At 44.0% G+C, this 72089-nt stretch overlaps 1 pseudogene; it reads right to left on the bottom strand.

Moving 5' to 3' along the window:
- Positions 1–20002: 20002 nt before the first annotated feature.
- On the bottom strand, positions 20003–58039 carry LOC141918773 (kinesin-like protein KIF20B; annotated as a pseudogene).
- Positions 58040–72089: the final 14050 nt, after the last annotated feature.

Genomic DNA, 72089 nt, shown 5'->3' with positions numbered 1-72089 from the left:
GCATGAAGCTATAAATGTTCAGCAGTGCAAAAAATTTCTAGTATGCAGGAAACGGCTGCCCAGTTTTGATATTTCACTATTGTAACATTTGAAGATGCAGAGTAGGCCGTGTCCTGATGTTTTGACTAGTCAGTTCTCCACTGTCTAGCACAGTGAGAAGTCCCCAACCTCAAGGTTCATGAATAAGACACATCTCCAGAAACCATTAGCAGGTTCAAGTTCTGACGGTTTTAACCAACTCTCCCGTGGAGAAGAATGTGGATTAAATGCCTAACGAGCCATTTGCTGCAGACCACAGTAAGTCACCAGCGTTGGCTCTATAGTTTTGTATGAGAGAAAGGACTGTGCACAAGCTCAATGCATTTGATAACTAATACTGTACTCAGCTGCAGCATTACGCACTCTTCTCGTACTCATCCTTCCGCATGGAAAGAGGATTTAACTAGATGCATAAAAAGGGAAAAAAGCCTTCTGCCTCTGTTTTTTCCTTTCTACAAGAAGAGTCCTTTCCTATTCGGGGTATACTGAAGTATTAAACAGAGCTGGTAACAAAGGAATGTTATGATCTTTCTGCTGTCAGAAGATCAGGTGTGATGTTTGGAATTAACAAACACGGGAGTAACACTTGCATTCGTCACAATAACTGTTTCCACAGCAGGGAGTAACAACTGCGCTGGTCATGATTTCTTTGCAAATGAAACATAAGAGCTCCTCTGGAATAGGATCATCTGAGGAGGAGGAGGAGGAAGAGGACAGCTCCTCGGGTAAAAAGGGAGGCTTTTCATAAAGTTATGAACATGAACTGTATGATGGCTTGTTAGCATCTATATTTGGACACAGACATGCAAACTGTCCATCAACTGAATTCCAAAGCCTGGGGCTTAATTGCTGGGCAATTCCCCAAGGAAAAAATACCTATCAAAAGCCAACAGTAAGACAGAAATCTCTTTCTATTTCATATGGTAAAAAAATACAGTGAATCCTGGAAAAAGGAATAGATATTAGACAGGGAAAGCCTCTATAATTCTAGGGCAAGCCACAAAACCTTTAATGCTTTGATTACTTTTTAAATTTATTTCTTCAAAATAGTTAGACAAACATGGAAACATTTGCAATAGCAACACTTGAGTCAGTTTAAAATCTTGCTAACGCTGAAGTACAGGTCAGGAAAAACTAAGGATGTGGGGAGGGCACTGTAGGTCTTTTTATTTTCATACACATTTACATACATCTTTATACACATACATACATACACTCCACAACGCCAAACAGCTCTCTTAACTATGTCTGCCAGTAAACTGAAATAGCAGGCAGGAAGGATCCACGTCCACACTAAGACAGTTAGGCACGTAGTAAACTAAGATCTCTGCAACCAGTGCCATCTTAAAGAAGGAAAAAAAAACCCAAACCAACCCAAAAACCTGAAGGGAACCATCACTGTGCATGTCATAAGCGTGACATGATTTTAACCTGACGGCTACCCTGCTCTAAACTTTATGCATCGTTAACTTTTCCATATTTTTAAAGCCTAAGGTAATTATTCTCAATGACCTACTTGTAGTGGCAGCCTAAGGGGCATTCTGGAGAACAGCACAGCGTCCACAACTTCTAACAGCACAGCGCAGCATGATTAAGCACTAGATTTCTAGGGGAAGAAAAACAAAAAAAACACCAGCACTCGTTTACTCAACTGAAAAGCTTATTACCTGCACTTCCAAAGCAACAGGCGACAGGAATACCGAAGGCAAAGCAAACCAGACCCGTCTGGAATACTTTGTATTCTCTGCTGAAGGTTAAAAATCTTTCCTTTCCTATTATGCACAGAAACTGCTTTTAGAGTGACGTCTGCAGACCTCTGAGCCACGAATTAAAACGTCTTCCTAAAAGGTAACAGTCTGAGCACTTCCTCTGGAGGGAATGGGGAAAAAAAAAAAAACCACAAACAACAAACCAACAACAAACAAGCCAACCAGAGAAGGAGGAAGCGAAGCAATACCAAGTTCTTTTCCCGAGGTAACAAAATCCTGAGAAAACAAGATGTTTGTGCCATCAGAATAAAAATCCAAAATGAAACAAAATAGTTCACCTTTCCCTTTGAAAAGCTGCTCTTGAGTCAAGATCTGCTCTTCTTCTCTCCCAAGCATGAAACCCCTGTTCAGATTAAGAGTGTTTTCAAAATACTAAGTGAAGTAGAAATTAAGTGAATTAAGTGCACACACTGAAACATGGAGAGAAACTTATTCAAAAAACCCCAATACAGTAGTACTACACTGTCCAGAAATCTTTTAAGTGTTCTGATGAAAAGGCGACTTATTTTTAGGAAATAAAATGTTTGCAGCCAAAACCGACAGATGATGTTCCAGTCAAATGTAGGTTTAAAACTTTTTGGTTTAAAACGATATATTAAAAAGAGCTGGAGAAGGAAACGGGGACAGAAATGAAAAACCATTCAGGGGGTCAACAGTATAGATTGTCACCATGCAATCTCAACACGACAACTGCCGATCATCTATTCAGAACAAGCCAGCCCACAGTAGCACACTCCCTGGCAGAGGAAGGACCCTCTCCCCTCTCACAGGCTCGAGCAAGGAGTGCTCACAGTGTTTCGGGCTAAGGCCCAGCGAGCAGAAGGCAGCTTTTCTGTCAGACAGAGCAAGGCAAAAGGATCTCGTACAGCAACTTCCTTGCAGTTTCTTGCTCCTGAGCCCCCTTCTTCAACTCCTCGTTCTTCTTCTGGTGACATGAAGGCAAAGCACGTCCTGGCCCTCTGAGCCCATGCTGCAGCCTGCTTCTCCCTAGAGCAACAGCAGGCACCTCCTTTGGGATTCCCCTCCAAAGCCATTTACACACAGAAATCAGCTGAGCAGTGTATTGTGGAAGCATAAGCTGCAGCGGACATGACTTAGAATCAGTTATTTTTTTGTCCATCATGACAAAATAAAACCAGCAATTCCTTCCTTTATAGTAATTCTCCTAAAGAGTCGCTCCCAATATCTGTCACGTTTTTATATCACGCGAGAACAGATGCAGTCAAAAGAACATTGACCCTAAAACGAGGACTCAGATCTACGCAAGCAGGCACGGGCAGCTCCCAGTTTCATTGAGTGTACACAAGCAGCACTTGGTGGTGAAAGCAGAGTCACCGCGGACACCAATGAGAAGTTTTAACACCAGCCTTTCTTTAGGGTTTGCTTTGCTTTGGTTTGGTTTTATCCCTTGAACGTGAACTAGGAAGGTCTATCTACCAAGCAAAAGGGAGCTGAACCAAAGGCTGCCGAGCATCCAACAGCTGCATCCACTTTGAAGAGCTTTACAATTTCTCCAGCACTCTACCCCCTGGTTTCTGGTGACACAGCCTGAAGCAGTGTTTAAACGAATGATCCAGCTTAGCACCTGCCCCTGCTCTGAAGAACAGCAATCTCTTGCCTCACGACCTGTATTTTACATAGACTTGGGCCATAAACAAATGCAACAGATGGAGAAAAACCGAAGACTGACAGCAACTGAAACAGAACTATTACTTTCCCATCAACCAGTTAGAAATCTAGCTTGTGCACTGACATAACGGAACACAGGAACTAACAAAAAGAAGGCCTTCTGTTCAGAACAGATCAGTGTGTCTTCACAAGAAAGTGATTTCAACGACTTCAACTTAACAAAGTCAGCGTTATCATTAGCAATGCACCTTTCCTGAAGAGGAAATCCTTGTCTTCTTCAACTGCCAACTGCAAGAGTGTGCCAACAAAACAAATAAACAAACAACCCACACCCCAAGAGCTCTCTTTAGGTTATAGATATATAGATACGACATGTCTTCATAGATGACAGCTGCATCAATTTATACTTCAGGTCCTTCTCCTCCAGGAACCAGCTGGTGTTAGTGCCATAGATTTGAGTCTCACAAACCCACACCTGACAGGTCTTGCTTTACAACAGTTTTTAGCAGATGGAGACTTTGTGGTAGATCACAAAAGTGATTTTTAGATTCAATAGTAACTTCCTCTCCCAACAGAGGAAGTCAGTTACCGCCAGAGAAGTGCAGGCCAAAGCCAAAATCTCCAAAACGCAAAGAATGTTTAACAAAACATGAAGGGGTGCCTAGATAACACACATCCTGGTTTTTGTCTTTGTTATTCACTTCAAGGAGATGAGTCTGTCTAGAAACACTACAGCTCGTTTTTAGAAAGACAAAGAACATGCTCCCTTCCATGAAGAATTTCTCCAATTGCCAATTCTTCCCCAGACTGTCGCTACACTGGGAAGTTGGTCTCCTCTTTCCAACTTCTATTGCTAAACAGAGCCCAAAAACTACGAGCGAGCCTGAGCCCTTCTACAGGCAGCAGGGAATAAGTCAGCATAGCATTTTCCTGTGAAGAAAGTAAAGAACTGAACAACAGAAAAGGGAATACAAAAGGAAAAACATCAATAAGGGAAAAGAGAATAACCATTCCTTTTACTGATATATTCTTAATAATTAGCTGAGCACTTCTAAAGACAAAGAGCTTTGCTGCTTTTGGCACCAAAGTAAGCAAAAGTCTAAAGCACAGTCCTCCTGATGTGGGAAGATGTGTCCCCAAAAGAGACACAAGTTCGAATACAGAAACATCTCTACGTCTTGCTGGAAATCTGCACGCTAAGAATCACCAGCTCCTGCTTCAAGAGAACACACCAGCAGCTTCACTGGACGGTAGCAATTTCACCCCATCCGAGAAGTCAGAACATGCACTATCCTTTTAGCATGCAGCACAGTCATTTCTAAGCCCTTTTTCTGCTTTGGTTAAGTCAAGATTGGCACGTGCTCAGACACACAGCGAGGAGGTGCAAGGTAGCTAAGACAGCAAAATGGAAATTACTCCCCATTCACACAGAGCCAACTTTGACTCAAGTCAGTCCTCCTCTTCTCTTCCCACAAAATTAGGAATACCCTTCTGCAGGAAGGCCAGACTTTGCAGCCATCCATGCAGACAAGCAAAGAACTACCGTGGGTCTGCTTTTGTGGTATTCAGGAAGTTGCAGAAGGCAGCTTAGGGATGCTTAATCACAGTGTTTCATGACTGTTTCAGTACTGATCTACAGACATCAGCACACAATATACTAAAAGTCACGGTGCTTCTGTTTTGGTACAATCCAACAGACCTCCAGATTTCTCTCCTGAGCATGTAAAGGTACAGCTCTCCGGGCATTGCTCGGTACCACAACCACCAAATGACTCGATGAGCTTCTAAGCATCCAAACTGCTGCAAACACATTTATATGTACAGTAATGGATGAAATGTAGATGCATTCCACCTCTATACTTATGCACGCAAGCACTCACGACTTAAAAGCCACTGTATGAGCTGGCCTACAGAGTGGGTAACAAAGGCAGTGATTCCCTTGCACACCTGAAAACCAGAAAAACACTCACCAAAATAAAATTAAGGCCACGCACTTCTCGTTTTATTTTTCTTTAAACTGTAACACGTACCAAGTAAGGCAGCCACATCACTCTTCCAGCATCATTCATACACACATATGCCCTGGAAGCTACTTGAAAGTACCTCATGTAATGGAAGTGTCTGGAAAGCGCAGCTTGAACTAGCTGAACTCAGTTACTGATCAGCTTACAGGTACAGAAAATATATGCCTGCAGCCTTTTAACAACAATGACTTACCACTGCTACGTTATTTCCATTTAGCAAAATCTGGTCCAGCTTTGTGATTCTTCGGCCCTCAAGTGGAATCTCACTGAGGCAGCGCTAGAGAAAGTGAGTACGAACACAGAAGCGGGGACAGCGAGCCCAGTTTTGATTACAGAACTGACCTAAGTCTCTCCATTAAGACAACAGTTGTTGCAACTACCAACTAAATTAGCCACACTGCAGCATAATCTTGATAGACTGACCAAAGAAAGCAAAGAAAGCTGCCCGGCAACTAGAAAGATCCATTGTACTTTTCTGCTCAGTACATAAAGGTATAGAGTCACCCTCTAAATCTTGGCAAATTCTTGAATACCACCAATACTCAAAAGAGGTTTCAAATAATAACACAGCATGACAAAGTAATAAGTACTTATCCTTAAGTCTGCAAACTCTTTAAATCTTTGCCCAGGCCTCAAGCAAATGGTAATGCAAACAAACTGCTGCAAAGTTCAACACACAACCCGTGCAAAATTAAGCCTACAAATTAGGAAGCTGACTACAAGTAGAAATCATGCACCAGCTACTCTATGACATGGCTGTCCTGCATAGATCACCCTCTAGAGTTTAAGTCCAAGGTATAATCTATTCAGCTGGCAAGTATTCCTAAAATACAAAACCACTTTGCTTATAGATCTTACACGGTACTGTTCTTCAGGCCACCAAACATTAAACAGCAACAAGATGCAGAAATAACAATTAGAATTCTGCAATGCCTTCTAACACCACATCTGAAAATCCAGTTTCAAGGAAAATAAGGCCCAGAGTTTTAAAGGCAAAATGTTTGTTTTCATCTCATACTGAACAGTAACTTTATCTGTAAAATCAAAATATCAGAATAATACAACTGATCCCTACAAAAAGGTTCTAGTCAGTGCACTCAAACCTCTCAAAAGCAATGTGGGAATTAAGCCAAAGCATAAAGCCGACAGCCTTAAACATTCCCATCAAAGGAGACTGACAAAGCCATCAAATCCTAGAAGCATTCCAACAATATCCCTCTTCATCACAATAGGAATGCGTGAACCTGTGCATTTCCCCACGAGTTCTGTAAATAAACCAAAGGTACAAGAGACTCTTTTACAGAACGCACATTTTCCCAAACAAAAGCCCGAACGTTGCGATGGCAGAGCAGTAATTGCCACTGACACTGGTAAAAAACACAGAAACAAGGCGGGGGGGCGGGGGGAGACACACACCTGGTGTCAGGTTTATGGTACGGGATGTCCCACTGGGGCTCACGGATGGGTCAGCAGCAGAGGGTGTCACCAATTTCCAGAGCTGTGGTTGCCCTGACCAAGTATCAGACTCAGCCACAAGCACCATAGTAGCATAAAAGAGACAATCCCTGACACAGAATAATCATGAACTGTGTTATCAGCATGAACTCAGATGAACACTCAGTTTTCGCCATGAACTACTTTATCCTTAAGGATCACAAAAATTGAGCAGACCAACTTCAGACAACAGGCCAAGGCTAGAAAGGGACACACTAAAACACAGTCAGATAGATCCTGGCTGTAGTGATGGAATAAACAAGTCAGACAGAAGCATAAGGCATCTGCCATTTACTTTCCAGAAATCCTCAACAACAGACAATTATTCCCCTAACCAGGGGCTTTTCTACACAATAACCTCTGCAGCCTGGGGCAATGCAGCCGTGCATTCGAGTACATGCACACTCAGTGTGCGCAGGCTGGCAGCTGAAACCTTCCCATACTTCTCTCTTCATTGCTGCTGAAACATTTTGACTCCCCAACCCTACACTCTGGTTCTGCAATAATTCCCCACACAGTCAAACTACAGTTTCAGGCACATCCCATCGCCTGCCCAGGATGGAATCCCCAGAGTGCGACTGTTCCCAATTCCATTTTTCCCGTAGGAAACAATGGGATAGAGAGGAATGTGTGCAGGCGCCTCAGCAATGCACACAGCTGAACCACACAGGAACAGCTGGTGTGATGTGGAACGTGGTGAGACAGAAGCGAGACCTCTGGGGTTGTCAGCTGCCAGTTCAACACCTGGTAATGACAGAAGTAGTAGAGGAAATTCTAACTGCTTTTAATATACCAAGAAATAACTGCTACTTGCCTGAGGTTTAGAGTGGAAAATTCCTTTATAACACAAAATTAAACTTCATGATGTCCTGGTGACCCCGTGTGACCCATCTTCAAACAAATCACCATTCTGAAACCTCTCAGCTGCTTCTCCTGTGACACTGAACACCTGACAACTCTTTCACTGCCAGTGGTCCTGCTGCCTCTCCTGCTCCATCACATTTTCATCACCACCTTCAGATGCCTGCTGCTCACCACGGTCAGTGAAGGATGAAGGAAAACAGGACCATGACAACAGTAACCAGAGCAGGGTATTAAATAACTGACGGCAGAGCTCTGAAACAGAAGGGACAGACAGCAAGGCATTACTGTGCACAAGCTTTCACAGTGCAGACGCAGTATAGACAGGGTAAGAATCTTCTCCCCAGCTCTGGAAAACCCAATCACCTCAGCAGCAGCACTACTGACACCTGCAAGCTTCCTTCCTTAAGTTCTAAGGACAGAGGAGCATCACCTGGATCCAGATGCAGCCCACCTCTGACTACTGCCATTCTGAGGTGTTGCATTTTTCATACCGATCAGCAAGAACTTAGAAAGCAAGATTTCAGTTAACTGTCCTAAAACCTAAATCCCCAACAGGAATTGCCTCAAAAGGTCGATCAGAGACGAGCCGGCTCCATCTGCTGCATGGCCTCCCCTGACCACCACACACAAAGCTCAAGACCTCCCCAGCCTGTCCCAGCCAGCGCCCCAGAAAGGTGCTGTCAGACCTCTCCGCTCCCCTGACAGCCCCCCGGCCAGCTCCCCGGCACAGGGCACACGCCGGCTGCAGGCTGCCAGCCAGCCTTAGGGACAGGGAGTCACTCCAGGAAAACTCATGTTTTCCCCAAAGACCAGGTTCTGCTCCAAGCCCGAGCTACTGCCACGAGCCCACAGCACCCTGCTTCTCCGCAGCACCCGAGGGGTGCAAACCCCAAACCGGAGCAGACACCAGCCCTGTCCCACCTGCTTCACACGGCATCCCTGCAGCCACAGGCACCTCCTGAAAGGGGGGAACCTGCGAGAGCAGTTTTTAAATGTGTTTACACGAAGACCAGGCAATTACAGAAAAGAGATTTCACAGGGAGAAAACCAGAGAAAAGGAGGAGGAGGAAGTCGGTCTGCCTGGCTACATGAAACTGGGATGAGAACAAGCAGAGATGCAGGGCAGAGCGGAACTGAACAGGAGCTTGAAAGCGACGGGAAGAAAAAACAGGCAAGATGAACTACACAGGTGTTCTGGACAGGAGCCTGGTTTTGTTTAAATCCTGATTAGTTCTTCCTTATCAGTTATTCTGATGATTAATTCTATTTCCACATGGGCATTTTGTCAACATTTAAGAAGATGCACAGGAGAGCCCAGGAGAAGCCCCAACACTCACCTAGGAACGAGGTGACGATCTGCAGACTGACAGCACATCAGGCGGGACAAGCTTGCAAAGAAGAACGATGGCAACCAGTTACATCACGTTTACAGCAATCCACAGCTACATGCAGTGAAAAGCGACTATTTTATGCAGAGCTGGTGCAGAGCAGAGAGCTGGAGATGAAGGAGCGGCTGACGGGGGAGGCTGAAGCAGTGCCACCCACGGCAGGAGCTCTGCCGGCTGTTTGCAGTCTCAGAGCAAGTGTTGCTGCCGGATTTCACAACCAGAAGCACTTCCAGGATCCCAGCACACAGAAACTTGTCCTTTAATTACTTTTCAATTACTTCTTGTACCTTCATTGTGTGAGACTTCTGCTCCGCCTGCAGATGTCAAGAGATTCTTTTCTGAAAGCAGAGCAGGGTCGTTCCAACTTGAAACAAAACAGGATTTGTCTTTTGGAAAAGGTGCAAATTAGAAGCTCAGCACAGAAACTGAACTTTGTCCAGAAAGCCAGAGGAGCAGCAGGGCTCTGCAAAGGGGCTGGGCTCCAGCACACCCCCATGCTCACCCCCCCACATCGCTCCCAGCACCCCCGAGCTGGGAAAAACTGTCCCACAGCCAGAAGGCAAGAGCCCGCCTGGGCCAGCTCTTGCCCTCGGGCTCAATGCCGGTTTCTGATCAGCACCTCTTGGCTCTGGTGACTGGCACCCTCTGAAGCACCACTCTGAGGTGTTTCATCAGATTGAACCCACACAACCCAAATCACCACAGAGAGCAGAAAATATTAAATGTGTCACTTCTTTCACACTTGAAGTAAAAATAAAGAGCTAAAATTCACTTTCCCTGGGGTAACCTGACAGATAAACCCCGCAGACACAACAGACCCTTACAGACAGCAAAGACCCAACAAGTTCAAGGTAAAAGGACAAGCACAGTCACACATCAGAACATCTGAACAGCCCGAACTGTGACAACAAAACTTTTTTTAAAAAAAATCAGAACCATGAAAAAGTTTGTGTTTTTAGACCAAAGCTTCCCCTTCCCCGGCGATCCCACCACCCCCTCCAGGGAAATCGGCCCCAGCCCCTGCACTCACCCACTGCTAGGCCGGAGCCACCACCACTGGTGCTGGTGCTGGTGCTGGTGCTGGTGCTGCTGGTGCTGCTGGTGCTGGTGCTGGTGCCACCTTTGCAGGAGAAAAATTCATTCAGCCATCCAGAACAAAGCGAGTGTTTTAAAAGGAGGAATTCCCACTTGCTGGGTGAACCAAACTCTCTTCCTGGAACACCCCTCAGTGCAGACCACAGAGAGCTGGAGGACCTCCTGCCTCGGCCGCCTCACTGCAGACCATAGGCCCTCGCAGACTGTCAGCAGGAAGTAGGCCCTGTGGGGGCCAGGGGACCCCTGGGGGGACTCCAGCACGTTGTCCCCCCCCAGCACCTGCCCACACTCCTGCCTGTGCCGTGAGTGGGGGATTTGGGAGCTGGGGGGATTCTTGGGGGGGTGTTATTGGGGTTCTGTGGGAGTTGTGGGAGTTATTGGTGTCCTGAGGGGGTTATTTGGGTCCTAGAGGGAGTGTAATGGAGTCGGGGGGTGGGGGGTGTCCTGGAGGGGTTTGGGAGGGTTATTGGGGTCCTCGGGGGGGGTCTTGAGGGAGATATTGGTGTCTGAGGTGGGGGGATTGGGGACATCCTGGAGGGGGTTCTGGGGGAGGTACTGGGGTCCTGGGGGTGTTTTGAGGGAGGTATTGGTGGAGGGTCTTGGTGCTTGGGGGGTGTTATTGGGGTCATGGGGGAGTTCAGGGGCTTATTAGTGTCTGGGGGTGGGGAGGGGGGGGGCAGTGTCTAATGATCGTCTCCTGGGGGTGGTTTCTGGGGGAGATATTGGGGTCCTGGGGGACAGTAATGGGGTGCAAGAAGGGTCCAGTGGGGGCTGCTGGGGTACTGGGAGGGATCTTGTGGGGATAAACACCCCCATAACATTTCAAAACACCTCTTATATCCCCCATATCCCCCCAAACCACCCCATATCCCACCAAATCACCCCCAAACCCCCCATCTCTCCCCAAATCACCCCAAAACACCCCATATCCCCTAAATCAACCCCAAAACCTCCCCATAACCCCCCAAACCCCCATATCTCACCAAATCCACCCAGATCACCTCAAAAGTTTCCCATAGCACCCCAAAACCCCACATATCCTTCCAAAATAACCCTTATATCCCCCATATCCCCCAAACACCCCCATATCCCCCAGGTCTCCCCCACATATCCCATCCAAACCCCCCATATACCACCAAATCACCCCCAAAACCCCCCATATGCCCCCAAATCATCCCCATATACCCCCAACCCCACCATATACCCCCATATCACCACAACCCCCCCATATATCCCCAAATCACCCCTAAAATTCCCCATACACCCCCATATCCCCCATATCCCCCAAAACCCCCATAAACCCCAAATCACCCCCATATCCCCTCAACCACCCCCATAACACCCACAAACTTACTATACCCGCTAAACCTCCTCTATATCCCCAAATCAACCCACAACCCACCCATATCCCCTAAATCACCCCCCAAACCTACCCATATGCCCCCAAACCCCCCCATATCTCACCAAATCCCCCCTAAATGCCCCATATCTCCCCAAATACACCCAAATCACCTCAAAACCTTCCCATATCACCCCAAACCGTCCCATATCCTTCCAAAATACCACTTCTATCCCCCATATACCCCCAAACACCCCCATATCACCCCCAAATCACCACCCAATATCCCCCTAAACATCCCCATATGCCACCAAATCACCTCCAAAACCACCCATATTCCCCCAAATCACCCGCCACATCCCGCCAAACCCTCCCATATCCCCCATATCCCCCCAAACTCCTCATATATCCCAAATCAACCCCAAAACCTCCCCATATGACCCCAAACCCACCCATATCCCCCAAATCACCCCAACAACTACCCATATCTCCCCAAATCACCCCAAACCCCCCCATATCCCCCCAACCCCCCCCAAAACTTCCCCATATCCCCCATTTTACCCCCAAACATCCTGTATATCCCCAGATCACGCCAATACCTCCCCACATCCCCTAAATCACCACCAAAACCTCCCCATATGCCCCCAAACCCCCCATATCCACCCAACCCCCCCAAAACCCCCATATCTCCCCATATCCCCACAAATCATCTCAAAACCTGCCATTACACCCCAAAACACCCATATCCTTCTAAAGTCCCCCTTATATCCCCCATATCCCCCCAAACCCCCAAATATCCCAGCAAATCACCCCCAAAAAACCCCATATCCCCCCAAACCACCCCCACATCCCCCAAAACCCCCATAACCCCCCAAATAAACCTAAAACACCCCCATATTCCCCCATATCCCCCATATGACCCCAAAACCACCCGTATCTCAACAAATCACCCCAAAATTCCCCATATCCCCTAAATCACCCCCAAAACCTCCCCATATCACCCAACCCCCCAAATCCCTCCTAAATCCCCCATATTTCCCCATATCCCCACAAATCACCTCAAAACCTGCCCATATCCCTCCAAACCCCCATATATACCCCAAATCACCCCCCCATCCCCTCAAACCACCATACCCCCCAAATCACTCCCCAAACCCTCATATCCCCTCAAAACACCATATCCCCCCAAACCACCCCAAAAACCCCCATATACCCTAAATCACCCCCAAAACCTCCCCATATGCCCCCAAGCCCCCCATATCATCCCAAATCAGCCCATGTACCCCAAATCACCCCAAAACTTCCCCAAACACCCCCGTGGCCAACCTCCACTCCAGTGACCCCCACACACACCAGGGTACCCCCCGGACACCTGGGTTCCCTCAGAGTGGGGCTGGGGACTCCCCAGGTGCCTGGTTCCTCCCAAGACACCCCTCTCTGTCACTCTGTGTGTGTGTGTGTGTGTGTGTGTGTGTGTCCCAGGCACCATTATATTATTATTATAACTATTATAATATTATTGTATTATTATATTGGATGAGAAAAGGGGCTTCTGTGTTCATGGAGGTGCTGGGAATGCCGCAGCACGTCCTGGAAACATGAAGGAACGAAGGTCATTGGAACTAGGCGTCAGCATGGAGTCAGCAGGAGAAACCCTGCTGGCCCCACCTAATAACCTTCTGTGGTGAAATGACTGGCTGGGGAGACGAGAGGAGTGCGGTGGCCACTGTCCACCCAGACGTGAGGAAGGCTTTCCGCAGCGTCTGCCAGAATAGCCCCGTGGAGACGCTGAAGCAGCGTGGGCTGGCTGAGGAGAGGGGGAGGTGGGTAGAAAGTGGCTGACCAGCCAAGGCCAGAGGGTGGTGAGCAGCGGCACCAAGTGCAGCTGGAGCCCGGGAGCCAGCGGGGAAGCCCAAGGCAAGAGGCATTGCCAGCAGGTGGAGGGAGGAGGGGTCCTTCCCTCTGCTCCGTCCTGCGCTGGGCTCCCCAGGGCAAGAGAGGCGGGGCCATGCTAGAGAGGCGGGGCCATGCTGGAGAGAACGCCCAGCCCGTGGCCCCTCCCACTTTCCGTTGGGATCGGGCTGTCAATCAGTTGGAGCCAACAGCCCCCAGCGCCGGCAGCACGGAGCTGTGCTGGCACAGAGCGGCACTGGGAGGAGGCAGGGTCTGGCCGAGCAGCGCTGACCAGGCTCCGGCAACCCGCTTCCCATCCTCGCTGTCACCGGCTGGGCCGCATCCTTGGTGCACAGCGAGGGTCCTCCTGTCCCGGGCAGGATGGGCCAGGCCAACGGCTGCTGCGGCTCCAGGTGGGCTCCCCCCGTGGCTCGGGGACAGGGGGGCACGGCCGGGCCCCGCAGCAGCGGCCTTTCTGATGCCTGCCGTGCTCTGCTCCGCAGGGACGCTCTCGCCGATGCAGAGCCGGTGCTGAGCGCAGACGTGCAGCTGACCCGGGGCTGCAAGAGGAGCGAGAGGCGCCTTCTCCTCCTCCAGGAGGAACTGGTGGTCACCAAGCTGCGGTAAGACCCTCCGACCCAGCTGCCCTTGCCCCATCCCTGGCCCCGGCTCAAGGGCTGGGACACCCTGGCCCCCGGCCCCAGGACCTGTGTGCTGGATGCACCAATGCCCATCCCAAGGGCAGGAGGGGAGCAGGGCTCTGCCCGGGGGGGCACCCCAAGGAGGCCACCTCCAGCTCACTGCCTGCCTCTGCTCTCTGCAGAGGTGGCACCACCCTGCGCCCACAGCTCCGCCTGGCCCTGGACCAGCTGTGGGTGCTGAGTGACGGGAAGGAGGCGGCGTGGGAGGAAGAGGTGGAGGGTGTCGGCAGCCGCGAGGAGAGGAGCTCCCTCATCTTCCTCTGGCCCAGGGGCTCCTGCACTGCCACTTTCGGGTGAGTCGTGGTGCCACGTCCCACGGCCGGGCAGGAGAGGTTCCTGTGAAGGGCCTCTGCCCTCCGTGCAGAGCCTGGGCAGGGAGCGGGCAGCACGCCGGCAGGGAGGGATGGGGGGCATTTCTGCGTCCTGCATCCCCTGGTCACCTTTTGATCCCCAGAAGGGAAGGGCCAAAGCAGGTGCTGTGGCAGGACAGAGGGAGCCAGGGCTTGGGCAGCAGCTCTGTCCCGCCCCATGGCGCTTCGTCCTGCCCCTGTGTCCTTCCCCAGGGGGCAGGGCTGTGCAGGCATCCGCCTCTGCCCACGGGCTGGGGGGCAGCGGGGCCTGACGCTGTTTCTCCTCTTGCTGCAGCTCCCAGGCGCTGAAGGAGCTGTGGGTGCAGACATTGCTGGGGTAAGCTGGGGGGTGCTGCAGGCACAGCCAGATGGGGGAACACAGCTCCCCAGCTGGGGAGAGGTGCCCCCGCGGCTGTGGGCAGCTCTCGGGGAGAGCTGCCTGATGAGAGAGAAGAGGCGGCTTGGGGCTCACCCAGCTCTGTCCCTTCCCGGTGCACAGGATACCCGACGCAGCCAAGAAGCCCCGAGTGACCCTTGTCCCGTCACTCAAGCTCCTGGAGAAGCTGAGCCGCCGCCATGCCGTGAGTGTCTGTCTGGCCTGGGCGCTGTCCCCAGCACTGCTCCTCCAGCCGAGCAGCACAGGCATCACTGCTCACCTTCTGCCGCTGCTTCTCTCTTGCCAGTGGAGGCCGTTCAGCACCAGGAGCCTGGAGAGGCTGGTGGAGCACCAGTCAGAGGTGAGAACGGCTGCCTTTCCCCTCTGGCTGTGCTGGGGTGCAGGGATGGGCGTGCAGTGGGGTGAGCTTGCGAGGGAGGGAGGGAGGGAGGGAGGGAGGGAGGGTCCCCTGGTGCAATTCAGGGAGTGGGGAGGGTTGAGGAGCCACCAGGAATGCTGGCATATCCTTTCTGGTGGCACTGGGAGAAAACCTGCCACACGGGTCAGAGAGCCCAGGAGGGCAGAGGGTCCCCACTCCGCGGTGCTCAGGCTGCTGGTGCCGGGTTCTTGCAGGCTGATCTCAAGCAAGGGCCTCCGACGGTCCCGTCGAGCAGTGAAGGGGGACTTTGCCACTCACCAGGTGAGTTTGGGAAAGAAAGGCCCCTCCTGCAAGCAGCTGGGCTGTGCTCACTTGTCCCTTGAGTGTACCCATGCAGGTTGGGCAGCTCGAGGGAGGACGTCAGCCAGAGAAGGAAGGACAGCGCTGGGCAGCGGCCGATGGACGTGGCTCTGCAGGGACACGCAGCCTCTGGTGCTGCCCACAGCCTGGAGGAGGACAGGGCCAGGACTGGGCCAGGCTATCCCAGGCTCTCAGGAACCCCCGAGCCGGAGCTGTTGAGCTGGAGCCGTGGTTCCAGCTGCCGGCTCCCTGCCTGTCCTGCCTCACTGCTCAGCACTGTGCTGCAGGCAGGGCAGGGCAGGCTCCGGGAGCGCTGGCCTGGCGGCATCCACTGATGGGCTCTTGCTCTCTTTTCCTTTGCAGCAGGAGGGATCAACAGCAGAAGCAGCAGCAGCAGCAGCAGCAGGAGGAGGAGGAGGGGGCTGCCCTGGCCCTTCGCTCTGCGGCGGAGCCCGGCCTCTGTCCTGGCGCCAGGGCAGGCGGGCTCTGGCTGCAGCAGGGCGCTCTTTGGGCAGCCCCTGGCAGCCCTCTGCGAGGATGGCACACTGCCCCGGCCCATCCAGGTCAGCCAGCCTGTCCAGGGGGTCCCCAGCCCTCCCTCCGCAGGCTCCGGAGGGGCAGCGGGTGTCCCCAGGAGCTCCGAGGATGGGGCACTGGGCTCTTCACCCCCAGCACGGAGCCAGCTCTGGGGCAGTGCTCTGGCCACTGCCGCTGGAAGGCGGCTCCTCAGCCACGCAACTGTCCTCCTGCCTCTCCTGCAGGAGCTGCTGGCTGTGCTGAAGCAGGAAGGACCAGCGACCGAGGGGATATTCCGCAGAGCCGCCGGTGGGACAGAGCTTCGGGAGCTGCGGGAGGCCTTGGACTGCGGCGCAGACGTCGACCTGGGAAGCCAGCCCGCGCTGCTGCTGGCCGCCATCCTGAAGGTGAGCGCTTCTGCCCTGCGGCTGGAGGAGCTCCTGGCTGGCCCTGAGTGTTCAAATGCTCACTTGGAGCCCTGGGCCTTGCAGGACTTCCTCCGGAGCATCCCCTGCAAGCTCCTTGTGACTGACCTCTACGAGGACTGGATGGCGGCGATGCAGAAGGCCAGCAGGGAGGAGAAGATCAGGGAGCTGAGAGCGTAAGTGTGGGCAGCAGCCTGCCTGTTGAGCAGGAGCTCTGACCGCTGGCCCAGAGCACCTGGAAAGCTGCGCTGGCTCCCACCGGCCTCGGGCGAGTCTGGGGAACGCTGTGGGCAACATCTGCTTTATTAGCGCCGTGTTCCTGTTCCCCCAGGGTGGCCGAGAAGTTGCCTGCAGCCAACCTCCTCCTCCTGAAGCAGCTGCTGTCCCTCCTCCAGCACATCGGCCACCACGCAGCCACCAGCAGGATGGGCTGCAGCAACCTGGCCGTCTGCGTTGGGCCAAACCTGCTGAGCCCAGCCCACGCAGACCTGCTCCCGCTGGAGGCCATGCTGGAGGTGACCCACAAGGTACACGTCCCCACCCGCCGGGGCAGCCTTCCCGGCCCACCAGCGCTTGGCTGCGCAGAGGGCTCTGCAGGCCTCCTCCCACCAGCAAATGCTGTCGGGGTGGCTGCCTGGAGGAGCAGCCCCACAGCCACAGCCTCTGGGCAGGAGCAGGGGGCAGGGGTGGGAAAGGCTGCTTGGTCCCTTGTCAGGCAGGGGGATTGAGACCCACGGTTTGATGTGTGCAGGTGAACGTGCTGGTGGAGTTTCTGGTGGAGAACTGCAGGGATCTCTTTGAGGAGGAAGCGGGCAGCCTTTCCAGCCCAGCAGACGAGGAGCTGCCAGTCCCCCTGGAGAGATTCAGAGGTGAGAGGGGGGACTGAGGGTTGGCACCGGCTGGGGCTTGGGACACCAGAAACCTCCGTGTTGCTTCTGACAGGGCTGGGCATCGAGTGTTGTCCTCTCAGCCCCGCTTGTCCTGTGGCCTCTCTTGCCACTGCTCTCCAAACATGAACGTCTTCCTCTGCAGGATGAGCTGAAGCCTGCAGACAGGGCATCGGAGGGCTGACCACAGAAGTGTAGGGCTTCGGGTGGGGGTTGCTTTAGCTCTGTTTGCTTCCAAGAAGTCACCATGTTGCACATGCTTTTGCTTTCTAGACCTGAGTTTGGAAGAGAAAAGTGTCCCTGCAGGCAAAGTGGACACCGAGCACCGAGCAGAAGCTTTGCCGCATGCACCCCCCTCTCTGCTCGGTGTCCTCACGGAAGATGGGGGAGATACGGCGGTGGAGTCTGAAGTGGGAGAGGTACGTCAGCTCCCCAAACACGGTGACAGCGTGTCTGGGGTAGGAGGGGAGTCGCTGCTGTGCCTCTGCCTGGCAGTAGAGCTGGTGTGGGTTTGGGTTATTCCTCCACCCCTTGGGATGATACATAGCAAGGGAAATTGGCAAGGTTGTGTCTCAAATGCACTCGGCAGGTGCTTAATCAAACCAAAGGCCCACAAAATGCCTACAAAGAGGCAGAGGGGAGCAGCTGTCAACTTCAGGGGGGTTTTGCTCAGGCCCTACTTCATCAGAGCTTCCTCAGGTCTATTTGGGGGTCAGCAGGGGGACTGTGTGAACTGTGGCTGATGCAAACCAGCCCAAGGCATCTCCTCTGGAGATCTCAGGTACCAATTTAGCAAAGAGTCGCTTACCACTCCAGGTCACCCCTTGCCACATGCCAACCGTGACATTTCTGGTTTAGGCACCGCCAGCTTTGCCTCTAGCCACCCCCGAGAGCATGGCAGACTCCCTGGGGCGCCCAGAACAACTGGCCAGGTTTCCAGAGGAAAGAAGGTAAAATGAGCTCGCTTTGGTTAAAATCAGAACTGACTCCAGTGGGTCGTGGCTTTCCCTATCTAATCCCGCTGTGGGATGGAAAGATTTGCAGGCTCTGCCCACGACGAGGAGAAGAAGAGGAGCCGGAAGAGAAGAGAGACCTGGGGAGAAGAGAGCGAAAGCTGCGTGGAAAAGAAGAGGAGGAAGAGAGAAGGTGCTTCTGGGGACGGACCAGCGAAAAGACGCAGGAAGGCGCAGCAGGTCGGGCAGCCCAGGTGCGTGCCGGGCTCTCTGCCCAACTTTCACACCTCTCCACACTCCTCTGCGTCAGCCCAACGCGCTGGCGAGGGACAGCGAGGGACGGTGCTGCGCGGGGTCTGGAAATAACTCCCTGGCAGGGCCCAGGGGCTCCCGGCCGAGCCCTGCGGCGTGGCACAGGGGCACTGCGCGTCTCTGCGCGCGCTCGGGGCTCGAAGGGCATTGCCCGGGGGACGAGGCGCCAGAGCCACCCCGTAGCCAGCGCCAGCAACAGCTCTCTGCTCTGGGCCGTCAGCAATTCCTCACACACGGTGTTCCCCAGAGAGGGCAGCACAACCCTGCCTCTTCCTGCCGCCAGGGACTCACCAGAGCTTTCTGACTCTGTCCTTGCAGGTGCCGATTCATTGTCACCGCCTGATCCGCTGACTTTGGGGCCCCCAGCATTGCTGTTTGCAATAAAAAGTTGTTTTCTCTCTTGTGACCGAGTCTGCCACAAGACATTCTGGAGTGGGGTCTGTTGTTCTGTGATGGGTCCTGGGGGAGGAGTTTGGGCTGGTCCCTTGTCCCAGCACCCTTCCCAGTGGGCGTCAGGGCTGAGTCGAGGTGCTGTAGGAGGGAAACCCAAGCCCAGAGTCACGCGGGAGGGTGGAGGTTGGACGGAGCCTGTCCAGGTCGTCTGGTCCAAGCTGGGCTCAAGCAGGCTCAGCTCGAGCAGGCTGCCCAGCACCATGTCCTGGGGAGTTTGGGGTTTCTCCCAGGAGCAGCGCCGTGAGCTCAGTGTGAGGGCGAGACGTAGGCAGGGCACAGTGGCCAGGAAGGGCTCAAGGTCCTTATGGGGCCACCATCCCCAGCAGCTCGCTGTCCCCCGGGGCCCTCATCCCTGCACACGGATTGTCGGGCAGTTTCCTCAGAGCCCCCGAACTCATGGCAATGGTACAAACCAAACGTCCCCTCTGGGCGGTAGAAACCCTCCCCTCAAACGCTGCACCCACTCCTGGGTTGGAGTCCTGCAGCTGCGCCTGGGGGGTTTCCTCCAACACAATTTTCCTCTGCACAGGGAAATACTAAACGCTCCCAAAGTAAGGAGCCGGTCGGGGGTTTCTGGTGGGTGAAGGGGGCAGCCGTAGCGCTGGGTCTCCCCGCCAGCCCCAGGGGGTACAAATACCTTTTAGATGGCCCGCAGGCACGGTACTGAGCAAGACCTCAGCTTGCCTTTGATTTTTTAAATCAATAAACAAGTAAATAAACAAATAAAAAATGCTGTAAATAGCCTAAAACAAAGCTTCAGATGGAGAAGACAGCCGTGCTGGGGCACGCCGGGGCAGCCTGGTTTGCTGACAAGGCAGCTGGAGGCTCACAGCCCCCCCCAAATATTTCTGTAGGACCTACACCCCCCCCCCCCATTGACACTGACTCCACCCCACACCTTCACTGCAAGGTTCTTTATTCCCTTAGGACACCCCCGCCCCCCCCCGACAGAAAACCCCCCAAAATACACCAAAAATAAAAGGGGGGTGGGACTTCCACAAGCCACGCCCCCCCACACTCCTCCCCCCCGCCCGGCAGGTTTAAGGCACTTGTGGGGTGGGGGGAGAGCAACCCACCGGGCTTGGGGGGGGCACGGGGAAGTGAGGGGCTGGCGGGGGTGACCGGCAGAGATGGGGGGGTCGCTGGGGGGGGGGGGTGGTCACTTTGGGGGCCAGGGCGGGAGGGGTACACCACCACGCACAGACGCTGCCCAAAGTGCATCAGGGCGGCTGTGGGAGAAGAGGAGGCGGAAAGGGGGAGGGCTGTGACCCCAAAGTGCACTACAGCTGCCCCCAAACCGTGCCCCCACAGTGCTCCCCACAGACCTTAGCACCCCCAAATCACCCCAGACAACCCCCATATCACTACAACCCCCCCATATCCCCTCAAATCACCCCAAAATTTCCCTATAGCCCCCCATATCCCCATATTACCCCAAAACCTCCCATATCCCGCCATATCACCCCAAAACATCCCATAACCCCCCAAATCACCCCAAAACACCCCCATATCCCCTCAAACCCCCCATATCACCCCCAAACCAACTATACCCCGAAACCTCCTCTATATCCCCCAAATCATCCCTAAACCCCCCATATCCCCTAAATCACTCCCAAAACCTCCCCATATCCCCCCAAACACCCCATATGCCCCCAAACCCTCCCAAACCCTTACATATCTCCCCAAATCCCCACAAATCACCTCAAAACCTCCCCATCACCCCCAAACCCCCATATCCTTCAAAAATACCCTTATACCCCCCATATCCCCCCAAAACCCCCCTGATCCCCCCAAATCACCCCCACATTTCCCCCCCAAACACCCCCATATTCCAGCAAATCACATTAAACCCCCCCATAGGCCCTCAAATCACACCCCCATATCCCACAAAACCCCCCCATATCAGAGAGACCACAGAGAGCTGGAGCAATACCCAGATAACATGGAATAAGCCTGATTTATTCTGTACAAACCTTTAGAGTGAATAATAACAGGAGAACTCAGGAAAAAATCTCCAGTTTTTCATAGTGTTCCATCTTTCTGTTTAGCTGACTTCTTACTTGAAGTAGATTCTTGCTTTCTTAAGGGATATACGTTTCTAAACAACTTTGTAGAAGACATCTGTACAGAAATACAAGATCATTGTTTAAGTTGAAAAACTGACTTATCTTCAAGTTTAATTCCATTTTATTTGTCTTCAATGTTATTTTCAAGCTGACATTTTGAACTTTGCTACTGATTCCTCTGTTCATTATACAATGATACTGCCACAGCAAGCAATGTAGACAACCTTATTTTATACCCAAAAGAAAAAAAATTATCAGAGTTTCACAGAATACATTTAAGGGCGTGAGTAAGATAGGAAACAAATAGTTTCTTTTACAAAAAAGTAGATTCAAAGTTTTAGAGTATTTCATTAGACCAGCTGTTCTAGTTATAAAACAGAAGGAAACTGATGGTGAAAATAAGTCTTCTGTCCACCCTTTGAGCCTGCCCAGGTTACTACTAAGGCCTAAAATCATATTTTTATAATTGTCATGCATATAGATGACACAAACCTTAGTTTTACCTCAAAAGGAATTGCCTATAACATGACATATGCTAAGAGTATGTTCAGACTAGTCTTCGTAACTACTCAGCATGCAACATCCTTCCCTGTGAATCCCTGTACGCTGCAGCTAGTACACGTTCTTGGCAAATACAGACTGACTCTCTTTGGTTAGCTTAGAAAGTTTAGCAGGAAGACAACGTAAGTGTTTAAGAATCCTATCAAAATACATAGATAAGGATAAGATACTGCTGCATAAGAATGTTTGCTCCTTTCACGAGTCCACCTATACAGAAAAGGTGGACTCGTGAAAGGAGAACTAACTTCAAAATTGAACATAACCAAACTATTGTCTTGTTGCTTGTAGAAGGTGAATTAGTCACAGCAGGTTTTGCATTTTTCTTGTTCTCACTTTTCACAAAATCCTAAGAAAATAAATATGACAAATTTTAACTAGGATTCTTCTGGAAAGAACAATTATCTGTATTAGAGAAGCAGCCACTGTTTAAATGCTATGACTAACAGTAGGGAGGCATTGACTAACACTGGATAGAGGTAACTATTCAAATGTGAATGAAACGCTAAACAAACTTGTGGAAGGGAACTAGAAATGCCTGCAGTCAAACCATTCTGACATTTACTATTTTCTTCTCTCCATTATTTCCTATACTTTTGTCTTTAAGAGATTTGACAAGCCAGCACACAAATTGAAATTAATAACTCTAAGTGTAAATTCAGATTTATGGTGACAAGTATGAAAGCCAGGTTGGTAGCACAGTGCCTGGTTAAGCTGTCTTGTAATGACATCTTCTATCTCGTGAAGTGGTGCCAAGAGAGTTCAGATAACCGACAGCCATACCAGCTGGTAACAGCATCAGAAAATGGAAAGAGGGTTTTGTTCTTTAACTAGAAGGGAGTCTCTGCAAAAGATTTGGTTTTGTTTGTTTCTAAAAAACCAAGGGGGTTTTGTTTTATTTTTTTAAAAAATTTGACATGAGCAGTATGTGGTTATTTTAGCACTACAGGTTTCCCCTCAGTCCTTAGTTTTAGTTTTAACAGTGTTTTTCAGTTTTAGGAAATTTAAAAACCAAATTGTGTCTTCAGTAGACTTGTAACAGTTAAAGTTACTGAATCACTTTATAATCTATCTCTGTTTGGCATATGTAACATGAAGATAAATATTTAAGAGTAACATTCAGGTGAATAAAACAGCAATAAGATACTTTTAAAATTAGTTCCACGTTATTGAAAAATTACTTAGCTAAATGTTATCCCATCGGGGTATGAACATCTACACTATGAGAGGATTTATAAACGGATCAGTAAAACAGTCTTCTCAAAACATGGGTGACTACGTTAGATGAAATATATCCATCTGTAGATAAGTGCAGTACTTTTTCAGTGCCTTCAGAAGGATGATTATTTTTACACTTACTTTTCCAGGAGCCTAAGAGAATACTACTCTCAAAGAAAATTGGTTCAAGACATAGGAAGTTTAAATCAACTCTGGACATTATTCCAGAATGAAGTGTTCAATTCCAGATGAATTAACTTACACAGCTTTTAACAGTTACTTTTGCAATCCAAATTTAACAAAGTGAGTTTATCGAAGTACTGTTGAACACTAATCACTGAAGTGGCCATTTCCCTTAACTATTTTACTAAGAGATTAAAAAAACATCACTTGAGAACGCTTGAAGGAGAATGCTAGAAAAGCATCAGACACTTCACTCCCCAGCTGAGACAAACTCACTCAAAGCGTCACTTACCACTTATGCAAATGATCCACAGGTCACCTCCCTTATACCCCCCTGTCAGCTGCAGAAGTCCTTACAAGTGCAGAGATTCATAAGCCCCACAAGTAAGATTACAGGTATGTAAGTACCACCACAACGAGGTGTCAGGGTTTCAGAGCCTCTGTAAGTGTTGTAGAGATAGCTGTGTTTGTGCTAGTGCTGATAAAAGGCAGAGGAAAGAAATGTGCAGTTCGAGTAGGAGCGGAGAAGATTTTTACCAGCCTGAACTGCTGTGAAGCCTTAGTCTCGCATGTAGACACCACAGCACTCTAGGAAGGCTGGTGCATATAACCTAGCACAGCTGAAGGAATTAAAGAGGAATTAAGTTCTACAGAAAACAGGGAGGTTCAGGTGCTCATGCAATTAGTTCTGTATATTCCCTCTAATTACAAAAAGATCAAAGAAAACACAGACTGGACAAAAAGACAAAGGAAGTGGTCTTGAAACTCTGAAATGCATTGATTAAGCCCAGGGGCTTAACTTGTAACTGCCTATTAGAAGAGATTATAATTGATACCAACGGTTGCTTAAACCAAAAGAAGCAGTTCTATTGAACTGGTCTGTAATCCTGCAGATCACAGCTAGAGACAGAAGCAAACAGTAAGAGCAAGGAGAGAGAAATTAAAAGGTAAAGAGGAAGTACCGATCAGGGACAAGTGTCCAGAGTCTGGATAAATTGAAATCTATGACTTTATTCAACATAGGCCAGAGATCCACCGCTTGGCAGGGGGTGGGGCATGGGGGGGAAGAGGTTTAAATATTCTCTCTATGTATCCTTAGGATCTCAGTGAGAATCAAAAGGATAGGATTTTAACAAATGATCAGAGTAATAAATTGAAAAACTGCACAACATATTTTGTCAGTTGGTCTAAGTCATACCTCATCCACCTCTTCACTCTTCCTTTTCTTTCTTGGCTTGAGCATTTTAACTGTAAGTGGTAAGGTGCTGCCCTGGTGCTTCACCTCCATCTTACTGGGTTGCAGAGCTGTGAACTGGATTTCCACCTCTGGTTTTGGGAACTGACTAGTATTTCCATTTTCTGTGGACACTTCTGAAGAGTGAAGGACAATTTCTGAATGGTCCTGCAAATACATGGAAATTTTAAGAACACAAGTTTTGAAATAACTGAGCTAAAAAACCCATAATACATATCTTTCCCCAATGGATTGCAAAGTAAGCATTCCACTTTCCAGCTGTTCACTTTCACAACACTTCTAATTGAAGGAATCTACTTCAAGCATAGCAGCGCTTAACCCTTACTTTCTAAATCTTTGTTACATTTAAAAAAGTTAATGTTTCTATCCACAACCACAGAACTTGAACTCAGCCTGATACTTTGTTTCCAAGTCATTTTGCTCAAGGGCAGAGACAGTCACAGTTTTCACAAGTAGCAGAAGTAGAATTGATATGACTTTCATCTTAACTCTGCCGCTCCTTAGGAGCTAGGCAGTAACGGGAGCTTTTGAGAGAAAAGTATAACCTTTCTCTAGCCTATCTTTAAGGAACTCTCCCTTCCCCTTCTACACCAGAGAAGCTGTGCAAGTAACGAGGTCCAACCAGCAAGCTACAAGCCAAATTCAACCTATGAGAGACTTCTACATCACCACCTGTTCTCTGGAGGAAGAGCAGGCACTAAGGCAGCCCGCTGCCCACAAGCTGAAAACCTTGTCTTGTACCTGCTCACAGCCAAACCGCACGGACTGCACAGGGAGGGTGGGACGGAAAAGTCAGTTTGCACAATTTTTCTTCCTCATCAGCACTTACCTTCCACCATCCACCCAACCTGTTTTTCTTAGCAAAACCAGCAAATTAGAGCTGTGGTTTTCCCAGCTCCTGCATCTCTGTGGCAGCAGTTTAGCTGGGACTCTGAGTGGGAATACGAGCACCACTGCATTCCCAAAAATGCAGTTGGCTAATAAAAACATTTTTCTTTGTAACTGCTGCTTCATGAGAGTTAGCAATCAAAAAGTTACGTAGGGATGGCTAGTGTCGTTAGCTAACAAAGTTACACACAAGAATCCTGCAGTGGAAGAAAGCAAATCCAATTTGCCCTGCTATTTCTCATCCATTTAAACGGGTTTATTTATCTTTTTTTCAAGTGACTTATCTAATAATCAGCCACTTCATAAGCATTGGTGAGAGGTAGGATTTCAAGAGCATGCAGTTGAAGTGAGATATAGCTATTCATGTGATTATGTTACACATCTTTCATTTCTACCAAAAGCCACTAAATCAGGTGATCTGATCACCGAGAAAGGTATTTGCAGAAGAAAACTTTAGAATTGTTCAGACAGCAGGATACATTTTCTTCCCTATTCTGCATTTAGCAAAACCCATACAACTGCATAAAATTTTTAAATTTCAGTTTTGTACCTACCTCACTTAATGAAGAGGCACTGCTAAGACATCGAGATAATGAATAATTCCTTTTAACTTCATCATATCTAACTGGAATACTTTGTCCAAGTAAAGGATTAGTTCTGCTTTGTTTTTCCATGAAGTGTAAATATTTAGAATGAGAAAAGATTATGCTAAACTGTAAACCTCAAAATATTTTGATTTTTCTAAAGCTACAATACAAAAGCTCAAGTGCAGACAGCTAATGAACACCTGGGCTGAAAGACAACACAAGTTGAAGGCAGTAACCTCGACTCATGATGCCATCATAAGACGTGCCCTGGTGGGTCTCACCAACAGTCTGTCTAGTTCAATATTCTGCCCCAAGAGTGGCAAAGGGAGATGCTATTTAAGGATAACGTGTGTGATCCTGGTCACCTTGTCATCTGTTCTCTCCATACTCTCCCAGCATTCTCAGCTGTTGCATTAGAATTGTCAGAGTCTACACCACTGCCTAACCCTCAGAGTATCCATTTAAAAATATATTTATGGATTTCTACTACAAAAGTTTTCTAATCCCTGCTGACAGTACCTGTTGCCACCACCTCCAGAAGATTACTAGCTGCTTCATACAGGAATATGTTATTTAAACTGTCTTAAAATTATCTCCTATTAGTTTCATGAAGCGCTGCCCAGTTCTTGCAGGATTTTACCAAGGACAGTTGTGCCTTCTGTCTACCCATCGCAGCCATGATTTTGTAAACCTCAGCCCCACAACCCTCTGGTGGCCTTAACCTTTCCTAATCAGAGTGCCAGCTTCTTAGCCTCTCCTCACAAGGCAGGAGACACACATCGTCCTGATCACCGTAGATTTTCTTCTTTATCTCCACTATATCTTTCCTGAGAATTATTTGACTTCCCCCAAAAACTCTACCCCATTCACTTCACCACCATAACAGTTTCTCCCATGATAATCCTGTTAGTAGCCTCTCCTTATTCATAACATCAAGTAATGCTGCTACTGGCTTGAGGTAAATACTTCAGCACCAACTGTTCACAACAATTCTTCTCTAGAACTAATTTTATAGCAAAAATAACTAATTTTATGGTGCTCTCTTAGCTGCCATTACAAAGCTATATAAAGCAATAACCATTCTGACAGCTACTCTCTACTCCCTCATACATCACAAGCTTTATCTATTCGGCACTAGCTGAACTGATGAAGTAGCAAGAAACTGCCCAGTCTTATTTGGCGGTAGACAGGAAAGAGATGAAGAGATGCATTTTATCATTCAGTCCAGTTCTGCCACAAGAGGAGAATCGCATCTTCTAGCAGCCAGGGGAGGGTCTGCTAGGAAATCCATGTTCAGCTCTCTTCATTACTAGTTAGCAATGAAGACACATAGCATTAATTCAGTTTAACAGGAAAACTACCTCATTGAATTCTGCTCATGTAGCACACAGGGATTTGGTCAGAATCAGAAGGCTCAGTACAGGTGCAAGCCTTTTAATTTTTGTTCAGGAAATATGCAAAGTCGATCTTTTCTTTGTGTAAACTTCAAATATTGTTTTGTTTTTAAGTAAGATGAAAGATACTGTTCTGTTCTTGTGAACCCCATATGGACTGGCAGCTCTAATTACAGAACCATCTCTACTACCACACTATAGGTGATATCGGGAAAGTTGTTTGAGCTGAAATTCCCTTACCACTGACATAACCAAACAGAGGTGACATCACAAATATTATGTCTTCAGATCTCTAGAACCTGGATTAGTTAACTAGTTTTTCCCTCAGGTACAGGAGTTTTATAGTGTATAGAGAGGTGATGTTCTATTAACTAAAGTACTTCTTATTTCTGGGAGGGGACTTGAAAGAGGGAGAGGGAAGAATGAACAAGAACTCAAAACTAATGATACAGCTAAAGTACGAAGAACTACAGGAAGTAACTTTTGGGAGATTCCCCACATTGCTGAAATATATAGTGAGCAAACAACAAAACAACGAAGTTATTAACAACATATCATTAGTACATACTTTCTACAAATATAACAAACATACCTCTTTGTTTACAGACTGATCTATTTTATCTTGTCCTTCAGGTAAAGGTACTTCTGCCAAAGACTGAAGACTTTTATGGTTAACGCGTTGTTTCAATTCCTTTATAAAGTCATCTTTCTCAGCCACCTGTTTTCTTAGTTCTTCTGTATCAGTTTCCTTATCCTAATAAACATAGCAAAAATTGCCACAAATTGCAGGATTGGCAAAAGAAATTAACATGTGCATGAGCATCATTACAATTACTCAGCAGCATCAGTTTTAGAATTGCAGGCTCAAACAGCCAGCTGTCCAACAAAAAGCCAACAACTTCATGTATGAGTGGCCTCTATTTAAAGTCAAGAAAGGTCATATAACAGCCTGGGAAGATGTAACGCAAAATTTTTATTTTACTCTACTTATGTAGGGTTATAAAAGTTCACCTCCCATTTGCTCATGAAGTTCTTGGTTCTGTGAAAAAGGCAGCAGATGTGATAGTTGTTTCAGATTTCCAGTCCAATCAAATCGCAATCAAATGATCAAATGGACTTGAGTGTTTATTTGAACTAATAAGTTTTTTGAAACTTCAGTTACTGTTACAAATTCAGTTTCAGAAAAGCATAAAGCTTTTTTTATATTAGCTGCAAACAATTTCAATATGTTTGAAATAGAGCCAAAACTTCTACAAACCATCTGAACTGTTCTGACAGTTTAGTTTGGCATAGTTAGTACTATCTTATGGCCTTAGTAGACTTGAGATGTAGATCTTAAAAAGCTCACACAGAACTACTTTCACTACAAATATACAAAAGCAAACCATGCTTCAAATTAGAAAAAAATGTGTCTATACTTATACTCTTTGTGAAGAGAATTTTTGTCAAGAACCACCACTCCTGCTTGCCCACTTTTTGATTTTATTACTGGAAAGTCTCAGGCAAGCAAAGTCACAGACAAAGTGAAAGTAGTCCTAAGCTCCTAACATCCTCCTGTACTGATTGCAGGTCCAGAAGGTCATTGCTAACTACTTCTAGATGCAAGTATAGCTTTAGATTGTACAGATTCGTATAATAATTTCATATGCTCAGGAAATTACAACCTTGATACAGTCCAGTGACCAGGCAAGGTATCCGCCTTGTTATTAACTATCAGTCACTCTACTTTGAAAGCGATATGGGAGCAAAACCACTAGCATTTTGACCAAGTATTTTTACTGGAAAGAAGCTTTTTTTGTCAACTACTGCCTGCTTCTTCTCTTCCTGCTAAAGCCTCATAGGCTTTTTCCTCCCCCCCCCCTTTTTTTCAGAAAAGCCAAGCAAGAAATCTTGTTTTTCAAGGTATGTTTTCTCAGCTTCATTAAGTAGCAATTCATTTAAGCATAGGTTACTTATTGGTGTTTTACACACAAGATGAAGTTTGAAGAATTCACAGCAAGGTGGTGGTGGTGATAGGACAGAAAGGAACAGGCACTTTCACTTCCATTAGGTATTATGCTTTTTCATTTTGTGACACTCCTGTTCTTCCCTTTTCACACGGAGAAGATCTCATGTAGGCTTTGCCATGTGATAAAGTGAGGGGACTTTGACAAAGGCCAGCTCCCCTCAAGCGCCCACACTGTTAACACTTGACACGAGATCTGCTCTGTACTAAAGACTTACGCTAGAGGACTCTGCTGAGACCTCCAGTCACTTACAATTTCTGCTTGTTGCTCTACCAACGTTTTCCACAAATTTTCTCATTTCTCTGTTGCAATGGCTCTCAGCTTCTTTCACTTGACTTATGAGTCTCATTTTCTCCTCCGGCCAGTTCTTTCTATCAGTTTGATACTTTGCCTCATTCTCCTACTTTAGTGGAACCAGAAATAAAGCCATAGGCAGAGATTAAGCGACACAAAAAGAAGTCTTAAAATCCAAATTACTGTTAAACACATTAGTTTCAAAAAGATAACAGAAATACTAGCAGTTTTACTCCAGCATATTCCCAAGTGCAAGTATTACATTCTTGTTTGTTTTTTTCCATTTAAAACAATTGTTTAGCAGTTTTCAGAATTTATTATTCAGACTGGCATGTCTTCAGGGAACAGACTATTTTTCCTCTAATAATGCTCTGGGTAAGTCACAAACACTATTAAAGTTACACCAAAGGTAATGGCAAAAAGACCCTTTTTACTTACAAATTCCCAATCTTTTATACTGCCTTGCAGGTCATGTTAGGAAACCTACTTCAAGACTGAAAAGCAAAAGATGCAGCACAATTTGAATGGGAAACAGAGATAGTGTGTAACCAGGAATGTCACTTCAATCCACAGCAACTTTGCCTCCTTCTCTACCACAATCAAACCTCTTGTCAGACATTCTCCCAAACAAGACAGAAGGCACCTGAAAAGCTGCCTGGGAAAAAAGGCTACTTTCTAATCTAAGGAGAATTAAGAGGTAAACCCTCAGCCTAACGGGAACGGCTTACAGGTCACACAGCAAGCACAAGATCTTTAAAGTGTCCAATTTATTTGCCCAAGCAACTGATGGGAAAAAGGTTTGAAACAATCCAGCTCCTGACATCTGTTCAGGACAGCTGTAAGAGGAGCCCAGCTAGAGAAGCACCGTCCATGGCAGCACACCACAGTGAAGGGTGCACTCCACTGTGGGGCATCAGTGATGCTGTGTATTACAAAGACACTCCATCCAGACTTTGCTGCACTGACGCACTGCAGTTTTAGAGGAGGTTTCCTTCACCAGTGTAAGAACTTGCCACATCCAAAACAATTTTGCCTCCTTGCTGCCGTTTTCAGGTTTTGGGTGAGGTTGGGTGCTGCTGGGGGCGGGGGGTGGTCGCTGCGCTCGGTAAGCCACTGCTGCATTTTACCCGCTTTTTGGACTCACTACTGTTACTGTTGTTTTCTTGTTATGTTTAGTAAATTCTTTCCTTTTATTCAACCTACGAATTTTCTTCTTTTTGTCCCTCCCCTATTTCACTGGGGAGGGGAGGGGGGAGGTGAACGGCTGCCACGTGGCGACTGGCTGCCGGCTGAGCTCAAACCTCAACACACACAGATCTGAAAATAAATTTACAGATGAGCCCCCATCCTAGTTCCCACCATTCTCTCCCAAAGTGCCTTCATCACAAGTAATTTCCCCCATTTCCTGAGATCTAAAGCTCTATTAGAAAGAAATAGAGTATCTCCACAGAACTTTCCAAATCCAGAACTCTGAAGTGATTCTCATCCACTCGATTTAGGTGAGCATTTCAGTGTTAACGTCAGACTAAGGGTTGTATTATATGAAAAACTAACTATTGTTCAACTGCTGAGTGTTTATCAAACCTGCAGAAACTGTTATTGTGCTAGTTCATGTTTCAGTGTTTGATGTTAACATGGCAAACTAAAGTGGCAAATAAATACCAATATCGAGTAAGTTAACACTGATACAGCAAATCCAGTCTTTCTTTGGGGCTTATGTTTCTTATTCTGAGGCTGTTTCTTTGCTTTCAAATATTCCTGCTAATAATGATTCAATAAAAATTAGTTCCTGACTGTAACATTTTAATGCCCAGGTTGGATTTTCTCAGTATTTTAAAATATAAATATGCAAGACTCTCCAAATTAGATAACATCACAACTCATTATGTTGCCATTCCACACCCAAAAAATGGCGCAGTAAGGGCTTTTTCTGACCTTTACACACTTTCTCATACTGTTTGGAGATTTCTTCCAGCGTCTCATTATTCGGCTGCTTCTAAATATCACATTGAAAGCAAATTAAAGAAAACATGTCAAAAACATATTGAAAGAAACAAATATACATGCTACATATTAGTAGCTTTTCATTCTGAGCCTCAGTAAGTATTAAATGAAGTATTTGAACACAAACAGTCGAGAATAAGTAAGTTTTTCATGTAGTGAAAGGAGCATTCAAGCTGACTAAAAAAGTGTTTAGAAGACATTACTACTAACATATCTAAGTGTCACTAATCAGAATCAGGGTATCTGCAGGTATTAAGTATGTATTTACTAGGCAGATTACTCGATTTAAAACAATTTGCCAAGGTCCTGCAGTGAGAAGTTCTTTAAACATCTTTCATTCATCCATTAAGACTAATTTCATCTGGATACTCTTGTTTTTACCCCTATTTCTGTAAGCTTTCTCCTGTTGGTTGGAAAATTTGCCTCATTACTGGATTACTTAAAAAAATTAAAAGCAAGTAAAATTTAAAAAAATAGAATACCTTTTTAAATTGCAGGATTGTGCGCTGTTTGATCTCTAATTCTTTACTAAACTGGTTTTTAATTTTCTGAAGTTCATTAACTTTGTTCCTCAGGAATTTCTCCTCAGATTGCATTCTACACACCTGTAACAATGCATAAAGACAGCAAGCAAAGCTGACATTTAGCTATAAGCCTTTTACAATCTCTGCAGGTTATCTAAGTAAAAAAATACTTTCATCAAGAATCAAATTTTTGCAAGCATCTTTGCTAAATTTCAGGGGCTAGAAGTGCAGTATACTGTACATCCTTCCCAGGGAACAATTTTCACCATAGAATAGAGTATTAAATTTGGCAGGAAAAAAACGAAAAACAACAAACCACACCACCAAAACCAAACCACCAGGAAACAGCCTAATCAAACTACAAATTCAGTTGTCCTTTAAAAAAAAAAGTGTTTCTTGACATGCGATCCCATCCACTCCTTGCTACTTCCCAAAGGATTATACACTGCATGTTGAGTCGGGAAAAAGTCCTGAAATGTTAGGCTGCTGGGGAAGACATTAATACTTTTTTAAAGCTTAACTTTCAAGCCCAAACTCTTGCAATAGTCTTCTGGATTCTAAGTTCTTGCGATATCCCATGAGGTTCTAAGAAATTCTACTGCTTAATAACTAAATGCTAACAATCAACATTAGTAAAAGTTATTCCATTTTTTCATTTATTTTCCCCAAACTTAATAGAAAACATCTCAGATTTTAAAAAGTCTCTAGAATTTTGCGCTTTCCTTTTCCAATTAATCCATCTTTTCCTCCCAGCGATGAGCATTTTCCAAAAGTCTGAATTCTGAGGCTTTGCAGTCAGCACAAATAACAACAGAAGGCTACTGTTGTTATGAAGATTACAAAGTCCTCCTCCATAACCAGGTTAGCCTACTTTTGACAAGCCTTTTTCAAGTGTATTAATAAAATTTACTTCCCCCCTTCAATATCAGTGCTAATCCATGTTTTAACACCTTATCTTTAGCTCACAGCTCAATGGCAATGTAACTTTAGAGTCACTCTTACTCTAAATGGATGGCTGAACACAGCCTTGTTACGGATCACTTTTAACAGCTGTAGCTTGAGACTTGTGAAAACAGGTTTTACTAACAGAACCCCAAACAAACTTGCAGAAGAAACATTTGCCCTAGGGTTACAAACCTGGTTTTGTACTTGCTGAATTTGTTTCTTGGCATCAGAAAGTTTCTCTTTCAAATCTGCATATTCTTCCTCTTTCCTCTGCAAATCCTTTTTCAAGCTCTGTACAAGGGCAGAGCTCTCAGAAAGATCTTTACGTAGCCTTGTGTTAGAAATTAAGAGACGTAAATAACATTAGTGTTACACATCTCAAAGAAACAGCTTTTACACATTAACTCAGGCTCTTCGATGGCTGGTTTTATTCATGAATAGAATCCCAGATCTATCAGCTAAATGACAAGCATTACAATTTTGGATTTCAGCTACATATTATATGATCCTGAAGTAACAAACCGCTCAGATTCACTCTTGAACAGTGCAATTTTTTAAAATTCTTTTTTCTAAGCACAGTAGACTAACCATTTCTATCACTAGGTGTCCTTACACAGTAACAAAAGGGACAAGGTTAATATCAGTTAAGTATAAACTTGATATTTACATCCCAGACCTTGTAAGGATCAAAATAAATAAAAATCAAAAGAAAGTAGAAAAAACAACAACATTGTAACAAGTCCTGTTGTTATTAAGTGCTACAAAGTCATTAAGAAGTTTAATGGGTTTATTTTTAAATGGTCATATTTATTTTAAAAAGCTTACAGTAAGTTACCTTGGATTTTTACTTCGCAATTACCTAATAGAAGATTTCTTAAATTCTATAATTAACAATGCAAAATAAGGTCTCACAAAAGGAAAACCTTTCAAAGTTCCCCAGACCTTCACGCTAAATTGTATTTTAGAGTACATGCACGTGCCCACAGATATCAGAACTAAAGAAACCCTAGTCAGAAGGGCTACACAGCATCTTAAAGCTATTTTTACATCATTGCAATTTCCTTGCCACATAGCAAATATAATCTCTCAGATACATTTAATCTCTTATTTCTTAAAGATTTAAAAACTAGAGGGGGCTGGGGAAGTTCTACTCTCCTACACCCATTATTCCTTCAAGTTCTTATAGTATACTGTGTTCACCTAGAATAGCTATTACCAAAACCGGCTGTTTACTGTTTAATTACTAGGCTTTTTTTTCCTTTCTTCTTTCCCTTTTTACCATTCAGTCCTTTCTAAAGAAAACATTGCCTGCTTTTATACGACTGACAGCATATAACATTAAACTATTTCATTTCCTCCAAAAAGGGTATGTAACATAATACTGTTAGAAATCCCCAAATAATTCATCATTTCCTGTTTGCCCCTACAATAGTTCTGCATGATTTAGATCTATATTTCTGAAAGAATACAGAAACAGGTGAGGAAAACATAGCTAGCAAAATATGCAAATATAGAAATCAAGTAGTGCATTAAAAGTTCTTAAGCAGTTTGGTTAATAAAGTTGACAAACATGAAGATGTGTTATGTCAAAATAAATTGATGTTCACAGAGGGTAGTTTTAACTTGAGTCCATTCTCAAAGGGCTAGGAATTATCTCATTATTTACTTACAATTCTATAGATTGTATTTGCTCATCCTCATTTTTCTCTTTTTCTTAAAGAGTGTGTTTCATGTTCTGCAAGCTGTTCATCAACTGCACAACTTCCTCCTTTAGATTTGCTTCCTGATCATTTAATTCTTTCAGTTTTTTGTCTGAATTGGCACATTCCTCTTGCAGAGCTACTGTATTGCTTTCCAGATTTAAAATAATAGATTCTTTTTTCTTTAAGTACTTCTTCTAACTTTGCTATGCTGTCATCTTTAGCTCTAAAAGCCTCCAAGAAGCATTCAAGCTCTCTTATTTTTCCCTTGGAGCTGGTAACTTCCTCTTCAAACTCTGCAATTACTCTGTGATCTTCTGCAGCCTGTTTTTCAAAATCCTGGGTTTTCTTCTGGATGTGCTCTTGTAACTGATTCATAAGATCTTTTTCCTTTGTGGACTGATGATCTCGATTTGCAGTCTCATTTAACTTTATTTTTAGTTGTTTATTGCAATTCTCAGCATCATCAAGTCCCTTCTTTAAGTCTTCACCTTGTCGAAGTAGTTCTTGAATCTGCTGACTTTTTTGTGAAGAAGCCTTAATAATGTTTTGGCATTCTTCCCAAATGCTTTCAACACTGCAATGAAAGGAGCTCTCCTGTCCCAGAGCTGCTGTAGAAGCAGTTTGGGACTCCATGCACACAGGACTCATTTGAGCTCTCTCCAGTTCATCTTTCTGAGAGTCTAAGGAATCCTTTAGATCAACTGAATCAATATCCGTAGTGTAAGACTCTAACTGACATTTATACAACTCATCTACTTTGGACTGCATTGTTTTAATTAGTGGCACTTTATAAATTATGTTTTGTTTAGCACCTTCTACTTCGTTATTTAGCTGAATAATCTTTTCTTCTTGTTCCCTATTGATAGTTTTCTGTTTGTCCAATTCAGAAACAATCTCCTGATAGTCAGCTCGACACTGCTGAAGTTCTTCACCTAAGCCAGAAGCCCTTTCTTCAGAAGCAGAGAGCTTGAGATTCAAGTTTTCTATTTGCCCACTGAACTCTTTTTTGATTTTTTCTATTCTGCATTGTTCTTCGAGTGCAGCTAGCTGACCTTCCAAGGTTTCAGTTCTTTCCTTCAGTGCTAGTATTTCTGCATAGTTCTCAGTATTATTTGCTTTCACATATTCAGTTCTCTTTTGATCCAGAGAGTCATCTTCCCAACTCTCCTTCATACCTCCTAAAAAAAAAATAAACCAAAAAAACCAAAACAACAGTTCAGGATGATTAAAATCAGTAGTACAAGTCACTAGCACTGCCAAATAGCAATTACTATGTGGAAAATGGTCACCATCTGAAAGCCACACCCTTATATCACATGGCTTTTCGAAGTCTTGAAGTAAAGCCCCTCTGAACAGTTTAAAATGCAGTAGGTGCCTCTTAGGCTTATAGACGTGGTTTGCAGCAAGAGGTGTTCAGGAGCCTTAAAGAACATTTTGCCATGGCTCTGTTCCAGCCTTCTACTCTGCACCACTATAGAAAAATCTAGCTAGTTTTACTAATATGTAGTAATATCTATGAGCCAGATAATGGTCACAGTTATGTCTAGTTTCCACTTCCACTGGTTCAACAATCCTTTTAATACAGCCAATCACCCATTTTACATTTAGAAAAGCAATGGTATTGTCTACTTTCCTGAGAATTTTCATTCATACTCAATATGCCCTTACTTTAAAAATTAAGCTAAAAATCCAGCACAAGTTTTTTGCTTAGTGTTTGGACTTTCTTCTCTTTTTTCAGTTTTTTCAGGAGAACTTATGCCCACACCTAATGTGTTGCATGTAAGGTTCTCCCAGAAAGATCTACAACATTCCATCACGATCCCAAATTTCCATAAACATTTTATTAGCTTAAGACTGTTTTTTCCCTGAAGTAAAATCATATGCATTTCACCACCTTCAAAATTGACTCCAGCTGTATTTTCCACTGTTTTAGAATCCAGCTGTGTCCATTTAGTAACATGCATGTATGTTTTAGTATTAAAATCAAGCCTGACTATCACTAAAGGTTTAGGTCATCACAGCTATGTACTCCAAAGTGATACTATAGATTTCTGTGAGTACTGCAACTACAGTAAGGTGGAGTTTGGCAGTCATCTCGCTTTGGGAGCATTAAGCACACGGGTACATGTGTACTGCATGGAAACATCCTCTGAACAGATCCAACAAGTTTTATAGAGTCACTAACAAAAAGTCATACCGAAGCATTAGCAATAGTGGTTTCCACCTCAACTCAGGTTTTGTTTTTGATTATTTTTAGAGGGATCAAATTCTACAGGACACTTTTTTCCTCCTGCTTTTCTGTACCCTTTCTTTTCTGTTCTAATTAGATGTATCAAGTGTTCCTGCTAGGTCAGAGGAAACAGCAGCTTTACTTTGGCTTGTAAAGCCATGCTTCTAAATACTACAAGATGAAAAAATTGGAATTGGGAGATGGTTTTCTCTGAAAGCCTAGTTGTGTGGTCTCAAGAAAACATATCAGACAAAATACTACAAACTCCTCACACTGGACATGAATTTAACATACTTCACTAAAACGGAGAGGTGCTGAGATGTCTTAAGACATATTTTGCGATCTAAGGTGCCAAGATACAAAAAGTAGCAGAGTTTTGCCCAACAGCTATAGTGAGAAGAGTATGATCATTCACAAGAGGATTTAGAGGTGATCGAGATGCTTTGTACTGACAACCACAATCATGTAGCAAAGCAGGATGAATACTAGTGCAAGAAGATGCATGATATTCAGTGCAGAAGCTTCTTATGTAGGAAGTACTAAGAAAGGAAAAAATCCCATCCCAAAACATGGGAGGCAAGTCCTAGAGAAGACTACAAAAACCTGAACCTCAAGACAAGATAACCTATCTTCTCACAAAATAAGCTTTGGTCATAGGCCACCAGCATGTCTAAATTCTACAACAAAGCCATCACAATGTACCTGTGCTCATTTTTCTATTGTACCAAGTATGTTTAACAAGAACGGTTAAATGTAAGTATATATAAGTTTCATCATTACAGAGCATCTAGTAACTCAGTTTTTAAATTAGATGCCTTATATTCTCAACAGCCACATATCAAACATATTTAACATGACTGAAGAGCCTGCTCTTCCCAATAAAAAGAAAATCTCAGTGCTGTCATTAATTGGCACTGTTAACTAACTTCTTGTTTGAGAAGAGCTATTACTTCTCTGTTTTTTGCTTGTTTAAACAAGTTTCAGTCATGAGATTAGAAACCTACTACTATATAATATATCAAAGAGTCTACATCAGCTTCAGTTCTCACCCCCTTCCTGTAACATTTATATAGCTGGCACTATCAAATGGTCATGATAGGATCCAGTATTCATCCCAACCAAAAAAGGTAGAGACAAATCAGAAACGCATCTGGTACAGACAGAAGCTTTTCTTAAGACAGACTTCAAATGACACGTTTTTGAACAAGCTGCACAGACATCAGAAGTGCCCTACTGGATGACACACCATCAGTTGACCTAGCCTAATATTTTGCCTCCTTTTGCTGCTGTTGGCAGGCCCAGCCACTTCCCACAAACCTTTTCTGACATAGAACACCTGGGAATGTTGGAGGAACATGAGACAGTAAATCCCTGCTTAACCCTGTCAGTATCTATGTATGAACCTGTTGGCCGTTAGCTTGTCTAACCACTCCTGGAATCTGAGAATGATCTGTCTCTCTCACCTCCTAGGGCAACAAATACTAGAAGTTCACTACCCATGGCATGAAGTGCTGTGTTCCATAAACTTAAACTGATCTTCTAGATTGAGCATTCCCTTGTTCTTTCACTGCAGTGATGAATGACAGTCCAGCATTCAGTTTATTCACCATCTGTATCCTCAGTTTTCTGTGATCATGTGAACTTGACAAGTCTCCTTGTAACATATTTTATCCTTCTTTATGGAGATAGATATTTTCTGATCCCCATTTTTAACCTTATTCTCTTTTTCTATCCTATCCTCACCCAAACAATTGCCTGGAAGATCTTCTTACTTGCACTTATTCTGCAGGAAGAAGGCAAGAAAGTGAGGGATACAAAGGGAAGATCTTTCATTCCCCTCTGGCATATGCTTTCCATAGTTCTACGAGAAACTGGAGCCCAGCTCTGTCCTGAAGATCTTACAAATACCATTTTGCACAAGTCAGTCCCATAAAGCTCAATCTCACCAATTAATAGACTTTAATGAAATGGATAACGTAAGTAGTGGTGTCCTTTTAAGTTTCACCTTCATGCTTGAAGGTCTTCAACTGTAGCTGGTTTATTCACCTCATTCTAAAAAGACTGGTAAGCTCACAGATAAAGCAAGGAAAGCAAAAAAGATTGGAAGTGCAAACGTGAGAGCTGCACAAAATATGTATCTGTGGACTTAAAATAATTTTACTTCCATTCAAGTGAAAGGCTTTTCTCCTTTGCCAGCACTGTCACCTTGAGCAAAGCTGGTGTGTTCACAGCACGCATACAGCATGAAACATCAAGTTTCACAGTCCGTGCTGTATGACTGAACCATCAGTAACTCACTGACACCGTTGACGCTTGTGTAGGCAATTTTAAAAAAACTTGAGCAGGGGATGCTACTCTCCCAGAAGTCCAGCAACAGCAAGTTTAGTCCAAAAACAATTGTTAAGAAATTAAGAACTACAGCTGAGTCTGCAAGTACATTAACAGATGAGAAAAAGCAGCAGAAAGGAGAGTCTAAAAACTAACGTTTATTTTAAGCATTTAGGAGTGAGCAGTATAGGACCTTCTGCAAAAGTGATATTTACATAACAGTTACTTTGATTTACAGTTTAACATAGTAGTTTTTCTCCTCACAACATAACGTTTACACTTCACAATTTTTCGCTTCTGTTCTGGAATAGTAATCAAGTTTTTTTGGAAGGCCCCCTGTGAGTGATGGTAGAAATTTTACCTTTCTCTGCAGGTGGCTCTTTTTCCACAATAGGCTTACTTTCAGAGCAACGTTTTCTTCCCACTTCCAATACAGTCTCCTCACAATCCTTGAATTGGCTGCTTTCAATCACTTCCTTAGAGTTTTTTTCTGCGAGTTTTCTTTTTATGGTAGTTACAGTGTTGTCCTGTGTTAAAATAAGATCAATTACTTTGAAGTTTTACCAAGTGAGCACTTAAAAGCCTTAGTAATCTTTTAGATGCAAATATTTTTACAAATCTATCTGGGTAACCTGTATAGGGGTTGTCAGAAGAACAAGTCAGTTACAGATCAGTTACTCAAGCAAAAAGCAGGTACACCTTCAGACAGTAATAGGCACAATGTTTTGCACTGTACAGAAAGTAGAGCAAGAGACTAGGAAACTACAAAATGCAAAACGAGTTTACCACCTGAAGTATCCAGTGTCGAAAGAGCTGAGGAAATTCATGATTTGCTCAAAGGGCCAATGGTCAGCTCTACAAGTTCACCACTTTCTTGTTGTCATGGTTGGTAGAGCTGGGAGTTTTAACCTCCTTCAGCAAAGCCACAGATCATTTTTACCATGACAGATCTGATGCAATTTGAAAGCCTAGTCAGTTCTGTCATATATACTTTAGACTATATATTTGACTAAGAATGAAGTTTCTTTACTCACAAGATGACACAAGTGGCAAGCCATGCTGGTTGCCAAGGACCAATCACTCATCCAAGTAATTCATTAAAAAAAAATAATCTGTAGAACAGACTTGAGGTTTGTGGTCACGTTTTAAGTTTCATGCCACAGAGTCTCATAGAAACGCTGGACAGAGCTGGAGCCTTTCTCTTGGAAGGAGCAGTGATAGGAAGCAGTCATCACAACTGCCATCACCCTGAGCATTCCTGCTACTGAAAAGCTAAGGTGCTCGGAGGCAGAGAGGGAACAGAAGATTAAGTATGGTCAAAGCCTTAAGTTCACAGTGGAAGAGAAAAAGGGATCAGAGTGCTGCCTAAGTTTAATTTAAAATGTTCTCAGAACTACGTTTCAGGTTACTGGGCATCAGGCTCAAAAAACCACCTAACTGCATGTTTTGATTTTTTTCTAACCTGTATACATGTAGCCAAGCCAGTCTTTTGGCATTCAGCAGCTAGCAGCAGACTAGCCAGCTGCAAGTTTTATTGATCGCATCAAAAGCAGAGATACCCTGGCCATCCACTCTTAGTTCAAACTCTACTCAACACGTTCATATTACTGCTCTGCCTTAAAAAGTTTGTGTGCATGGTGGTAGTAGGTGGAACACACTGATTTTTGTTGGCAATTTACACAATCACTGTCCTTCTCACATTAACTTCTAACTTCAATTAAATTTGACCTTTTGCTGCAGCAAAACCTCCTTTCCTTCCTCTTCCATTCAGGCAAAAATAAAAAGACAGTGACATAATCCCTCTCCTCCCACTGCTAAAGTCCTCCCAGTTTGAGTGTTGGGGTTTTTTTTCTCTTTAGAGTGGCTCTTCATAGTCTCATCGACAGTCCTCCAATAATAACTCCAGATCACTGCTTCCAAAAGTCCTATTTTCCACACACACCTCCACACACATTCTGCTGTAACTTCAGTTTCAATGCCAACTTCACCTGCTGCCATTTCAAGAAAGAAGCCATTACTTACAGAAAATTTCAATTTTCCAAAATAGTCAAGTCCATTATAAGCACAGATTTAGATTTTTTTTGTAAACAGAAAATTAAGATGTCTCAGACTTACATAGTCTGTCATGGTTTTTTCTAAACGGGATATCAAATCTTGCGGTCTCATGGTAACATCATCTTTTTGCTCCACAATGTCTATTAGTTCTTGAATCCTTTTATTCTGCGTATTCATTTTCTTAGAAAAGAAAGTAGTTCAGTCAATGTTGAATTCTCGAACTATACGATGCATTTAGAAGCAAGATCAGTTAAGCTAAACTTGATATAAAAAAAGCTAGAAACGTACTACAACAGCATTTTAAGCTACTGAAATTTTGTATTAAAGCAAGTAATTCTGCACAAGTTTTTTTTGAGAAAGTTACCTCAGTTGGTTCTTTAAGCTGCTCAGCAAACTCATCCGATTTAATCATCTGCATTTCAAAGTCTGTAACAGGAAAAGAACCCTGCATCAAATAACCAGCCATTACATATTTTACTCAGTAATCCATTTTTCCAGATCTCCTGGTCCTTTAGTAGCTTTTGAATAGACTCATTTATTTTTGTGTTGGCTTCAACTTGCAGGACACATTTCAAAAGTTTAGGGTTTTTTGAATAGAATTGGGCCCTGCAACCCATATAAAATATAGATCACGTCAAGAGACTTCTGCTGAAATCATACTATGAGGTATTGCTACTTTTATCTATCAGTGTTCCACAGAATACCTGAAAACACTGCATCAGCAAAATGTAAAGTGCTGGGATCATAATATAACCATGAAATCACGAATAAATTATGTTGGCGTCTTACCCCACAATTCAGAAGTCTTCAACTGACAGTTTTAAGTTTTGTCTTAAAAATGAAATAATCAAGGCCTGTGCAATTGTTCAACCTGAACATACACAAAACAATTATTATCACCTCTATACATATGATTTGGTTCCAAAATCCTGCTCAACTGGATTTTACAATGCTCAACTACTATTTTACGGTAGTCATTTCTTTTTTCTTTCACATCACACACACACAGAGCTCACCTTTGGTTTTCTGTGTCAGCTCTTCTTCAATTTTGATTAGTTCATTGGTTTTCTTTGTCAGCTTTTCTTTGGTCTGAGTTAGTTCAGTGGTAGTTTTGCCCAGCTGTTTTGCAAGCCAACCTATAGCTTCCTGTGGGTCCTCCAGAGACACCACGTGTCTGTGTGTTTCTTCTGCCTGCTTTTTGATATCAGTGACATCATTCTGCAGAGAATCAGTAACGTCCTCAAGATCAATGTAGGTGCCTGGCCCTATGCCATATTCTTCATTCTGAAAGATAATTTATATCCTTTTAGAAACAGAAATAATTACACAATATCCACTATTTCTACTGAAAATTTGGAAGACCATTATGTCCTCAAACACCTAAGTACAGTTAATTCTGACTTCAAAGCCATCTTGTGGGTTCATAGGCAATTGGATTGCCAGTTTCTGTCTACCTTCACACAGAAGTCTCCAGCATCAAGTAACAGATACTTCATTTTTAAAGCACTTAATGGCCCATCATCACATTCCCTTTTATATCACCACAAAAGCATCCCCTCCAAATTTAATATAAAAGCTAGCATTTTTACCCAATGAGAACACTGAATGAACACAGCAAGCAAACAGTTTTAAAATGAATACATCCGAAATTTTCAAATATCAGTAAATGTTTGTGAGGTCAAATAAGTTTGTGGTAACTTATCAAATTAAGTTGTACTTAAAACATTGACTTTATATCTTTCCTCCTTGTTTTTTAAAAACAAAGGGTTCCAAACTCACAAGAACCAGCCTCAACTTAAGGGTTTAGTTATGCTTAAGTGTCTATACAATTGTCATTGCTTCAGTTGTAGCTACAATAACCTAAAGAGGAAAAAAGTCTCTGGGACCACTCCAGTACAGCCCATATATGGGGCCTAAGAATTCAGCTTCAAATACCTTAAATATGCACTTAATGCAACAGTTGATAGCACAATTGCAGCTTTTCCCCCAGCTTCTTTGTACACAGTAATTTTCACTTTGTGTTGCAGAAATGCAGAAAACCCCAAAGATTCCTAAATGCATATCCGAGGCACAGCAACTACTCCTATTTAACATGATAAATATATCTTGCTGAGGATACAGTTACACAGCATGCAATTCCTTGAAACCATTCTTCTAATTCTTGAGATGTACCATCACCATAACAGGTAGTTAGTGAAAGGGATGTTATCAGGGGGATAAAAACACCAGAGGTGCAGCTTGTTCACTGCAAGGCTGATCCTTTAGTTTATTTTCTTCATCCATGTCTTCAAGATAACCATCTACAAGTTCCTTGAAGATTTCCAGGCGTGTGTCAGCATCTTCTTCAAGCCGTTCTCACTCGTAAGAAAGGCACTCACTATAGTAGGAAAAATAAGTCAGATAAAAGCTAGCTAGATGAGCTGCTAAGAAGTTATTAGTACGGCTGCTTATAAACAAAGATGTTTTTTTCTTTATTTTGGCACAATAGAACAATACACAAAATGGTGTTCCTACACCAAAACAGAAGTCTATTTCCTGCACACACACTCCCGAAGAATGAGGGGGAGACAGATATACACAGATTATGGCTGACACCTAACTACAAGCGTTGTTTCTAAGCTTCTTGAGCCAGAATACCCATTTGAAGTACCACTAAGACTGCAGTAACCAAAGAATGTGCAAGTGTCACTCTTTCTACAGACATCCTATCAAAGCTCTTCTGTTAGGGAGAGCTCTGCAGGAACACTGCTGACAGATTACACACACCCCCCCTCCATCCCCCCCAGAATCAAAGCCTTTCCTACACAGTATTTTTCCTGAACTCATAGTCCAAACAGAAACTGATCTATTAACAGAGGCAGTAAGTCTAGCAGAAGGGTGGGTCTCTTATAGCCAAGAGACAGATTTAAGAAATAAGTGAATTTAATTTCATTTTTTTTAATCCTTAACTTTAAAAACCACTTAAAGCTAACTTGCTTGAAATATATTTCCTGCTCAGCAAAATATGGGGCAAATTCCTGTGTCACCTCTTCACGAATTTGTAGTTCCAGCAGTAACTTATTCTTCTTTTCAGCAAGAAGTTTGTTCAACTCTTCTACAAGACTCAGCAGCATCTAGAACTACCATTGTTATTAAGTTTTTCATAAAGAAATGGTTTCCCAGAAGTGAGATTTTTCTCATTCCTCAAACACTACAACACCACTTTACTCTTGCACCTGAAAAAAGCTCTTCCAGTTCTTTTATTAGCTTATTCATAAACAGGAAGATTTATGAGTAGATCAAAATATCTCTTTGGTACTAACACAGCAATTTTTAAGTTTGCACAGAGCAGACATTTGTAAAGAACATCCATTTTATTACAAGAATTGTTGAAGTTGTCTTAAACAGGCTTAAGCTCCACAGAAACTGGATCTTGTTTTCCAGATGCTCATTTTTGGGGCAATATTAATGAAACCTCCATAAAACAGTTTCTAGTCCTCTGTTCCCTCCTCATCTTCCCTAGAAGTGACTAAATTTGCTTAAGGGACAGTTTTCTGCGTTTTCTTGTGCATAGAACACAGAGGAACAGTCTTGTATTGCTAAAAGCAGGTAATATTTGCTGTGCATTGACAGGAGGAGGAGAGAAAGCCAAATCTGCAATTCTTACGGCTTAGTCTATATTCAGACACATTATAGAGTTTTCCCACAACAGGCACCACATGATGAGTAATCCCACTTTTAGTTCTTAATGCTGGATTTAGATAGAATAAGGGTGATCAGGGAAAAAAAAAAAAAAAAAAAAAAAAAGGTGAGAGATTGGGAAAACCAGAATAATACCTTGCTTCAAGACTCCATGCTACGCTAATTCTTAACATAGCCCTGGCACATACCATACACTCTTTTTTCCCAATAAGAACTGTATTTTCTACAGATTTCTGCACTGCTTCTTCTCTTGACATATGCTGTTCCTCCCTGTCATTGTCATCTTTGATCACATCTTCTAAGCTCCTGTCCCATGGGGCAGTAACTCTTTTCCTTGAGACTGGCATTTTAGTGTGACTGAGTAGTGATGATGTTGCTGATTTCTGGCCAAACGACTGATCTTGGACAAGAACAGATGTGTCCACTAAAACCTACTCAGAAAACAAAGAATAAAGTCTTCAGTATTTTTTAATCCTCTACTGGCACATCCAAAATACACCTGTTGCACTTCCCTCTAGGTCTCCTGAGCACAGTACTCCCCCAGTCTATCCTCTGCTCAGTCACTGCTCAGACCAGTTTCCAGCTAGAGTACAAAGGAGGCACTTTAGAGTCTAACCCTTCTTTGGATTGCAGGAACACCAAGTTTCACTAGCTTGACAACCTACAAGAGGGCTGCCACCTCACGCACCAACAGATTTATGTATTTCCTATACTTTGAGTTTCTAGTTGCATTACACGAATGCCATCCCACAAATTCTGTTTCTTGAGCAGTTCTATCACCCTTACAGTCTGCTCCTTTCAGTGTTGTACTTAACCTGCTTAGATGAGCCCACATTCTAAAGGCCTGGATCTCTTGTCCTTTGAACATATCTAACTGTCAACAGAAGTTTTCCATGGCTTCCATTAAGGCTGCAGCACTGATCCCCAATACTTTAGTCTTCCAACTCTGCCAGGGTTATATCACTGCACTTACTCCTACTCATTCTGCTTAACCTCCACCTTCCCACTGAAGCTCCTAAGGACATAAAGATGACTTTCAAATTCTCTTTGGTGCTCAACCTGTATACCTCAGGTGAGCAATATTCCAAATTAAGATAGCAGTAGTATATGGGGCAGCTAGACTTGCTCCTAGGTGAGAGCATGTTATGACTACAGAAGAAAAATTCACCCAGATCTCAGGGAATTTCTTCCAAGTACAACAAGTGTCTTGTCAGGCTGGATATTTTATGGGAATTATGGATTTTTAATAGGACATGTTCCCACTCCCACAAAAAAAGAAATGTATGTCCCAACAAAGCCTTTTTAAAAGCTTTACAAGGAAATAAAGCCTGACTAGGAGCAATCAGAAAATATGATTGCAACATGAGACAGAAAAATCCAGTAACTAAATTCGTATTCTTAGAAGTGAGGGAACCTGCTCTTTAAAGGCGAATCAGAAGTATCAGAAATCACATCAAGATAAACTGCAACACAGTCTTTGTGCAGTGGCCAAGACCTTTAACACATTGAGTGTGTTATCATATGCTGAAGCACACTGGCTTATGTTTACCATCATGTATACCTTCCTCTTTCCACTGAAGAATCCTTGAAGGAAAAGAGTTAACTTCCTTCCCCAAAAGGGTATGTGCTGCTGCAACCTTTAAAGACAAAAGAACAGATGACCAGATGCTTAATAATGTCCAGCCAGTATAAGAGCTATCCAGCATGAAGACTTAAAAATATTTATTAAAGCAGTAGTCATTAAATCAATTAAAATTGTTTTGGACTAGATGCAGCTGCTTGTAGAGAGACTGTGTGCTGTTGTGACTGTGGCTTTAGCCATCATCTCAGGCAGGCTACAGCAATACAATCAGGGGGAGCACCTAAACTAAGGGAGTGTTCGACCTTTAGCCTTGGGCAGGTCACACAGCCTCCTGCTACACCAAACCATACCCCAACCTCTCTCTTCCTTTCACCATTAACGAAGAGAACATGTCTAGTTCTAGGCATGCAGTATCCAACATCATCAGAGATCTCTCTCACTCAGTATCCAGCCTCTGAGAACAGACAATAGCAAGTACCTAGGCAAGAAAATGAGCATACACCAAACACATGGAGATACTTTTCAGAACTTTCTTCCTAATCTCCCAGCAGTTTGGCACTTGAATTTAACAGCTGGGGATGTAGTTTTTGATGCTTATAGGAAATTTTATGAGAATTCCTAAAACATGACTGAACGCACACTTGCCACCGAATAAGTTGGCTGCATTTTGGACACATAACAGCTATTCAGTTATACGAACAGTGCTACAGAACTCAGGAAGACAGTGACACTCCTACCAGAGTACATAGACAGCTCATAAGTACCTTTGCTGCAGGACTGACGGTCCAAAATAATTTTAAGAAATTTACTGCTTCCTATTCAACTTGCAAGGGGCAGGTATTATCACTTTAAGAGATCATGCTTCAGAACATTTCTTCTACATTGTTAAAATCCCAAGTTATTAGGATCAGAAAAAGACATTCTGAATACATTAACAGCCCTCTAGGCAGCTGCTAGTTTTAATGCATCCTTCCTATCTGGAAAGAACAGGAAAATAAGACAGACTGTAACATCACAAAACATAATCAGGAACACACACTAGCAAAGCTCTTTCAGCTTAAGGTGTTACAGACTTTGAACAGGCTGTCAGGAACAGTGTGACAGGGTAAGTGAATTTGGCAAAGCACATCAATCAGTAGACTGAGTTTATTTAACTTCTGGGACAGAAATAGATCTGCAAATGAGAACATGTGGAGAAAGCAGTTCCTAGACAGTTATATCCAGCTGTGACTAGATATCGTACTGGTTTTTAGACAACTAACTTCTTGTATTATTTCACTCTTATTTAGATCCCCAAGCTAGGGCATAAATAGTAGGAAGGCTTTCTTTTGTCTGCATATGGTTAGCTGGATCAGGAGGAGAGTGTTAAAAGTTACGTCAGTATTTATTAAAGCCAGACAATTTTTGTCAAATGGTGCACAGTTATGACAGCACAGCAATGTTCTGCTGATGAAAAAATGTTACACTAGAAGTACGTAGACAGCTGAATTAGTTCATAAGGAGTAATAAAAGGCTAAAAATTTGACTCTTACTATGACACTAGTGAAAAGGGGATTTTAAACTTATTCCAAAGTTTGTTTCTTTGATAAACCAAGCTCAGAGGAGTAAAGTTAAATTGCTAAAATATATGATAGCATGCTTAAAGGAGATTAGACCTGATGATTTAAAGAGCAAAACAAGGCAAGTTTAAGATAACTTTGGTAGATCATCAATTCTATACATTGTTTCTGCCAAACTCTTAGTGTTAGCATTGCATATTTTAAACAATAGCTTTTAAACATTGGAGGCAGTACCTAAAAGCCACAACCAGTTTGCAATTCGTAAAAGAACTTACTTTGACTGTTGACAATTCTTGAGTGTGTTAACACACTTGCCCAGCATCAGAAGAGAGGTGTTTATATTTCCACTCTCTTTCAATCTATGACCTTCACTGTGGGTCTTGGCATATCTTTCTGAACCAGCAAGATCACACAGTGACAGTCTGAAGGCAGATAAGGAAAATTCCCTTTATTTACCTTAGAACATGCACAAATTCTTCACTTTTAAAAATGATCACTTTTTTTAGAGGAAGAATTTCTTGATCTTCATCTGCACAAACACTTCCATCCTCTTCAATGTTGTTTTCTCAATCAAATTTTACATTACTTCCTGACAAACCTTTTCCCAACACACCTCCTATTTCCCCTCCCTCCCGCCATCTCTTCCTTCTGAGGACTCAGAGGAGTTCAGGTGTACAGCAGGCTAACAGAACCTTGTGCTGCACAGAGGGGACAAGGCACAGAACAGCCCTGCAGCCTGATGGCTGGAGGTAGAGGGCCAAGAACTGTGTGATGGTAGGAAGTGGGGAAACCACCACACACGCATGAGTTTCTATCAGGAAGCACTGGGTGTATAGTGCAGTACCAGCACACCAACACAGACCATAACTGACAGTTCCCAGTACCAGCACACCAACACAGATGATAACTGACAATTTCATCACAAAGAAGAGAGGGTCTCTGCTCTGAACTTACTCATTGACTCAGGTCACTCGCGGTGCTCCCGAATCTTCAGTTTTCAGTATCTTAACTGTGAATATGCTGTGGCTAAAAGGAAAAGTTTAAATCAGCAGAGAAGTGATAAAGTAGACAAATACATTCAAAATATTTTTAACCTCCACAACATCTGTTCAAAACTGTTGAGTCTGTCAACTTCTCTAAGCATATACTCTATCAGATACAAACTTTTAAAGAGATGCTTATGTAGCCTTTATTTTGCTTTTTCCTCAGACAGTTAGATGGAATAAAGCTAAGTGCTTTTGCTTGAAGGAGAGTATTTGATAAAACTGTTAGCTTTTGAACATGTTCATCTTACTGAAGGATTGAATCCTTTTGACTAAAAGCACTGGGTCACATAGTGCTAAAGGATGTCAAACCTAGATATCTAGACCCTGTTAAAGCCTCTTCCCCTCCTAAAAGCCACAATCCATATTTTAGCTCCCCCCTCCTCCCAGACACCATCCTATGCCCAATGTTATTCAAAAAGTTTCTCACCTTCTGCTGGAGCAAGTATTTAGTTTCTTGCTCACGATACTCTGGTGTTTCAACCCCAGTTTTAGAAGTCTAAAAGCTTCTTTAGAATCAGAAATCTGAACCCACTGCAGATCTTTAGGAAGAACAAACATGGTAATCTTGTAAATATTATCAAAAAGAAAGAAGGGATTAAGGGATAACATACGCACACCAAGAACGTTTACTTGAGACATAAAAACATTTTACTAAGCATGCTTCAGACAGAAATTATATGACGACAAAATCAAGATTCTTCCTTCCATGAGAAAGGAAGGGCACATATATCTCATCATTTCATCCTATTAGCACACAGAAATATGCTCCATCCAAATTAAGTGAGCAACCTTAGCCCGCGCTCTGAAAAGCCAAAGCACAGGGTCTAATATGAGCATGAACGCCCTATGTTCATACTCATCAAGGCAGAATTCTACCTGGACAGCTTCTCTGGTTTAGCCTATGATCTTGAGGGCAGGGGGGGAAATCACCTAGACATCTTTCAGGGCCATCAAGTTAAAAAAAAAAAAAAATCAGTGAAGAATTCTGTCTGCAGTATGATGACTGTATGTCATCTTGGTATGGGCTCGAGTAAATACCTACAACTCTACTAATGGAACTTATAATATGAACATTATGGCCTCTGTTAAACTAGAGGTCACCAAAATTGTACTAGCAAAAATACCAGCTGTGACCAAGAAAAATAAGAAAATCAGTAGCTGGTTTTCCTCAGTAACATCAGGAACAGCCTTATACTTCCAAATGTTATAAAAAGAGATTATGCTGAAGCATAGCTCAAAGCAGACTATTTCCTACTTCACACATCTTCTAGTCTTTGAAGAAATGAAGGAGTTGGGTTTATCATCTGATTCAGCTTTCTGAATCTATAGTTTGGCATATGAAAGATAAAAGTAGCAGGCCAAATACCTACAAAAAAGCCTTTAATCTAGAATTGGGGTCTTGATTGTTCAAAGAACCTATAACAAATCAAACAGGATTTGAAAGCTGTTTTTCCCATGGCCAGAAACAAACACTGAACTGTTAGAGTTCTGCTAACTCCTCGCCTCGCCCAACCCACAACAAATTACATCACACACTTGATTAGAGTACTGTAAAATGTAATTTGCAGTCAGACTGAACTTTCTCACATATTCTCTGAAGTGTATCTCTACAGAAAATACTAAAAAATAGAACTGTTGAGCCAATTATAACTATAGGTAAGAATTTGGAGTCTTTTAAGAAAATGGAAAAAAACAAAACACTAAAAAATTTGTCAATTGTTCTCAATATTTCTCCCATTTCAGAGAAATATCAAGGCAGTGGAGTGCACGCAGGCTTTTAAGAGTTACAGCTAAGAATAGAGAGAAAACACTATTAAAGGCACAGATACTTCTGTGTATGCAGGTTGTTGCCTTTCATGCTCAAGGCAGACATTTCTAGTGCCACAGTGAATACAGTTAGAAGTTTTCTAACCTAGAAAGAAACATTATTACAGGAAGACTGACTTTTCAAATTACACCTTTGGCAGTTTGCAATGTATTCTAATCACCTTTTACATAAGAACATCCCTTGATGTCTTGAGCAAGGCGTAGTGTTTTTCTTTTCTTGTCATTTGATACAGGAATCAATAGATCATAAAAACATTCATTGTAAATCTCACAAAATGAAACCCAAAGAGAAAACGTCACGTGATTTTTCGCAGTTGTGCTAGATTGTTCTGAGCCTTTTAAGAGTTCTTCCAAATCTGCCAAGTACAAAATATTACAAGTCATTATAGACCTTGTAAAATGAACTTCATTCAAAAAAATAATAAGAGAAAACTGGTATTACAGCAGCCTTCTAAAAAGCACTTACCCCAGACAAAAATCCCTTGGAATTTTTCTCCCCTTTCTTAAATATCCGGAAGTCACATGCGTACCCTATATATTTGCCAGACACCTAATCTACCACTTCCTTTCCCACTTACAAATTCTATCAAAAACATGCAGCTTTGTTAGAATTATTCAAGTCTCTTCAATGTCTTCAGAAGATAGAGAATCAAACCGACAAGTACATGACATTCCAACATTTTAAAGCAAACCTAGTATTTAGGTAGTTTTTAAATGCCAGAATTAGGTTTATCTGATTACATACAGGGTCAGGATACCACTGGAGACCATAGCATAAGTAGTACTACTTTTCCTTGCCATAGCCTCGTCTCATTTAACCCCTGTTCAGGTATACTTCTAACCATTTCATCCTTGTGTTTTCTGGCCAGATAACTTACTCACTATCCAATTCACTGGCGTATAAAAATGTCAAGTAGCCATTTCATTATTAACATAGGCCAGAAGTCAGTTGTTGAACTTAAGAAAGCTTCTTTGCCTGCTTTAATTGCAATTCTTTAATATAAAACATACCCTTATAACCAACTGGTGCTCTGCTGTTAGTGCTCTCTCGATGGTCTACCTGCAAAAGAGAACAGAGACTTTAAGACACATCTCTGGCAGGACATCACCAGTTACTTGTGTAACAGCTCCACTGGACAGTAACACAGTGTCGTTGCAATATGCCAGTACAAAGATCCTGACTACACATCATGTCTAGTTCAATGCACCTGCACATTCCTATTGAAAGGATTGTTCTTACCTTAACACTTGTTCCTGACACCCCCCTCACCTCAGGCCCTATCACAGTAGAGAGCATTTCAGCTCGCTGAGCCAGAGGAAAACTCACCACGGAAAAATAGAGGGGTGGGACCCCGCAGAGAAGCAGGGTGATTTAACAGGATGATTTGCAGAAGTCCGGTTGTAGTTTACACATTATTCTTAACCTGGTGAATCTAGACAGTCTGGAAATTTTTATTATTGGTATTTTGCTAATTCAGAATTCCATATCTTACAGCTTCCTAGGTCAACTCTCAGAAACAGAGGTAAACATAGAACACTTGTTCACTTAAGAAATTAAGTGAGCAACTTACAGCCTGTATCATGTAGTAGTATCACAGTTGAAATAAAGCCTAGGTTTTAGAAAGAGAAGGAAAGCTTCCTTCTGCTGAATCTTTAAAAAAAAAAAAAAAAAAAAAGAAAGGTAAAACAAATCCCTACAGATAGAGGTTAATACACATACACTCCATTCCCACTCTTAGTTTTGGTTGTTTGGTTTTTTTAGGCAGAGAACTGCAAAGAAGTGCGACTTGTCTACCAAAACCAGTATGCTTAAGAGAAGAAACATGGATTAAAAAACAGGTGTGATTTGGGTTGGGTTTTTTTAATGTTTTGTCAAGAGCATACGTCATATAAAGCTGGGATTCCATAAAGCGATTCCTGAAATAGTTAAATACGTATGTAATCAAAACTTTCAGGTTTCAGCTTTACACACATAAAACACCCACCCAAACCTCTCTCTGTTGAAGTAGGTGTAAACTTTGAAAACTGTTGTTACAAGAACAATACTTCAGCTTATAAATTTAGTGGCAAAACTACAGGGGACACATACATGATCGTTTTTTCTGAAGCCCTTAAAGACTGCTAGACCTAGATAGAACATATGCCTGTGCTTTTGAAGTGAACTCTTGAAGAATTCTGCTGCCTCCTGCCTTCCACACTGGAGAATTCTAGTTAACTAACTCGGATAAAAATCAAGGTAACAGATATATTCCATCCCACAACAGTCACAACACTGTATTATAACCTAGCATACCGCTAGGGAGATGCTTAATTCTTTTCACTAAATAAATGCACTGCAATCCCTTTCTAGTTCCAATTCCCAGCATATGCTCAGTTTTCTTACATTCTTGCATTCGTTTCAGAATTAAAGACACCAGGAAGAAGGTATACTTATACAAAATACAATCCCCGTAACTCTAATTGGACTAAACAGCTTTAGAATTCCAGGCACTGAAGTGTATTTCTGCACTACTCAACAGTGATCTGTTTAAGAATAAAGTCCAGCAGAAACCTGTTTGAATTCAAATCTTTAGAAGTCCAACAGCTTTATAGCTCTGCTGTTCCAAAAAAACTCTTCCTTCCTTTGAGGTTATTTGCACAGACTGGAAGAGGGGAACAACCCCAAAATCATTCATTTCTGTCAAGTATCCTGAAAGAGAGTAAATTGTTTAAAGGAGCAGACCTACTAGCATCCCCACAGATGGCGAGACTATTTGCATTCCGTCCTTATTAAGCACCAGTAACCCCAGAGGATAAATTATCAGATGCCCAAGCTATAGAAAAAAGCTCAGTGTTTACATTCTATCAAGTATTCAGCCACAAGGCAGAAATCCACAGAACAGGGTTCATCAGCAATATTGCTCACTTTGCTGCTAATCTGAAGAGCTACCTGACAGCAAAGACACATCCATACTTAAATACAGAGAGTTGCTTCCCACTGAAAAATGAAGAGCACTGAGCTCTCTAAAGATGAATGTACTCATCAGTACAGAAAGAAGAGCTCCTCTACCTCTCTTGTTCGGCGAAGTATTGAATTTTTAATAGCGGTTTCTTCTCTCACTTGGTCTCTAGTCAGCCTTATATAATCTCTACACCGATGGGGTTTGAAGTCCATTGCTGTGTATAGCTTCCCTTGAATACTTTTAAACAACAGATCCAGAGTCCTTGGCAGAATATCGACGTCATCTTCTGTCCCTGAAAGCAACATACCAAAGAAAGACCTTAATTATTACTGTGAACAAGGTATACAAATAAACAAAGACAGAAAGATAAGAAATTCTAATCTCAAGGCATACATGAGGAATTTGGAGGCCACTTACAGCACGAAGCAGTGGGTTTCTGTACTCTCCAGGTAACAGAAACGTCATTAGAGTGTTTCGAAAGGTATTTGGCTTTCAGCAACAGCTCATGCTCTACCCCTTAGACAGTAAGGAGCAGAAACAGGTGGGGTGTTCTGCATAAACATAGCCTTAAGGAAAAAAACAAAACCAAACCAACCACAACCAACACACATTCATTAGAGATTTGCAGTTTTCCAGTCGCATTTCTTAGGCTGCCTTCACTCTCTCTCTCAAGGAAGTAATTTGGAAATACAACTGATGACTCCCCTCTCAGCTGCAGTCCTGGACTAATTCCACACACCCTACCAAAAAAGTTCTAGAAGCCTGGTGAAGACTCACTCCTTTCCCTGTCCCAGACCCTTTCCTACCAAAGCATCCTACTTTTGCACCTGAAAGGCAAAAAGGAGTCAAATAAAAGCCTCAGTGCACACTTGATCTTTCCGAATCCAAATGCAAGTTTAAAAAGGGTTCACTTAACTTTGATTTCTAAACCAGAGAGGAGAGGGAATAGGGCAGAATGGAAGAGAAACAACGATCCTGTCTCAGACTGACAGCATTATCTTCCAGCCTCTGATAACTCCTACTGCTCCTGAGACAGACGGGCTTTCAGCAGTTACAGCGCTAGCTGCGCTGCCCAAGTCAGAACCTCTGTAAAACGTAGTTGCACTCAAACACCGAGCTAGGAACCGAATAACATATTAAGTTAAAGTACTGCTGGATTACATTTGTTTCTCCTCATCTACTCATAATTTTTTGTTTATTGTAATACCACTTGTAATTCAACCTCACATGCACAAAGTAACAGTCACTGGCAAACAATGAACAGCCCTAAAAAACTGTTGCATCCTCCACTGAAGTCCCTTGCCATTGACTGAACACAGACTGCCATGTAATGCCAGAAAGGAAAGGCTGTATTGGCAATACTGGGAATAACAGAAGAGGAGATCACGGCACCCCGTAGGCAACACTCTGCCCTGACAGTTCTTATCACAAGTCAATAGTTAAGTCCTAGAAAAATAGAATACCATGAAAAAGTCTCCAGAGTCTGAAAAGACACGAATGAAAAATTCTTGAAAACCCACACAATATAGCCCAAACTAGTCAAGCGTGGGGGACTCTACTTTAGGAATTTGGGGTTTTGTTATTTACCTATTCTTTATTAGGCCAGAGCATCCCATTATTGCCCCAGATTAATGATAACTGAAAATACTGGCAGTAGTCTTTAGTTATAATCTACCTAACAGAAGATCACTTAGAAGACAATGTCACTTCAATAAAGATCAACTTCGTATGGCACAAGACTCATTGTCCCTCTACTACTTCTGTGTATAAAATAAGCATTATAGCCTCTAGAACTGCCATTCCGTTATAGGAGAAATTGTTTCCACGTATATCAAACCACCTTATTTGTTAAAATGCTTTGAAAAATAATTAAAGTGACATCTTCTGACCAGAAAGGATATTGAGCTTTAACAGTATAGAAACAGTACATCAGGAGACAAGGTCTCCTAGGATATTATTGATAAACTCAGAAACTTGAGACAAGGCAGAAGTACTTGGAAGTACTCAAATATGTTTCGAATTATTTATGCTCTGCCTGTAATAACTGAAACAGACACAAATACTATTCCTTATCTGAAGACAATGCATATAAGATGTGTATGACCTTTACAATAATGATAAAAAAATAACAAAATATTAGTCTGAACTTACACACTTTTCACATTCTGATATATAGAACACATTTTCTTAACTCCCCCCTCCTCCCTCTAGGTACTTGGAGGAAAAAAAGAAGTCACACACACCTGGTTGAAATTATTACAGCCTTACAAAGCAATACCACTGTATGTTTATGTAAACTCTGGCAGTGACTGTCAGTTGGCAGTTTAGTGATACTTGTTATGGAAGGAGACTTTCAAAGGTTATTTATTATTATTCAAGAGAAGCCAATGTATAGGGCCTACAATTTAAATAAAGGAAAGAGTTACAATATTTCTGCTAGAAGTAACCCTCTCAAAAAAAAAAAAAAAAAAAAAAACCAAAAAAAGGAACTTCATTCAAGGAGAACGCATTTCTACTTATACCTTGGGATGTGTAGGTTTTCCCAGCATTTCTAACACCATACGTAAAAATAAGATGATTATATCCATCCAGCAAATCTTGCACTGGTTGCTTCATGGTACTTTCAAAGAATTCTTCTTGAGTTGTTTCAGGTCCAAACACCTGAGCATTACCAAGCAACATCTTTATTTTGTTTCAGCAATCACCAGAGACTTTTAAAGAATCCTTCAAATTCTGTATGTTTATAATCTTAAAGACTATCGACAGTTTAAAAATCTAGTTTGCTTGCTATTAAATAATGTAAGTTAAACAATTTTTCCAGGAAAAAATTAAAAACTTCTAAAGGCAATTCATTTACTCGTGAAAAAGCGAACTTACTCGTGAAAAAGTGAACTTCTGCATCATCTTTTCAGCAGTTTTTTCACTTAGCTGGCTCGAAGAATTTTTGGGAAGCTTCAGTACGATGCTTATTGAATCCTCAAGTGAAACACAGTTCTATTAAAAGGAAGCAGAAACAATGCAGGCATGAAAAGAGTATGAAAAGCTCAGTGGAAAAAAACCCCAAAACCCAACAAAAACCCCAAGCATACGTTTAAGGTATTTTTAAACTCTATAAATGTCACACCTGCAATTCATTTTCTCTTTCCGATGATGTAAATGGCCTAATACGCAGGCAAATTGTATGTGTTCCTTAGGCTCCAAACTGCTCCCCTTAAATTAAAAAAAAAAGAAAATAAGGAAGTTAGAAATTTGACTAGATTCTTTACTGGATAGCTAGCATGTTAAGGCAGTTTTATTTTCACCAGGCTATTCTGAACAGATTTATTTGATGACGAGGGAAGCAAAAGTAATTCACTACATCAGTTTTCACAAGTGCTTAGGCCCCTGCAGACGTTCGCTGTGATAACTTAAGAGTTCATAATATGTATATAATATGTATATAGCATGTAATATAGCATGTGTATATATATACACACACACACACATATATACAACATTAAGGCAATTAGAGATCAAGAATGAAACCCACAAAAACATTCTATGATTAAGCTGCTCCAAGCTGGCAATTAGCCTCATTCACAGAAGACTGATGCACCCAATGAAGTATCAATGCAGTGCCACACAACTTAGTCTAATCCTACGTATCTCCTCCAGATTAAAAACACACTAAAGACGCTTTTCATCTTCTCTGTAAAATTCTGATTATTCTTACTGATAAAAAGACTAAGCTTATTAAAAAATATCCAAACAATGCAAACATTAAAGCTTTCTTACCTGGCTTGTGTTTGAGCTTGAAGAAACCAAAGAGAGATCTGTTTTAAAATCTTCTACGCTTCCTGGTGCGGGTCTTTGAAACGGCTCAACACCAGCAATATAGGATGGTCTGAAAAAGTCCTCCTTATCCAAATTCTGTTCCATCCTGTGAGATAAAATAAAACCCTTTTTTTGCTTTCTGATCACATAACATAAAGCTTCTGAAGTCTCTTATATAAGACAAGTCAATCTGAAACTGATAGCTGCAGTTTCTTTAAGGAGAAAGCTTTCTTTATCCTGTTCAAAATTTACATAGCAAGTTTCTGATAGCTGGGGAGGGGGTCTGCAGTGGGGTTCAGATCATGATGAAACAAGACCAGCCATTCTTCTTCCAATGCAAAGCAACTGTTTACCAGGGAAAAGGCCTTATACATATACCACAACCTTGCTAAAACCCATGTCTGACAAGGAAGATATAATTAAAAAAAAAACCAAACAACCACAACCACCAAACAATCATATTGTTCAGCATCCATTTCTCCATCATCCCATTGTAGTGGCCATTTAGAATAAAAGTTCATTGCAAGAGTAACCCAAACTTCATGGTTATCTCTGCAGGACCTGATAAATAATTGGTATTATAAATATAACACAATGTAGCTTAATACATGACAGAGTTCAGAAAGATGAGCAGATAGTTTTAGCTATTAAGGGGACACTAGAAAATTAGAAGACCTCATGTCAGACTGCAAGTTAAAGAACTGCTTTTTAGTAATTTTTTCAGTCGTTTTACAGACCAGCAATTCATTTATTAATCCAAAATTTAATGATTTTTGTGCATCTCAGAATCTGGGCAGTGAAAATTTGCTATAGAAAATGAAAGTAAATTGATCCAGTATTGATAGTAGACAGGTAGATTTCAAAATAATCTTTAAAAAGTGCATTTTATTTCAAAATATTAGTATATTTTGTCTGCACTTCACTCTCCAACTGTTCTTTCCTGTGATGTTACAGAAGTGGCTTGGCAGCTTTTGTTCTGTATTAAGTTTAACTCCGTGGGCTCACAGACTATGACAGCAACTCCCTGGGCTCGTAGACTCACAGACTGTGGCAGCAAGCATTCCAGCAATTAGACACCTACCACGTGGCTCCTACAGTTTTGAAGCTTTGGACATGATGAGTCAATGTCTTCTAACACTACATTCCCATGTCTGTGCTACATCCATGCATATACGTTTTGTCTCTAAATACTAATGGAGAACACACAGTGTTCATTAAAACAGCAGACAGACCAGGGCTGGTTCAAAGACCTTTTGCTCAGAAAAAGTGTTGCCTATTAAGCAGGCGTAATATTTTTGTTCCCCCCAGCAAAAAAACTGAAAGATGCCAGCACTTTGGTGTCAGAACAGTTAACAGCTCAGCCCTCCTATCTACCTTGTAAAAGGCTGATACAGGACTTCATGAAGCCAGACAAACTTCACCAAGATGCAAATGACGTAAAGCAATACATAAACTAAGCAGCAACGTTTAGTTTAATCTACAGTTCTTATTTTTGTCAGACAACTATATGAAAACCAGGAAAAACTTGGCCTGAAATACTGACAAAGCTTGAACAAACACTGAGCTGGGAATAAGCTACTACTGGAAAGAAACATACCTGTGCTGTCCCGATCCAGAAGTCTTATTCATCAGCTACACAAGTCACAGGGCAAAACTCTTACCAGACCTTGACAGGAAACATATTTGTTAGGTAGCTGACAGTTTACATTTTGTTTTAAATACAAGCTTATTTTAAAGTGTGATTTGTCAAGATTATGCTCTCACTCGGTGCTTTTTTACCCAAGGGGCCAAAGGCAAACATGAAGTTCTGCAAGCCAAGCTGGAATTCAAAGCATTCCTGTGAGCCCAGCACTCAGAGAAGTCAGGTCCCACCACTAACAGCAGGTCAAAGACAAGATCGACTGTCCATCTGTCTGCACACTGTGTCAGTCACACAGCACTGTCATTACCTGAGATGTGCTGCGGGAAACGGGCACACTGCCTGGCTGGGGCCTCCAACGTACTTGTGTGCGGGGAGATGTCACTGTAGTTCTGCTTATGGTGTCAGCAGAGTTTGGAGCTGCAGACACCTCCCGAGGGGGATCCAGAATGGCACACAAAGCCAAACGTGCTCACAGCACACACACAGCCTGCAGCGCTGTCAGGCAGCACAAGGCCTGGAAAGGCTCCAAACCTCACAGCTGGCAGCTTATAAAACCATAACGCATCAGTACTTACACTTAAAGAGATTTAAACGAAGACTGTTCCCTCTGCAGATGCCCGTCTCTCAGCAAAAGGCTCCGCAGGTTTCCCGCTCTCACGGACACTGCCGCACGGCCTTGCCATGGCCCCGGCCGCTCCCCGCCACTTGCAGCCCCACAGCAGCCCCTAAAAGTTTTCACCCCCTCCGCCCCTCCACAGCCTTTCCCCCAACGTAACACCAGGAGTAACCGCGGCCGCAGTGGGGAGAGGCGGGGGGGAAGAGGCCTGTCCTGGTTCTGACCCCGGTGCCGCGCTACCCGCCCCAGCACCGGTCCCCGACGGACCTGCCCGCACCGGCACGGAACCCCGGTGGCGCGCTCCCCGCCCCAGAACCGGCCCCCGGTGTCTCCCAGCCCGCCCCGGGACCGGCCTCCGGTGCCGCGCTGCAGGGTCCGAACCTCCGCAGCGCTGCCCGCTCCGGGACCGCCCCCGGTGCCTCCCAGCCCGCCCCAGCACCGACCCCCGGTATCTCCCAGCCTGCCGCGGGACCGGCCGCCGGTACCTCGTGCCCGCCCCGGGACCGGACCCGGACGGCGCTGCCCGCCCCGGCACGGAACCCCGGTGCCGCGCTGCCAGCCCCGGGACCGGATCCCGACGGCGCTGCCCGCCCCGAGACCGCCCCCGGTGCCTCCCAGCCCTCCCCGGGACCGCCCCCGGTGCCTCCCAGCCCGCCCCAGGACCGATCCCCGGTATCTCCCAGCCCGCCGCGGGACCGGCCGCCGGTACCTCGCTGCCCTCTCCGGGACCGCCCCCGGTGCCTCCCAGCCCTCCCCGGGACCGCCCCCGGTGCCTCCCAGCCCGCCCCAGTACTGACCCCCGGTATCTCCCAGACCGCCGCGGGACCGGCCACCCGTACCTCGCTGCCCGCCCCGGGACCGGACCCGGACGGCGCTGCCGGCCCCGGCACGAAACCCTGGTGCCTCAATGCCCGCCCCGGGACCGGCCTCCGGTGCCGCGCTGCAGGGTCTGAACCTCGGCGGCGCACCCCGCTCCGGGACCGCCCCCGGTGCCTCCCAGCCCTCCCCGGGACCGCCCCCGATATCTCCCAGACCGCCGCGGGACCGGCCACCCGTACCTCGCTGCCCGCCCCGGGACCGGACCCGGACGGCGCTGCCCGCCCCGGCACGGAACCCCGGTGCCGCGGTGCCCGCTCCGGGACCAGATGCCGACGGCGCTGCCCGCCCCGGGACCGCCCCCGGTGCCTCCCAGCCCTCCCCGGGACCGCCCCCGGTGCCTCCCAGCCCGCCCCAGCACCGACCCCCGGTATCTCCCAGCCTGCCGCGGGACCGGCCGCCGGTACCTCGTGCCCGCCCCGGGACCGGACCCGGACGGCGCTGCCCGCCCCGGCACGGAAACCCGGTGCCGCGCTGCCCGCCCCGGGACCGGCCTCCGGTCCCGCGCTGCAGGTTCCGAACCTCGGCGGCGCTGCCCGCTCCGGGACCGCCCCTGGTGCCTCCCAGCCCTCCCCGGGACCGCCCCTGGTGCCTCCCAGCCCGCCCCAGGACCGACCCCCGGTATCTCCCAGCCCGCCGCGGGACTGGCCGCCGGTACCTCGCTGCCCGTCCCGGGACCGCCCCCAGTGTCCGGTACGACTTGAAGGACTCAGACAGAACGGCCTGTACTGCTCCGTTGTTAGAGGGTGATGTACTGGAACTTGTAGGCTACAAACCTTGGGAGGCCTGATAAAGGGAAGAGAAAAACACTGGGAAAAGTGCTGATATGGTGAAGAACTGCTAACCTGTGAGTCATGCTTGATAAACGGCCGAAGACGGTGCAGACAGCTGGGAATTTAGAGTTTTTTATAGGAGCAGCTTAGCTGCTATTAGTCCAATTGCTAAAGGTTAAGTAGCTACCAATTAGCACGCGCTGGTAAGAATTCTGAAGCATAGCAACCAATCAGTTTAACCCACACATCTTCTGATTCTCTATAAAAATGAGTGTTACATGTAATAAAGTGGAGAACTTTGCTTGCATCAAGCCTGCCTCCCGTCTCTCAATCGCGGCAAATTGGTGACCCCGACGTGATCCGATTCCGGGACGCGGTGGGTCCAGGGACCGCCTATCTGCGCGGCAGGCTGCGAGTCCCACGGAACGTTGAATGAGCTGCTGAAAGGAAGCAGGAGCGGACCGGCCTGAAATCCCTCCGGAGTAGAGAGGTGAGCTGTGGGAAACATGGGGAATCAAGTGTCTTCCCCGGAGAGAGATGTATATGAGCTTATGAAAGCTCTTCTTCAAAAGCATGGGAAAGTTATCTCTGGGCACGACCTTAAAGCCATGCTTAATTGGGTACAAATGAAGATACCCGCTGTAACTGCTTCTAGTATTTTTACGCGGGAACTTCGGGATGATGTGGGGGTGAAGTTGTGGGATTCTGCCACATCGGGGAGTGTAGAAGCACAGCATATGCTCCCGTGGTGGAGGATCATTTTTGAAGCTTTAAAAGCTCAAGAGGAGAGTAACAATGGCGACGTAAAGACTAAAGGGAATACCCCCGCCGCCCCGACCGTTACCCCCACGGTCCCTTCTCCGCCTTCGGAAAGTCAAAGTTGCCGAGGACCCCCAGAGGTCGGCGCTGCAAATTATCCTGCGGGGGAGGACTCCTTTGATTCGGGGCCGGTAGATCCCGAGAAGGAGCCGGACTTATGTCCCCCTGACCCACGCGACGCATCGGCTAATATAAAACGCCAAGCCTTAAAGGAAGGGGACCTCGAGATTGCAAAAATGATAGTTGCTCCTGTGATTTATCAGGGCTGGGGGGCACAATGGGAAGCCTTAACTTTCTCTGTAATTAAGGAGTTGCGCCGTACCGTCACTGAGCACGGGCTTTCCTCTCCTTATTTCGCAAGCCTGTTAGCTTCGGTTTTTGATACCTATGTCATGACTCCTCATGATTTAAAATCCTTAGCACAATTACTGTTAACTCCGACTCAGTTTTCGTTGTGGGAGTCGCAGTGGAGGGGAGGGCTCCAAGTTCTTCTCCGTGCATTTGCGGGTCATGCTAATCAAGCTGTGGCTGCTTTAACTATAGAGCATCTTACCGGCACGGGTCAGCACACTGATCCGGTAGCCCAGGCTCGGGATATCCCTTGGGAGGCTCTAGAAGCGATCTGTGAGGAAGCAAAAAAGGCCTTTTTTAAGGTCCCAGACACACAGAAGCCACAGAAAGCTTTTACAACTATTACTCAAGAACCTCAAGAGCCCTATATGCAATTTATTGATAGATTAAAGCAGGCTCTGGAGCATCAGATAGATAATGTGGAAGCGCGGGACATTCTGTTGCTGAAACTGGCTGTTGAAAATGCTAATGTGGATTGTAAAAAGCTCCTGAAATCCCTTCCTAACCTGAATTAACTGGTTGAAATGGTGGAGGCTTGTAATAGAATTGGCACTGTGGATCATAAATTTGAGGCCATGACTGCTGCCCTTGCAGCCATGCGCGGTCCGTCAAGCTTGGGAAATTGCTATGGCTGTGGTAAATCGGGGCATTTTAAAAAGAATTGCCTGACTATGAATGTGGGGGCTAGGCACCAAGCCCCTGGGGTTTGCCCTAGATGCCGAAAAGGGCGTCATTATGCTAATCAATGTCGGTCTAAGTATGATTTTCAGGGCCAACTGATACAGGGAAACCGGTCATGGAGCGCGGGGCAGCGATGCGCGCAGACACAAATGCCGCAGCCGACATTCCAGCCCTCACAGAGGGAAGCAGCAGCGCCTCAAGTCTTCGTCCAGCAACAGCCGGGAGCGCAGGATTGGACCTGGCAACCGCCTACACAGTAACATTACTTGATTGCTCAGTTCACTTGCTGTCGACAGATATCTCGGGACCCTTACCCCCTAAAACACAGGCGCTGTTGTTAGGAAGATCATCTACTACATTGTCAGGGCTTTTTGTATTACCAGGGGTCATTGACTCTGACAGTACTGACAAAATTAAAATTACGGCATGGACTCCGTTTCCTCCCTGCACGATACCTAAAGGTAGTCGTGTAGCGCAATTAATATTGATTCCTGCGGGGACGAACTCCCCTGCTCCTGGTCAATCTTATCAAAGGCGGGGAGGATTTGGGTTTACAGGGAACCCACAAATTCTATGGGTGCAATCTATTTCTCAGAAGCGACCTGTATGTCAATGTACCCTTATTCGTGGAGAGCAGCAAGTAGTACTAAATGGAATTATTGATACTGGAGCTGATGTCACGATAATATCTCTGGCTAAGTGGCCTCCACAATGGCCTCTGGCTAATGTTTCCCACACGTTAGCTGGAATTGGAGGAACTGGTAACAGCCGTCAAAGTGTGGAATTAATTCAGATTCAAGGTCCAGAGGGGGATATAGCCTCTGTTAAACCTTTTGTGTTACCTGTCCCTCTGATCCTGTGGGGGCCTGATGTGCTGTCCCAGTGGGGAATGTCCATTCAGACCCATTTTTAGAGGGGGCCATTGAAGCGCGCGACACCCTTAAATTGACATGGAAGACCGATACCGCTATTTGGGTAGATCAATGGCCCCTACCACTGGAAAAGCTTCGCGCCCTCCAAGAATTAGTTACAGAGCAATTAACAAAAGGGCATATTGTGCCTTCTACCAGTCCTTGGAACTCGCCTATTTTTGTCATTAAAAAACAAATCGGCAGGTGGCGCTTGCTCCACGACCTCAGAAAAATTAACGACGCTATGGAAGACATGGGGGCCCTCCAACCAGGACTCCTGTCCCCTACTATGATTCCTCGAAATTGGTATTTGACTGTCATTGATCTTAAAGATTGCTTTTTCAATATCCCACTGCACCTTGATGATGCTCCTAAATTTGCCTTTTCAGTTCCAAGCGTCAACATGCCAGCCCCGTTGCAAAGGTACCAGTGGGTTGTGCTGCCACAAGGAATGAAGAATAGTCCTACAATTTCTCAGTGGTATGTAGCTAAAGTACTTAGTCCTGTTAGGGCCACGATGCCTAATGTTTTGTTATATCATTATATGGATGACATCTTGGTGGCCACACAACATCACGAGGTCATGGAGGAAGCTATAGCCCTTGTCACGGCTGCTGTCAACTCGGCAGGCCTCTGTATTGCGTCGGAAAAAATTCAAAAAATATCACCATGGAAGTACTTAGGTTGGCGCATCAGGTCCTCAACCCTTACAGATACAGACAGACATTAGAAACTTGCATGAGGTACAGAAATTGTTGGGAACAATCAATTGGGTCCGACCGCTGTTGGGAATTTCTAATGCAGACTTAAGTCCTTTATTTGAACTGCTTAAAGGGGATACTGACTTTTGTTCCCCCCACAGTCTCGGCTCTGAGGCTGTTGCCTCTTTGCAAAAGGTTGCCACAGCGATCGCCAACAGGCAAGTTCACCGGTGGGCTCCTGAATTATCTTTTCATCTCATTATTTTAAATCCTGCTCGACAGCCTCATGCACTGATTTTTCAATGGGACTCTCAGAAGCCAGACCCATTGTTAATTATTGAATGGATTTTTTTGCCAAATCAATCTACAAAAACTATTTCGACACAGCATGAGATGTTTGCTTCTTTAATAATTAAAGCCAGACAACACTTACTTACATTATCAGGGGTAGACTTTACTTGTATCTGCCTACCTGTGACAAGCATGTATCTACAATGGCTTTATCAGCAATCAGACGTTTTTAGTATGGCACTGGCAGACTATATGGGTCAACTCACATCCCACCCACCTTCGCACAAACTGCTTAATGCCAATATTCACTTGATATCCAGGCCGAAAAGAAGTGACCAGCCGTTACAAGCCCTTACTGTATTTATGGATGGGTCTGGGAAATCGCACAAATCAGCCATCTTATGGTGGGACGACCAGCATGGACGATGGGACTCAGACATAGAGACCGTTCCTGGTTCTCCCCAGATCGTGGAACTGGCTGCAATTGTTCGAGTGTTTCGGAGGTGGTCTACACCACTTAACCTTATTACTGATTCAGCTTATGTTGCAGGGATTGCTGAGCGAGCTGAAGCATCTGTATTACGTGATATCTCACATTCTGAGCTGTTTGTTTTATTACAAGAGCTTATCTTTCTTTTGGATTCTTGCCCTCATCCCTATTTTGTTATGCATGTCAGATCGCATACTTCTTTACCTGGTTTTATTGCAGAAGGGAACTGACGAGCAGATATGCTGACATTACCAGTACAGGTATTGCCGGATCGCATAGCACAAGCTAAACTCAGCCATTCCTTTTTTCACCAGAATGCTGGAGGTCTCAAACGACAGTTTGGGCTTACCTCCCAACAAGCATCTAATATTATCGCTGTGTGTCCTGACTGCCAAAGGCATTCTTTCCCATCAATAGCAGGAGGGGTTAATCCTAGAGGTCTACAAAGTTTACAACTATGGCAAACAGACGTTACGCATTATCCAGAATTTGGTAAATTGAAATATGTTCATTCTTCCATTGACACCTTTTCAGGCGCTTTGTTTTCTTCTTGCCACACAGGAGAGAAGGCGCGTGACGTCCGTAAACATTTAATGCGTGCTTTTGCCACCTTGGGCATACCTTCTCAGATAAAAACGGACAATGGTCCTGCATATGTCTCAACTGCAACAAAAACCTTTCTTGACTCCTGGGGTGTAATTCACACTACTGGCATCCCTCATTCCCCTACAGGTCAATCTCTAATTGAACGCTCTCACCAGTCTTTAAAGCGCTTACTACAACAACAAAAAGGGGCAGTAGGGGCTGCCACCCCTGAGGAACGACTACAGAAAGCTTTGTACGTTTTTAATTTTTTGAATTGTTCTTTGCTAGATAACAATCCTCCGATAGTTCGACATTTCAACGCGAATACTTCATTCGAGACACGAGTTAAAGCCCCAGTGTTGGTTCGCAACCCGGAAACAGGTAAAATAATGGGACCATATCCTCTTCACGTGGGGAAGCATCTCCCTTTGCCACTCTTGGGGCAGAATATTGAACTAGACAGACTGTTGGTGAGACCCACCAGGGCACGTCTTATGATGGCATCGTGAGTCGAGGTTACTGCCTTCGACTTGTGTTGTCTTTCAGCCCTGGTGTTCATTAGCTGTCTGCACTTGAGCTTTTGTATTGTAGCTTTAGAAAAATCAAAATATTTTGAGGTTTACAGTTTAGCATAATCTTTTCTCATTCTAAATATTTACACTTCATGGAAAAATAAAGCAGAACTAATCCTTTACTTGGACAAAGTATTCCAGTTAGATATGATGAAGTTAAAAGGAATTATTCATTATCTCGATGTCTTAGCAGTGCCTCTTCATTAAGTGAGGTAGGTACAAAACTGAAATTTAAAAATTTTATGCAGTTGTATGGGTTTTGCTAAATGCAGAATAGGGAAGAAAATGTATCCTGCTGTCTGAACAATTCTAAAGTTTTCTTCTGCAAATACCTTTCTTGGTGATCAGATCACCTGATTTAGTGGCTTTTGGTAGAAGTGAAAGATGTGTAACATAATCACGTGAATAGCTATATCTGACTTCAACTGCATGCTCTTGAAATCCTGCCTCTCACCAATGCTTATGAAGTGGCTGATTATTAGATAAGTCACTTGAAAAAAAGTTAAATAAACCCGTTTAAATGGATGAGAAATAGCAGGGCAAATTGGATTTGCTTTCTTCCACTGCAGGATTCTTGTGTGTAACTTTGTTAGCTAACGACACTAGCCATTCCTACGTAACTTTTTGATTGCTAACTCTCATGAAGCAGCAGTTACAAAGAAAAATGTTTTTATTAGCCAACTGCATTTTTGGGAATGCAGTGGTGCTCGTATTCCCACTCAGAGTCCCAGCTAAACTGCTGCCACAGAGATGCAGGAGCTGGGAAGACCACAGCTCTAATTTACTGGTTTTGCTAAGAAAAACAGGTTGGGTGGATGGTGGAAGGTAAGTGCTGATGAGGAAGAAAAATTGTGCAAACTGACTTTTCCGTCCCACCCTCCCTGTGCAGTCCGTGCGGTTTGGCTGTGAGCAGGTACAAGACAAGGTTTTCAGCTTGTGGGCAGCGGGCTGCCTTAGTGCCTGCTCTTCCTCCAGAGAACAGGTGGTGATGTAGAAGTCTCTCATAGGTTGAATTTGGCTTGTAGCTTGCTGGTTGGACCTCGTTACTTGCACAGCTTCTCTGGTGTAGAAGGGGAAGGGAGAATTCCTTAAAGATAGGCTAGAGAAAGGTTATACTTTTCTCTCAAAAGCTCCCGTTACTGCCTAGCTCCTAAGGAGCAGCAGAGTTAAGATGAAAGTCATATCAATTCTACTTCTGCTACTTGTGAAAACTGTGACTGTCTCTGCCCTTGAGCAAAATGACTTGGAAACAAAGTATCAGGCTGAGTTCAAGTTCTGTGGTTGTGGATAGAAACATTAACTTTTTTAAATGTAACAAAGATTTAGAAAGTAAGGGTTAAACTCTGCTATGCTTGAAGTAGATTCCTTCAATTAGAAGTGTTGTGAAAGTGAACAGCTGGAAAATGGAATGCTTACTTTGCAATCCATTGGGGAAAGATATGTATTATGGGTTTTTTAGCTCAGTTATTTCAAAACTTGTGTTCTTAAAATTTCCATGTATTTGCAGGACCATTCAGAAATTGTCCTTCACTCTTCAGAAGTGTCCACAGAAAATGGAAATACTAGTCAGTTCCCAAAACCAGAGGTGGAAATCCAGTTCACAGCTCTGCAACCCAGTAAGATGGAGGTGAAGCACCAGGGCAGCACCTTACCACTTACAGTTAAAATGCTCAAGCCAAGAAAGAAAAGGAAGAGTGAAGAGGTGGATGAGGTATGACTTAGACCAACTGACAAAATATGTTGTGCAGTTTTTCAATTTATTACTCTGATCATTTGTTAAAATCCTATCCTTTTGATTCTCACTGAGATCCTAAGGATACATAGAGAGAATATTTAAACCTCTTCCCCCCCATGCCCCGCCCCTGCCAAGTGGTGGATCTCTGGCCTATGTTGAATAAAGTCATAGATTTCAATTTATCCAGACTCTGGACACTTGTCCCTGATCGGTACTTCCTCTTTACCTTTTAATTTCTCTCTCCTTGCTCTTACTGTTTGCTTCTGTCTCTAGCTGTGATCTGCAGGATTACAGACCAGTTCAATAGAACTGCTTCTTTTGGTTTAAGCAACCGTTGGTATCAATTATAATCTCTTCTAATAGGCAGTTACAAGTTAAGCCCCTGGGCTTAATCAATGCATTTCAGAGTTTCAAGACCACTTCCTTTGACTTTTTGTCCAGTCTGTGTTTTCTTTGATCTTTTTGTACTTAGAGGGAATATACAGAACTAATTGCATGAGCACCTGAACCTCCCTGTTTTCTGTAGAACTTAATTCCTCTTTAATTCCTTCAGCTGTGCTAGGTTATATGCACCAGCCTTCCTAGAGTGCTGTGGTGTCTACATGCGAGACTAAGGCTTCACAGCAGTTCAGGCTGGTAAAAATCTTCTCCGCTCCTACTCGAACTGCACATTTCTTTCCTCTGCCTTTTATCAGCACTAGCACAAACACAGCTATCTCTACAACACTTACAGAGGCTCTGAAACCCTGACACCTCGTTGTGGTGGTACTTACATACCTGTAATCTTACTTGTGGGGCTTATGAATCTCTGCACTTGTAAGGACTTCTGCAGCTGACAGGGGGGTATAAGGGAGGTGACCTGTGGATCATTTGCATAAGTGGTAAGTGACGCTTTGAGTGAGTTTGTCTCAGCTGGGGAGTGAAGTGTCTGATGCTTTTCTAGCATTCTCCTTCAAGCGTTCTCAAGTGATGTTTTTTTAATCTCTTAGTAAAATAGTTAAGGGAAATGGCCACTTCAGTGATTAGTGTTCAACAGTACTTCGATAAACTCACTTTGTTAAATTTGGATTGCAAAAGTAACTGTTAAAAGCTGTGTAAGTTAATTCATCTGGAATTGAACACCTCATTCTGGAATAATGTCCAGAGTTGATTTAAACTTCCTATGTCTTGAACCAATTTTCTTTGAGAGTAGTATTCTCTTAGGCTCCTGGAAAAGTAAGTGTAAAAATAATCATCCTTCTGAAGGCACTGAAAAAGTACTGCACTTATCTACAGATGGATATATTTCATCTAACGTAGTCACCCATGTTTTGAGAAGACTGTTTTACTGATCCGTTTATAAATCCTCTCATAGTGTAGATGTTCATACCCCGATGGGATAACATTTAGCTAAGTAATTTTTCAATAACGTGGAACTAATTTTAAAAGTATCTTATTGCTGTTTTATTCACCTGAATGTTACTCTTAAATATTTATCTTCATGTTACATATGCCAAACAGAGATAGATTATAAAGTGATTCAGTAACTTTAACTGTTACAAGTCTACTGAAGACACAATTTGGTTTTTAAATTTCCTAAAACTGAAAAACACTGTTAAAACTAAAACTAAGGACTGAGGGGAAACCTGTAGTGCTAAAATAACCACATACTGCTCATGTCAAATTTTTTAAAAAAATAAAACAAACCCCCCTTGGTTTTTTAGAAACAAACAAAACCAAATCTTTTCCAGAGACTCCCTTCTAGTTAAAGAACAAAACCCTCTTTCCATTTTCTGATGCTGTTACCAGCTGGTATGGCTGTCGGTTATCTGAACTCTCTTGGCACCACTTCACGAGATAGAAGATGTCATTACAAGACAGCTTAACCAGGCACTGTGCTACCAACCTGGCTTTCATACTTGTCACCATAAATCTGAATTTACACTTAGAGTTATTAATTTCAATTTGTGTGCTGGCTTGTCAAATCTCTTAAAGACAAAAGTATAGGAAATAATGGAGAGAAGAAAATAGTAAATGTCAGAATGGTTTGACTGCAGGCATTTCTAGTTCCCTTCCACAAGTTTGTTTAGCGTTTCATTCACATTTGAATAGTTACCTCTATCCAGTGTTAGTCAATGCCTCCCTACTGTTAGTCATAGCATTTAAACAGTGGCTGCTTCTCTAATACAGATAATTGTTCTTTCCAGAAGAATCCTAGTTAAAATTTGTCATATTTATTTTCTTAGGATTTTGTGAAAAGTGAGAACAAGAAAAATGCAAAACCTGCTGTGACTAATTCACCTTCTACAAGCAACAAGACAATAGTTTGGTTATGTTCAATTTTGAAGTTAGTTCTCCTTTCACGAGTCCACCTTTTCTGTATAGGTGGACTCGTGAAAGGAGCAAACATTCTTATGCAGCAGTATCTTATCCTTATCTATGTATTTTGATAGGATTCTTAAACACTTACGTTGTCTTCCTGCTAAACTTTCTAAGCTAACCAAAGAGAGTCAGTCTGTATTTGCCAAGAACGTGTACTAGCTGCAGCGTACAGGGATTCACAGGGAAGGATGTTGCATGCTGAGTAGTTACGAAGACTAGTCTGAACATACTCTTAGCATATGTCATGTTATAGGCAATTCCTTTTGAGGTAAAACTAAGGTTTGTGTCATCTGTATGCATGACAATTATAAAAATATGATTTTAGGCCTTAGTAGTAACCTGGGCAGGCTCAAAGGGTGGACAGAAGACTTATTTTCACCATCAGTTTCCTTCTGTTTTATAACTAGAACAGCTGGTCTAATGAAATACTCTAAAACTTTGAATCTACTTTTTTGTAAAAGAAACTATTTGTTTCCTATCTTACTCACGCCCTTAAACGTATTCTGTGAAACTCTGATAATTTTTTTTCTTTTGGGTATAAAATAAGGTTGTCTACATTGCTTGCTGTGGCAGTATCATTGTATAATGAACAGAGGTATCAGTAGCAAAGTTCAAAATGTCAGCTTGAAAATAACATTGAAGACAAATAAAATGGAATTAAACTTGAAGATAAGTCAGTTTTTCAACTTAAACAATGATCTTGTATTTCTGTACAGATGTCTTCTACAAAGTTGTTTAGAAACGTATATCC

The sequence above is a fragment of the Strix aluco genome, chromosome Z (assembly GCF_031877795.1).
Source record: "Strix aluco isolate bStrAlu1 chromosome Z, bStrAlu1.hap1, whole genome shotgun sequence".
NCBI lineage: Eukaryota > Metazoa > Chordata > Aves > Strigiformes > Strigidae > Strix > Strix aluco.
This window is presented reverse-complemented; position numbering and strand designations above follow the sequence as displayed.